Source organism: Phodopus roborovskii, unplaced genomic scaffold, assembly GCF_943737965.1.
Source record: "Phodopus roborovskii unplaced genomic scaffold, PHOROB, whole genome shotgun sequence".
Taxonomy (NCBI): domain Eukaryota; kingdom Metazoa; phylum Chordata; class Mammalia; order Rodentia; family Cricetidae; genus Phodopus; species Phodopus roborovskii.
In genome coordinates this window covers 17,416,839-17,488,927 of record NW_026126418.1, presented here as the reverse complement: position 1 = coordinate 17,488,927, position 72,089 = coordinate 17,416,839, and the positions used below count along the sequence as shown (strand labels likewise).

The 72,089-nt window shown below is 36.3% G+C and overlaps 4 protein-coding genes and 1 pseudogene across 4 annotated transcripts; all 5 read right to left on the bottom strand.

Moving 5' to 3' along the window:
• Nucleotides 1-6,431: 6,431 nt before the first annotated feature.
• Nucleotides 6,432-7,376, bottom strand: LOC127221820 (olfactory receptor 4A5). The gene has a single exon (XM_051183814.1). The coding sequence runs from the start codon at nucleotides 7,374-7,376 to the stop codon at nucleotides 6,432-6,434; it is 945 nt and encodes a 314-aa protein (XP_051039771.1).
• Nucleotides 7,377-22,979: 15,603 nt separating this feature from the next.
• LOC127222267 (olfactory receptor 4A16-like) lies at nucleotides 22,980-23,920 on the bottom strand (annotated as a pseudogene).
• An 8,855-nt stretch (nucleotides 23,921-32,775) lies between these two features.
• LOC127221819 (olfactory receptor 4A5) lies at nucleotides 32,776-33,729 on the bottom strand. Its single transcript, XM_051183813.1, has one exon. It carries the CDS (start codon nucleotides 33,727-33,729, stop codon nucleotides 32,776-32,778), a length of 954 nt encoding a protein of 317 aa, XP_051039770.1.
• A 6,747-nt stretch (nucleotides 33,730-40,476) lies between these two features.
• LOC127221818 (olfactory receptor 4A47-like) lies at nucleotides 40,477-43,376 on the bottom strand. Its single transcript, XM_051183812.1, has 2 exons — nucleotides 42,481-43,376; nucleotides 40,477-40,654 (listed from the first exon to the last, which is right to left on the bottom strand). The coding sequence occupies exons 1-2, from the start codon at nucleotides 43,374-43,376 to the stop codon at nucleotides 40,477-40,479; spliced, it is 1,074 nt and encodes a 357-aa protein (XP_051039769.1).
• An 18,015-nt stretch (nucleotides 43,377-61,391) lies between these two features.
• Nucleotides 61,392-62,348, bottom strand: LOC127222264 (olfactory receptor 4A5). The gene has a single exon (XM_051184272.1). It carries the CDS (start codon nucleotides 62,346-62,348, stop codon nucleotides 61,392-61,394), a length of 957 nt encoding a protein of 318 aa, XP_051040229.1.
• Between the last annotated feature and the right edge of the window lie 9,741 nt (nucleotides 62,349-72,089).

The window sequence follows — 72,089 nt, the reverse complement described above, 5'->3', positions numbered from 1 at the left end:
CATTAAAAAAATCAAACAGTGCACAACTTTAATGATACTCAAAATTTAGGAAAACAAGAAAACAAAATCATAGCAGAAATTGACAAAACAGAAGCAAAAAAAAAAAAAAAAATGCAAAGAAACAACAAAAAAATCTAACAGCTGGTTCATAATGAGAAACACTTGGCCCACCTAAGGAAAAGAAAAAGATGACCCAAATTAACAGGATCATAAATGACAAGGAAGTACAACAGACATGCCACGCAAAAAATCACAATATTGTTAGGTAATATTTTGAAATCCAGTACACCATGAAGATAGAAAAGCTAAAAGAGATAAATTTTTAGATTCATCCAAACCACTAAGATTAAACAAAAAAATAAAAATGAAAAGAATTAAATAAGAATAACAGGCTTTCCTGATTAAAAAGAAAGAGGAAAATAAAAAAGTCTAGGACAAGATGGATTTAAAAGAATAATTTTGACATTCAAAGATCGACAGCCAGATCTTTTTTATTATTTTTTTTTATTTTGCATATCGATCCCAGTTCCCTCGCCCTCCCTCTCTCCCTCTTATACCCCCAGACCACCCTCGCATCCCATTTCCCCCACTCCACAGGGAGGGGGATGCCTTCCAGGAGATATCAACAAACCCTGCCAAATCATTTGGAGTAGCGACTAGGCCCTCCCTTCTGCCTCTAGGTTAAGAGAGTATCGCTCCATTGGGAATGTGCTTCCAAAATCCTTTTGTGCACAAGAGATACACCCTGGTTCCACTGTCAGAGGTCCCTTAGACTGCCCAGGTCTTCTAACTGAGATCCATGTTAAGGGGGTCTGAGTTAGTCTAATTCTGGATTCCCAGCTATCAGTCTGGGATCCATTAGCTCCCCCCTTGCAGTCAGATCTTTTTAAACTATTAAAAAAGAAAAAGAAAAAGAAAAGAAGGAACGATGTATGTTGGTGAGCAATAGAGAAATAGCAGGCTACAATTAATTTGATCAAGGAAATGGGCAAATGAAAGGCTCCTTAGGAAGAACAAGGGAGTTAAAAATATAAAACTATGTGGGAAGTGGGAAAAGGGAATAATAGGTGACCTGATAAAGGAAATGGGGAAAGGAGATGATTCATAGAAAGGTAAATATGGATGATAAGATTAGGTAAAATAACAATGTGGATGGCTGTAAAAGCCAAAAGGAATCTTAAGATTAAATTTTGACCTAAACTTATAGTAAATATAATTCAGTATATAAACATACAAGCAGACATTTTTAAACTTTTTTCTTATATGGGCTGATGGTGTTCAGTACAAGAGCTAAAGATTGTGAAAAAAATAGCCCCAACACCAGATATGAGAAACCCTCTTTTGAGTTATTGCAAGGACTGTCTAGGGGATTTTTAAAATATACAGTGATTACTACCATGGGGTAGAATTAAGTCCCTATTGCCAAAGAAAAGCAGAACCCAGAGACCCCTGATTTGGAATGGACTTGAATGTCTCCCATGTTCTAGGATAGGTAGGATAAAATAGTAAAACTGGCAATCTTGCCAAAAGTAATCTACAGATTGAATGTAATCCCCATTAATATCCCAGCACAATTCTTCACTGAACTTGAAAGGATAATACTCAAATTTATATGAAAAAAAGACCCAGGATAGACAAAATAACCCTGTTCAATAATGGAACTTCAGGAGGCATCACCATCACGACTTTAAGCTCTACTATAGAGATATGCTCGTGAAAAACAGCCTGGTATTGGCACAAAAATAGACAGGTAGACCAAAGAAATCAAATCAAAATCCAGAAAGTAATCCACACACCTATGAACACCTAAGTTTTGACAAAACAACTAACAGTATACAATGGGAGGAGGAAAGCATCTTCAACAAATGGTGCTTGCACAATTGGATGATGGTGTGTATAAGACTGCACAAAGACCCATGTCTGTCACCATGCACAAAACTCAAGTCCAAATGGATCAAAGACCTCAACAAATATTGAGCCACACTGAACCTCTTAGAAGAGAATGTGGGATGTACCCTTGAACAAATTAGTACAGAAGACACCTTCCTAAACATAACTCCAGCAGCACAGATACTGAGATCGACAATTAATAAATGAGATCTCCTTAAACTTAGAAGCTTCTGTAAGGCAAAGGACACAGTTGACAAGACCAAAGTCAACCCAAATAATGGGAAAATAATTTTACCAATCCTACATCTGACAGTGGGCTGATCTCCAAAATGTATGAAGAACTCAAATAACTAGTCAACAAAACACTAAATAACCCTATTAAAAATTTGGTACATAACTAAATAGAGAATTCTCAATAGAGGAAATGAAATAGGCTGAAAGACACTTAAGAAAGTGTTCACCAAAACACCAAACAAACCTACTAAAAATGGGGTACAGAACTGAAGAAAGAATTCTCAATAGAGGAAACCAAAAAGGCTGAAAGACACTTAAGAAAGTGCTCAACATCCTTAGCTATCAGGGAATTGCAAATAAAAACAACGTTGAGATACCATCTTACTCCTGCCAGAATAGCTAAAATTAGAAACACCAATGACAACTCCTGCTGAAGAGAATATGGAGAAAGGGGAACACTCCTCCACTGCTGGTGAGAGTGCAAACTCGTACAATCATCTTGCAGATCAGTATGGCGGTTTCTCAGGAAAATGGGAATTAGTTTACCACAGGACCCAGCAATCCCCCTCTTAGGCATATTCCCAAATGATCCTCATCTATGCAGCAAAGACATCTGCTCAACTATGTTCATATCAGCATTATTTGTAATAGCAAGAACCTAGAAGCAACCTAGATGTCCCTCAATTGAAGAATGGATAAAGAAGATGTGGCACATCTACACAATGGAATACTACTCAGCAGAAAAAAATAATGGAATCTTGAAATTCGCAGGCAAGTGGATGGTACTTGAAGAAACCATCCTGAATGAGGTAACCCAGTCACAAAAAGAGGAACTCGCTCATATATGGATTTTAGACCTAGAGCAAAGGATCACCAGCCTATAATTCATACCACCAGAGGAACTAGATTTCAAGGAGTATTCTAAGAGATTCATATAAAGTCCCTCACAGAAGGGGGAAGGGACAAGTCCTCCAGAGCACATGAGAAGTTGGGGAGGGCAGTGAATGGACAGAGAGGTAGGAGAAAGAGAGGTGGAGAAGAGGAATGCAGGTGTGACTAGGAAGATTGAGTCAAGTTAGGAATAGAAGACAGAAGAGAGAAAGAGAGAGAGAGAGAGAGAGAGAGAGAGAGAGAGAGAGAACATAAAAGAAGGAGGCATTATTGGTTTGAAGAGATAACTGAACCTAAAGAAAGATCTAGAGACCTACAAGACTGCTGCCACCTAACAATTTGAGCAACAGTGGAAAGGCTGCCATAAATGCCCTACCCGGATAGTGAGATCAACAACTAACTCATCCATGGAGCCCTCATCTAATGCTTGTTGAAAACAGAAGCAAATACCCATACCTAAACACTGAGTTGAACCAGAATCCAGATGCTGAGGGAGAGGACAAGTTGAGGTTGCAGAAACACATAGAGATAGCTGAACTGAACAAAGAGGAGCTAACAGGCCTCCAGACTGATAGCTGGGAAGCCAGCATGGGACTGACTCAGCCCCCCTGAATATGGGTCTCAGCCAGAAGGACTGGACAGTCTAAGGGACCTCAAACAGTGGAACCATGATGTATCCCTGGTGAACAAAAGGGCAAAAGCATACCCCATGGAGGGATAACTGCCTTAACCTAGAGACAAGAGAGAACTCCTAGTCCATACTTCAAATCTATATGACCCCACCTGGATGGCATTGCCCTACATGTGGAATTGGGGTGGAGGGATGGGATGGGAGGGTGGTCAGTGTGCATGTGAGGGGGGTAGAGGGGTTAAAAAGGAGGGAGGGAGAGGGAACTTGGATCGACATGTAAATAATAAATTAAATAAAAGCAAAAAAAAAAAAACAAAAACAAAAAACAATAACAATGAAGCAAACTCGCCCCAGAGGAGTAGACACCAGGAAATAATCAATTTGAGGGCTGAAATCAACAAAATAGAAACCAGGAGAACAAAATAGAAACCAGGAAAACAATACAAAAAAATCAATGCAACAAAGACTTGTATGTAAAGAGAGGGCAGCCTTGTTTTGTTCCTTATTTTAGAGGACTCACCTTAAGCATCTCTCCATTCAATTTGATGTTGGCTGTTGGTTTGCTGTATATTGCTCTTATTATGTTTAGGTATGTTCCTGTAATCTCTGATCTCTCCAAATGACTCCTCAACATATAATAATCAAAACACCAAGCATACAATATAAAGAATATTAAGAGCATCAAAATAAAAAGGACAGGTAACATATAAAGGCAGACCTATCAAAATTACACCTGACTTCTCCATGGAAACCCAGAAGGTCCTGGATAAATGTTCTACAAGTACTAAGAGACCACGGATGCCAGCCCAGTCTACTATACCCACCAAAACTCTCAATCACTATAGATGGAGAAAACAAGGTATTTAATGTCAAACCAGATTTTCCCAACACGTATCTACAAATCCAGCCCTACAGAAAGTATTCGAAGGAAAACTCCAACCCAAGGAAGGTAACTATGCCCACAAAGATGTAGGCAACAGATAATCTAACTACACCAGAAACCAAGAGGAAAGCAGGACAAATATATTCACAATACCACTGCCAACAAGAAATCTAAAAGACACAGGCTAACAGAATGGATACAAAGACAGAATCCATCCTTCTGCTGCATACAAGAAACACATCTAAGCTTCAAAGGTAGACATTACCTCAGGGTAAAGGGTTGGGAAAAGATCTTCCAATCAAATGGATCCAGGAAGCAAGCAGGTGTGGCTATCCTAATATCTAATAAGTTAGACTTCCAACCAAAATTACTCAATAGAGATGAAGACATGTTCATTTTTTTTTTCAAACACCCACAACTAAACACTGAGTCAAACTAGAAGCCAGATGCTGAAAGGGAGGACAACACCAGGCTGCGGAAACACATAGAGACAGCTGACCTGAATAAGGAGGAGCTAATGAGCCTCCAGACTAATAGCTGGGAATTCAGCATGAGACTGACTCAGGCCCCCTGAACATGGGTCTCAGAAAGAAAGCCTGAACAGTGAAGGGACCTCAGACAGTGGATCCAGGATGTGTTCCTGGTGCACAAAATGACCTTGTGGGCACATCCCCCATGGAGGGATATTCCCTTAACCTAGAGAGAGGAGAGAAGTCCTAGTCCCTACTCCAAGTGACTTGATAGATTTCCATGACCCCTCCTGCTCCTGAAGGGCATCACACTACATGTTGAGTTGTGGGGAGGATGAGGGGATGGTGTTCAGGGAGCATGAGGGGGTGGAAGAGAGGGAAAGAAGGAATTATGGAGGGAGAGAGAACTGGGATTGTTATGTAAAATAAAAATAAAAAAATAAATTAATAAAGGAAAAAAAGAGAAAACTCATACATGAGTATGTGTGTAAATTTTATACTTTATTCATAATTTTATGTATCTATAAACAATACAAATAACCCCAAACTGGAAAGAGATTAATAAAATACTAAAGAGATTAATAAAATAATATAATACATATAAAATGGAATATTACTCTGCAGTAATTGATATTCCATATAAACATATATAAATCTAGCATAAGCATATAAAATTAAATTTGTTATACCATTGAAAATAAGACAGATTTAAAGTCTACACCCTATATCTATAAACCATAATCCTTTCTTATGAATGTGAATGGTCATATATTATCAAAATTACCTTATTTCTCAACTGACAATGATGAAAAATTTTCTGCTAAATCCTATTTCAATATTAATTGAGATAAATTACACTTAAGTTTAGTGTTCCTCGTTATGGGCAAAAATAAGCATATTTCTTTTGAACATTTCCTGAAATTCACTTTTAATTGATCCTATTATCAAAGGTTGCCTTCTTAGTTTAATGAATTTACACTTAGAGTATCCCAGAAAAATCAACTGAGTAGTCTTATTTTGTTTAATTTTTTGTTGTTTTAACTGAAATAGAATTATATCATTTTCCCCTCCTTAGTACTGCCTCCAGTGCCTCCCAGCTACTTTACCTGGAATGCTGCATCCTATGTCCCCCTACTCTCATGTTAATGGTCTCCTGGGGTTTTTGAATTATTGTTATATATATATATATATATATATATATATATATATATATATACTGGCTTAATGATGTTTGTGTATATATATATACATATATATATGTATATATATATAGTTTTAGGGGTAACCACTGTGCACTGGAAAACCAATAAGGTAACTAATCCCTGGGAGAGGCAAATTCTCATTGTCCCAGGAGTAATTAGTTACCTGTAATTCTTTGATATTGTCTTTCACAAAACATTTCACTGATTGTTCCTGTATAGTTAGCTACAGGTTATTGAGAAGACATTCTCACTCTATCTGTAGTTAACATTTTATACCAGAGTTTTTCCATACAGTTTTTCATCTCTGAATTTCTCAGAGTGTATATTAAAGGATTTAGCATTGGAGTAAAAACTGTATAAAATACAGTAATAAATTTGTCAATAGAAAAGTTATAAATGGGTCTGGCATACATAAAAATGCAGGGAACAAAGAAGAGGACAACCACCATGATGTGGGAGCTACAGGTGGACAGGGCTTTTCGCTTCCCTTCCTGACTGTGATTCTTGAGAGATCTTAGGATGATTCCATAGGACAATATGAGGAGTATAAAGACAATAATGCACATGGCTCCACCATTGGCGATGAGAGTGAGACCAATTAAGTAGGTGTCAGTACACACAAGTCCCAATAATGGGGACATGTCACACATAAAATGGTCAATTACATTGGGACCACAAAAAGGAAGGTTGAAAACAAAGATAATTTGAATTAGGGAGTGTGTAAAGCCTCCAAGCCAGGAAAATATCAACAAGATGAAACAAACGCGTCGATTCATGATGGTCAAATAATGCAGTGGTTTACAGATAGCTACATAGCGATCATAGGCCATTGCCACAAGAATGACAATCTCAGTACCACCAAATAAATGCTCTATAAAAAGCTGGCTCAGGCAAGCTGTGAAGGAGACTGTCTTCTTATCACATACTAAGTCCATAATCAACTTGGGTGAAATAGAAGTGGAATAAACAATGTCCAGGAATGAAAGACAGGCAAGGAAGAAATACATTGGGGAGCCCAAGGAGGGGCTGGCTATCACTGTCACTACAATGAGCAGGTTTCCCACCACTGTCACAATGTAGATGAGTAAAAACATGACAAATAAAATTTTTTGCCCAGCAGGATCTTGAGTGAGTCCCATGAGGACAAATTCTGTCACATTGTTGCTCTCTCCCATTGACCTTTTCAGAGAACTTGTATCAAAGATGACATTTCATGAGAACAACACTGTCTGTGAGGTTGTTAACATCATTCCATTATGACATGGATAATATTATCATTATTTTCTTCTACAACGATGAACCTGCAGTAGATATTTAGTAAACAGCTATTGAGTTCTGCTTCTATGAAACCAAGCAGAACTTCTACTTATAATTCTATTTCTTCAATGACTATTTTATTAATCCTACAAGTAGCACTCTGTTTCTCACCTTGTTTCTGTGCATTATTGTCATCCCTGAAGTTGACCTATTTAAAACACATTGAATCATCACTGCCACCAGTAATGACAGAAAAAATAACTTTTACTTTTCAGAAATCTGGTTTCTGTAGTACTTATAAAACTTCGTTATATCAAATAAAACAGAAGCATTTCTTGTAACTTGTTTTGTCTAAAGCCTGTCTTCAGAATCTGATCTTGCTCTCTAGGAGCATAGTGCTCATAGTGATGATATTGTAACATGTAAGCATATGACTTGTACTTCTCAAATGACTTTCAGTCTACATGGAGGTCTCATGGAACTTCAACAGAACTGACTTGAAACTGCATCAAGTAACTACAAATGCATTTTGAACATTTTTGTCTATGACAATTATTTCAACTAGTTCTTATGAGACTTCTCAGGAACCAGAATTTGACCACACATTCTTGATTTTACTAAATTCAAAAAACTCAGAAATCTTCTAACTCATGATATCATTAACTTCTTTACCAACAGTTAGCTTATCTTGCTCTTGAATGCATAGATAGGAAAATATGAGAAAACAGAAACTGAGACCTATGGCAGAGAATATTATTATTAGTTTTAAGAATTAACATCTTGGGTACAAAATTTTCAGTTTACACCTCCATAAAATTGTTTTAAAGAAAAGAGACAATTCTTCAGATAGGAAGTCATGAGTCTGAGCGTTTTCTAAATTAGTTACAAATATGTCACACTTTGCACATAAAAAGGACTAGATGAAATGATTTTACTATCTTTCCAAACTATATAAATGATAATTAATGCATCTTCACCATTTTTCACTTGGCTAACATTTTTTTCTTTTAATTTATGCATAATCATATAAACATTACTGTTTTTGAAAAATTCTAATCACTGATGAACAGGATAATCATATAATGACTCTATTTATCTCATTGATGGTGGAAAAAAGGATGCATATTTGCAAGAACATAGGTCAGTGCTGAATAATAGAGACTAAAGTCATTTGGCTACATTTCAATCTCAATTAGGTTCCCTTGCCATGAAATTGATCTTGACCAATTCATAAATCTCTCAGTGTTACATTTTATCATTTTACCAGAGAAGCACACTTAGATTCTCCTTTATCTTGTCACTTTGATGTTACAGGCACATGTAAAATGTATATAGCAGTGATCAGAGTCTTTTCAAATATGTATATGATCATGGTTATTAAAGTTTTGAATGTTTCACTCTAACCGCAAAAATCATCATGATTCCTGCCATAAAAGAATTACTGCCTTTAGTCCAGAAAATAAACAACAGTCAGGTTATGAAACAAAAAGCAAATGTTCTCTGTATGTTCCAATAGCCTTAAGTGTGTCTTTAATTTGCCCTATTCACATTCCCCTCATAAGACAATCTGACCATCAAGAAATACATGTACTCCAGTACATCATATGAATACTCACCTCATATTCTATATCAGAAAATTTTCAAAAGATGTATAACTATGTAATAATATGATTGTGCTTTCAGCATTAGCCAATAAAGCTTTTCTGGAAAAAAATATTTTAACACAGTTTTCAATAGCATTATTTTTTATCATAGAAATTGTAAGTATCTAGGTGAAAGTATTTGACCAACAGCCTGATCATAGGTTTTTCTGATTATCATATATGGTCCTCTGGATAAGGGGAAAGGAGTATATGTGCTAACTATTAGTTGGCATTATTTTGAGATTCATACATAAAAGCTCAGTATAAGCTTCAAAACCATAAAACACTTCTTTGCTTATACTCAAGCACACTTGATATATGTAATTTTAAATATGATTTTTGACAAATGTTAGAAATTATAAATTATAATATTAAGTATTAAAGCAATTTTCATTCTTATTCACTTAACACAAAAATGGCTTTAAATTGGTAAATAGAAATTAGGCACTAGCCAAGTTATGAAATTAATAGCAAATAAATTTTGTATGTTCCAATGAACTTTTGTGTTTTTTTTTTCACTTTATTTTGCACTATTCACATGCCCTCATGTGAGTCTCTAACCTTTAAGAAATACATAGTACATGATAAGATACTCACCTTTTATTCCAAGTTCATTATTTCAAGAACTCATATCTTGCATTTGTCCTAGGTTGAGGTAAGTAATCATGACTTCCTTTATTACAAAACACTGTGATGTATAAACATATGAGTATACTTGTGAAGACGGACACAAACATACTAACACATACTACGACTACTTTACTGTAGAAATGCAATTAGATATTCTTTGCCACAGTGAAAATAACAGAAAAAGTAGAGTTACTTGGTTTGAACAAATATACATAAAATTGACTAAATTAGTGGAAATTCATTATTCAAACCCATCTTACAGTCACACTTCAAGAAATGATAAGCAATAAATAGAGTTGCATGAATTTTTGTGTTTTTAGTCTATTTTTGTGAAGCAGACAAAAGAATATTTTCTTGAAGATTTACCAAAGCTACCTTGTGCTTAGCTCTCCAATGTTTGTAACACTTAAATAACAATAAAAGGCAAAGATTAAGCACATGGCAAAGCTGGTGAAATTTTCCTCATTAGTGGAGCAACCTCTTCAGTCTTGTACTAACTCCAGGGCAGTTGACACCTCCCACAAATCTCAATAAGCAGTGAGTACAGAGAAGACAATAACTTGAGGCCTAAATAGTAAGACGGCTTCCACCTTAAGTATTGTTGAGTTTTCAAAAATCTGTTGAGTTATTCTAAAGTAAAAATAATTTTCCATTTATGTATGCAGATAATCTTACATGTGTATGTGGCTCTGTCATCAACAATTCCAATAAATGAGCTTGTTAGAAGGCATGGCAGGTGTTTAAAGGAAATCTCCTCTGGACAGGCTTATTCTCCTGAATAAACTCTAGGGGAAAGTGGTGAGTTATTTACAAAGAGAGGAGCTAAATACCAGGGGACATTAAAAAAACCCTATAACATATGTCAAGGTTCACTATTTCCCTGATAACTACCATTCTTGGTATCAGAAGGTAATATGCATTCTACTAAAGTAGAAAAGCTATCAATATCCCTACACAGCTGTAATCCTAAAATAATGCCTGACCCATCAAGATAGCCCATTTGTGTAGTAGATGCACAAAATCTTGAGGGTAATAAAGAAATATCAAAGTGGATGGAAGGTCTGCTTCTGAAGAAGGAACTCATTCTTAGTACTTTAACCTAGCCAAGAACATGGGACTTTTTAGATCATAGATGCTAGAGAAAATCCTACCACTAAATTAAGATAAGTAGGCAAATTGACATGGTATCCAACTGACTTCCAAGTGTTTATCTTTATACCCATAGACTAGTGCAACCTCAGTCCCTTATCAAAGAAAGTTCTCTTTGAAGTATACTAACATTATTAAAGAGAACCACAACCGGTCAGAAAAAGAATAACTGACTATAGGGCATTTAGCCTTAAATGGCTCATCTCTATCACACTTTTTTTTTTCTTCAAAGCTTGGAAAACATAGCCAAAGAAGAACCAAAAATCTGTAAGTTTCAGTGATCAGGGGAGACTAAGTCAAATTATTTTCAGTGGAACATGATACAGCCATTGAACCATGAACTCACAGAGACCATAGTTACCTGCACAACACCATTACAAGATCAAGAAGGTCTATTGTCTAGATCTCAAACCACTCTGAAGAATTAGTTGTGATTGAAGTTAATGAGGAGGCACTGTTTCATATATACTTGAGCAGCACTAATGGGACTCAGTGAACTCAAAAGAGAACATGAAGTTGGGAGAGGAAATGTTCAGATGGGCGATCCTTGTGTTTGAGGAGAGGATATGATCAAAATTTATTGTTCTCATTGATTAGATTAAAACGCCAAAATGTAAAATGAAAAAAAAATGCCATATAAAATGATTACTGAACTGAACTGCCACACATTATAAAACACTTTGGAAAGGCAATACATGTATAAATCAGTCTAAAGCAAGCTGACTCTATCTCCTTGCCCAGCCATAACCTGGCAGATTACAACCCTGCTCTAACATTTGAGAAGGATTCTAGCCAGGAAGCTCTTGGACTCTGAAAAGATAACTTGGAACTACAGAATCTGTTGCAGTTGACATTACTTTTGAGAAGATAGTCAACTGTAGGTCTCAACACTTGGTAGAAATGGTGATATTTGAGTACAAATCTCCATTAGATGGGGTACTGATGATTCTATCTTATTAGTCAGTTCATTTTCTCATCTGTTTTATTCTTACTTACTTTGTGTTATAGGATACTTTTCTGACCTGATGATAAGCATTGCACCTTCTAGTACAAAAAATAGCTAGATTAGTACCATCTTGATTTATCCATGTTCTATGACTTAAGTATGTGTTGCCTTCAGCAGTATGATCATAAGATAAAGTTCTGATGGCTAACCAAGAACAATGCCAATAGTCTGCAATGTTTGAGGGGTATTGAACATCACTAACAACTAAAAAATAAGTAACCCTTACTGACATGGAAATTTTTATTTGATGGCCTATAATGTTCACCCATCCATCCACCCTCATTATAAGGTATTCTTGCTCTGTTTTTTGTTTTATTTTGTTTTGTTTGTTGAGATGGAGTCTTTCTGTGTAACTCCCTGGATATCCTGAAACTTGTTCTGTAAACCAGACTGGTCTCAAATTCATAGAGATCTGTCTGCCTCTGCTTCTGAAGTGCTGGGATTAAAGTCATGCACCACTACTGTCCCACTATAGAGTATTCTCACTTCAACTATTTACATATATGTCTGTATATGTGTATATGTATATATTAGGAAACTTCTATATTAGTATGTTTCTACATGTGGATTTTTAAAGCCTTTTAGTGTTGGTTATCCTTTATCCTATATCTTCCACTACACCATTCTTTTTATTTTTGTTCTATTATTTTCTTTGCTTGCGTAATACCACACACATTCCATCTCCTTAAGATGAAACTCCCCAATTGCTCTTAATTTCCCGACTTCTATGGATAATTCAATTTTAGCACATATAACTAAAGATTCACATGAGAAATAGAATGCCTATTTGTATTTCTGGATCTGGGTTACCTCAACTCAGAATGATTATTTTCAGCTCTATATACTTACATTCCAATTTCATAATTTCATTTTCCTTGTTAATAAAATCTCATTGTGTATATGTACCACATTTGTTATAAATCATACATCATTTGATAAAAGCACAGGCTGACTTTTATTGTGACACAAAACCCTAAGTACATTTTTATTTTTACCATTGTCTAGGCTTAGACTCTGTGCCTAGAAAGGTCATAGGAACTATGAGAGAATCTATGATTACTATTTGGCTAAATGGACCAAGTGTAGAACTGAAATCAAGTATCCATCTTTATACCTATAGGTTAGTGCATCTTTTTTTCTGTTTTGCTTTGATTTTTAAGACAAAGTTTCTCTGTACAACAGCCCTGCCTATCCTGGAACTTGCTTTGTAGACCAGGATGGTCTCAGACTCACAGAGATGTGCCTGTGTCTGTATCCCAATTGCTGGGATTAAAGGTGTGTGCCACCACCACCCAGCATTAGCGCATCTCTTAACATTCAGGAGCTTCTATTTTCATTTGGTGTCAATGAATGTGGGGAGTCACAACTGGTAAATTTACATAAAATAATAAACTATCCAATTTCAGCCAAAATGAAACATGTTCATCATACAGAACCACAGCAGATGACTCTACACTCATACACATACTGGTAGACCCAAGTTAACTCAGTGGGTTTTTAAAAAGTGCATATGTTGTTGGGAGGAGGGACATGGTAAAAGTGGATAGAGGAGGAGTTAGAGGGAAGGGAAAGAAGTGTGGACATGATTAAAATACATTCACTTAATTAGCAGAAACTAGTGTTCAGATCCTGTATGGATAGGGAAATAATTCAATTAAAATGTAATTATATAACCATTTTCCCTTTCTATTTTTGTGATGAAATAAAATGAGGATCTTCATTTGAGGATTTATAGTAACAAGTTGTTTGCCTAGCTATTAAACATTTTATCTAGCTGTAGAGAGGCTGAGATTTAGCCTCTTAAAAAACTGAGTGGCACACTTTCTCATAACTAGAGGGAGATCCATTCAGACTTGTACTCATTGAAATAAAATATTAAGACTTTTTTCTAATTAAAACAGAAAATCATCCATATTACCAAGGATCCCTAAAGGAAACTGACTTTGTTAACTGGCATCTAGAAGTAATGGTGAATATAAAAAGACAAAAAGATACCTTGAAAACTAGACACAAACTACATGTACCTAGCTTGGACACAATGTGCTTTCAGAGTACCTTGTGCCCTTAAAAAGGGTAAACATTTCCTCCACTTCAGTATAAATTTTATTTGAGCAAGAGACTATTCATAGCATCAGGGAGAATATGTGATCATTATAGATTAATTCATTAAAATACTTGGAACCAATTCAGAAAAAGAAATCTCTCCTGGACAGTTTTTTTTCCCTCTGAAAAAAAATCTCAAGGGGGAAATACTAGTATATTACAAAGAGAGAGTAATTAACTGCCATATAACATAGAAGCTATAATGTGAAATAGGCAAATTCCAAAACGAGATGAAAATAAACTAAGAGTTGGACAAATAAACATTATTGAATGGTTTCGTAAGACAGGCAATATGCAATTCAGCCTACAAAAAGCAAGCAGCCCAGATTTTTCAGCCCAGACACACCAGCAGGACACTCTTACTTTGACAGTGTCAACATCCTGCCCAGAAACTCTGAGGTTCTAGCAAAAAGCTTTGAAACTGTGCTGTAGAATAAGGTACGGCTGACATGGTAATTTTTTAATTTTTTTTTTATTATTCTTTTTACATTCCAATCCCAATTCCCCCTCCCTCCTCTCCTCTCACTCTCTCCACTCCCCACACATCCCTTCTGCTCCACAGAGAGAATAAGTCCTCCCCTAGGAAGTCTATTAAATCTGTCCAATCATCTCATTGAGGTAGGACCAAAGCACCTCTCCACTGCCCTCACCCCTGTGTCTAGACTGAGCAAGGTATCTCTCCATATAGAATGGGCTCCACTAAGTCAGTTTGTACATTAGTATTAGATCTTGGACCAACTACCAGTGGCCTCATATATTGTCCCAGTCACACCATTGTCACCTATATTAAATGAGTCTAGTTAGTTCTTATGCAGAACTAGTAAAAAACATCCCAAGAGTGAGGTGACCCAGAACCTGAAAAACATATACATTATGGACTCACTCATAAGTGAATATCAGATATAAAGCAAAGGACACCCAGTCTTCAATTCACGACCCCAGAGAAGTTAGAAACTTCTACCAGAAATAGATGAAAGCAGGTGAAGAAATCCACAAATAACCATTGGGCTGAGCTCCAAGAGTACACTCAAAGTGAGGGAGGAGCAATAATATGAACAAAGGATTCAAGATCATGATGGGGAAACCCACAGAATCAGCTGACCTGAGCTAGCAAGAGATGACTGACATTGTAATTCTGAAGCAAACAGTCACAAACATGTCCATTTGAGTGGAAGGGAAAGCTTTGATTGATTCCATAATCCCTGTAATATGGAGCCATATATAACTTTATTCCATTCATTCAACCCCTTCATCTCAAGCCTTGTTTGGATGAATAATTTATATTTAAAAGCCAACTGTTAGCTGGGCAGTGGTGATGCAAACCTTTAATACTAGCACTAGGAAGGCAGAGGCAGTGGATCTCTGTGAGTTCAAGACTAGCCTGAACTACTAGAACTAGTTCCAGAATTGTTAGGGCTACAAAGAGAAACTCCATCTTGGGAAAAAAAAAAAAAAAGTCAACTGTTTTCCCTGCATCCCCCCAGCATTTGTTTCTCTGTTGATCTTTACCATTCTGACTGGGGTAAAATAAAATTGCAAATTTGTTTTGATTTGTATTTTCTTAATTGCCAAGTGATGGGAGATGTCATTCTGTATATGTTTCTTATAAATAAAACACTGTTGGCCAATAGGAAAGTAAGATAGGCGGGACTAGGAGACAATGAGGAAAGAAGAAGTAGTAAGGAGGGTCAAGATGGAGAGCCTGGAGAGAACAGAAATGCCATTCATCCGCTCTCGGTAAGACCACGTGGAAAAACATAGAAATGGGTTAATACTTAAGACAGAGCTAGCTTATAAGAAACAAATAATGGGCCAACAGCATTATATCAAATAGAGTCTCTGTGCATTATTTGGGACTGGCGCAAGACCAGGCGGCGGGAGGAAAAACCCATACTCGTTACAGCCAAGGGTGGTGGACATTTAAAAAAAAATATTCCTTAGCCATTTTTTTCCTTCTAAAGAGAACTGTCTCTTCAGGTCCCAAACCCATTTCCAAATGGGTCATTTGTTTTTATTTTTGTTGTTGTTGTTGTTGTTGTTATTGTCAGTGATGGTGGTAATGGTAGTGGTTGGAGAATTTTGTTTTGTTTAGTTTTGCCTTGCTTTTTTAAAAAATATGTTTTTGAGTTCTATATATATTCTGGTATTTATCATCTGTTAAATGTACACCTGGCAATGATTCTCTCCCATTCTGTAGGCTTCCTATTCACCCAACTGATTGTTTCTTTAGCTATGCAGTCTTGATAGTTTCATGAAGTCTCACTTGTCAATTGTTGTCATTAATTCTTGGACAAAGGGAGTCCTATTAAGGAAGAACATTCCTACATCTATACCATGTAGGATACTGGCTATGCTTTCTTCTAGTATTTTAACATTAACTATAGCCAGGACTTCCACATAGGCTAATTATCTACTCTAGCATCATTGTTATCTTTATTTGCAAATAGGATCTTCTTGTGTCATAAGGCCAAATGGGCTCTATTAAAATTTAGCTATTTTTACCTTATGTAACAACAGATAACTCCAATAGCACATGTAACAGATACATTTATAGTTGTGCCTCCCTTGCTAATGAATGAGATAAGATACATGGTGCATATTTTATTTCAGAAAAAAAAAAAAAACAAAACAAAACACTAAACCAATCAGGTTTCTTAAGGTTTTATTGTCACTGGAAGATAGAAGAATAACACATGATCAGAAATCATTGTCTCCTTATTCTTCCATCAGTTCAAATAACTACTAATGCTTTCTGCTTATCTGAATGAAGAGCATTCTTTTTTTCTGATTTTTTTTGTTTTTGTTTTTTTCTTATTTTACATATCAATCCCAGTTCCCTCTCCCTCCCTCCCTTCTTCTCTCTCTTCCTCTCTCCCATACCCCCCAACCACCATCCCATCCCATTCCCCACACACACACACTCCACAGGGAGAAGAACATTTTTAGAAAAGCTTGGAAAACACTCTCATGTCATAAAAGTTCTATATTCTTTATAATGAATTGATACACTTCTCCATAACCTTTAGCACAAAAGCACAGTAAATTGAAGAAATATTTTGAGCAATATGGTACTGAGAATATAATTTGTGATAGCTTATGAATCAGCTGAAATCTTACTATCATGTATTATGGTGCACACCTTTGATCCCAGCACTTGGGAGGCAAAGACAAGCACATATCTGTGAGTTCAAGACCAACCTGGTTTACAAAGTGAGTTCCAGGACAGGCTCCAAAGCAATACAGAGAAACCCTGTCTTGAAAAATCAAACAAAAAATGTCATTATTATAAAATTATAAATATTTTAAAAGAATGCAAAAATTTTTTATTCAAGAGATTATTTTTCTGAGAATAAGACCCTTCAGACTTACCCATGTTATCACAAATGATGCTGGATATCATGTTTTATCTTGTAGTCACATTTATTTTTATTTGTCAAATAAAATTACATTATTAAAGATTCTGCTTTGTCCTAATTTGCAAATTTCTCTTTTGAAGGTCTGAGTGCTTCATTTACATACACTAATAAAGAGTAGAAATATTTTGTTAAAAATAAATATGTTCTTTAAATATTAGTCACAAAACCCTTAGTTTATATTACTACATTGTACCAGATGTTTATATTTACATGTGTTCGTTTTTTAAGTTTTATTTATAATGTATGCAGTGTTCTGCCTGCAAGTATGCCTGCAGGCCAGAAGAGGGCGCCAGATCTAACTGCTGAGCCATCTCTCCAGCCCTACATGTATGTTCTTGTGGATAAGTATTCATGTGCCTTTTACTTATTTTAATATGAACATAAATTCTTAAAGAATGAATAAATAAACAAGGTCATTTATTTATTTCCCAAAAGAATTTCTCAAATTTGAGATCAAAATTCATAAGGATACCTAGTGGAATTCTCCCTGTAACTGGTAAAACATCAAAAGCCACAATATTAACTCCACTGACTAACCATTTGTTGCTGAAGCTTAGAGAAACTTCTGGATATTTAAAGACTTGTTTATATAGCCTCGCTGTTTGCTCAGCCTGGCAAGCCTTTGATGAATAATTGATCAACAAATGGAGTGATGAACAATGCTATTAGACAAATTATTACATCTAGATCCTGCCTCTGTGTCCTTACTATATTTTCTATTATAAAATATCTATTGAAGCTGGGCCCCAATCTTAAACTATTTCTTTTATTTTTGAGATTATGACACCATCCCCCTCTTCCCTTTTCTCTCTCCAAACCCTCCCATATGCCCCTCCTTGCTATCTTTCAAATCCATACACTCTTTTATCTCTTTTATCCTTAACTGTTTTGTATATGTATGTATATGTAAATATATGTAAGGGTCCAGGAATCACTAAAAAAAGACCCCAGACTCAAAATAGTATGCAAGAACAAAGAGTGTTTATTCTACAGAAATAACCAGCATGTACAATTGACTACTCTTACAAAATGGCGACTCAGAGAAGGTACACAGGTGCTTTTATAAGCACAGCTTTGGGAATTTCAGAAAAAGGCCACTTTGAATACAGTTGGTAAAGCAAGATTAGTGACATTAGTACAGTTTTGATTGGCTGAGTTTTAGTTTGTCCATCTTCAGACATGTTAGGGCAAGTCTGGGCATGCTTCCAGGGGATTACAGGAACTGTCCTTCATTTAGTGGTCATCATCTTGAGGTACTGTGGAGGCTATCTAAGCCTTGTAAGTGCTCTCTTTCTCATCCCTGCTGTCAGATATGCTGTTGATTAGAGGTTCTTTTGTTTGAAATAAACCTTGTTTTCTCATAAGAACCTGAAACTCAGATAAAACTGTAAAATGGAGAAGTTCAGACCTCTCATCACAAATACATAAATACAGCCTTCTCTGTATAATGTTAAGCTTACATAGATAAAACATTTTTCTCTTGTAATGTTTGAGGTTCATTACATTTGGATAGGAACACTTTTAAGATAAACTGAAAATATTTTTACTCATTCTAAAGATCAATTCTCCTGAAGGAAATTTGTATTTTGATATAATTGAAGATAATCAAATTTTGATAGTATTACAAAATATTTAGGGTTGATCCAGAATATTCTTGCCTTTTCTGATGCTTTCAAGTATACCTTCTCTAATTTCCTAATGTCAAGTGCTACCCAGAAAGCCTTAATACACTGGAAGATGATTCTTTTAATTTTTATTTATTCTTTGAACATTTCATGCATATACACAATGTTTCTTTTTGAATTCTTACTTAGTTTTTTCTATTCAATACCTTCTGATCACAACTTCCCTTCCCTCCACTCCTCCCAGTTCTCTCTCTCTCTCTCTCTCTCTCTCTCTCTCTCTCTCTCTCTCTCTCTCTCTCATACACACACACACACACACACACACACACACACACACACACACACCTCCCCAGATCTGGGGCACACAATGTTTCTTTATTATATCCATACTATAGGCTCATCCTTCAGCTTGTGAAGGACCATCCAACACCTCTCTCTCTCTCTCTCTCTCTCTCTCTCTCTCTCTCTCTCTCTCTCAGTTCATGTATCCTTTTTAATTTTTATTTATTTTTTAAAACATTGAGTCCAATAACTTTCCCATCTTCATATGGATGTGAGACCATTCATATGACATGGGAAATATTACAGTAGCTACACTCAAAAGAAAAGTGACTCTCCCTCCACTCATTCACCCTGCAGCCTTCATCTGCTCTTAACTATTCAGTTCATGGTAAATCCTGGGATCCCTGCAGTAATCTGTGCTATAATTTTGAACTTCCTACATCTGGCGCAGGTTCTGTATATGCAATCAGTTCCCATGAATTCCTGTGTGCAATAGCACTTCAAAGGACTCTTTCCTGTCCTCTTCTCTTACACTCCTTTGACCCTCTCTTTTGCAGTACCCTTGGAACTTTGGCAGATGTCCCATTCTTAGCACTCACCGTTTCTTAGATACATATTTCCAACTCTCATATTTGCTCATGTTAAGCATTTAAAAAGTACTGAATGAGCATCAGCCACTACTTTCTGCTTTAAGAAACTCCTCTGACTAAGGAATATAGGCAAATTTATTTATAATTCAGCTTGATAATTTGATCATGTAGATTCTCCTCTAGGGCATATGACCTGACTTACCATGGTTTTTGACATTTTTACAGTAGCAGGAGGACATTTGTTCTCATGGAGAAAGTATCAAATCCAATCAAGAGAAAGATTGATTATTCCCATAAATAATCTTGTCACTATTGCATGACCTGGCACATTTGTCTGTCAGATCAGCATTATGGTATCTAATGTCCAGCACTTGAAAAGACCACTGGTATCTTTTCTTCCTCGGGTGTCTGCATAGCACCTTCCAGTACTGTGAACACTAGCCAACAAGGAGAATTTTTGGTCAGTTCAAGACTTATTTCCCTGTGTCTTGCAACCAAATGTACTGTGTCTTCAACAATAGAGTCTTAGTATCTAATTATGGTTGGAAGTCAAGAGCAATGGCAATAGGTTTTATTATTATGAATATTTCATATTTTATTATCATTATATATGAATATTATGTCATATAATATATAATAACATGTGATGGTATATTATTTTAATGAAATTTTAAATTGCATATCATATCTATTATATAAATAATACACAATTATATATAACTATGTTCTACATAATATAATAAATAATATATACATATATATTACTCATAATATTTTACATATATAGTCCAATAGCTTACAAACTAGTAGAGTCTTATAAAGCTTCTCCAAACATCTTTAGTTTTGGTTAACACACTCTACATCTTTGCACCCATCCATGCTTAAACTTTTAGCTCCCAATATTTACCAGATGAGATTTCATGGAACATATATTCTACTAGCCCTCCTTACATTTTTTTTTAACTTGGTTGCCAAGGAGATTCTGCATGCACACTTTTGTCTGAACCTTCACCAGACCTCTCCCTTTCCGCATTATTCTACTTTCTACTTGAATCCTTCTGCCCTGATCTCCTTCATACTATCATTTTACTCATATTCTACTATCTTCCTTCCTAAATGCATCACTTCTGCCAATGGCCCATTTGTAATCACTTAGTTTTCCACATATAAATACATAAAACAAAAGACAGAAGCCAGGAATCTCTAATGAGAAAGTAAGAATTTTGTCTTCAGGGGTCAATTAGACTAACTAAGTACAATTTTTCCAGTTCCATCCACATGCCTGAAAATTTTGTGATTTCATTCTTCTTTATAGTTGAATAATATGCTGTGTGTGTGTGTGTGTGTGTGTGTGTGTGTGTGTGTGTGTAACACATAATCCATTTGATATACTCTTGGTTAATTACATTTCTAAGCTATTATGAACAGAACTGCAATGAACATGGGTTTTTAAGTGTCTCTGTAAAAATAAAATCCTTTGCATCCACATTCAGAAGTAGGATAACTGAGTCATGCGAATACTCTTGTTACTGGAAAATTCTTCTAAATAGTTTTCAATTGTTCTATAGAAAGTGTCACAACACTAACAGGATTTCATGACCATTTTTATGAATACCTTTTTATAGAGAGATGCCATAGTATCACCATAAGAACTTGGTCAAAGAGCCTGTTTTAGGTACTGATCTGTGTTTCCAATTTTAATTATTACAATAATAAAATGATTTGTGTTGTGAAATATTATAGAGAAATTATTGGTTTAAAAGAACTTATTTTGAGCACACTTTCTGCTTGCTCTACTCCTCCCACTCCCTTGTAACACAGAAGAATCAATTCCCAATAAAAATTTTAAAATGCAACACTTATTTCAGATACTATTGTTTGCAATGATAGAAACGCTTATGGAAAGTCTAACACATTGAACAAGGGGCATCAGTAAAGTAGCTGAAGCCATGTTGCACTTTACACTAAGGCTAGACATAATCATTTGGAAAATATAATGCAAAGAGCATTGATTTAATTAAGATCACTGTAACTAAAAGGTAAACAAAATATAAGAACATTGATATTATGAAAAATAATTACTGAAGAATCAAAAGAGCATAACACAGGGATTTTTATATTATATCAAAATAGAATGATTTAGTGTGCTCAAGATCTCAATTTGCAGATGGCATATGTATGTAAGGTAATGTCCATAAGCACATTATTCATGTTAATATAACTATTACACAAATGCTACCCTCTGAAAGTATTTTAATGTTTGCAACATTGTTTAAGTAAAAATAAAGAATAAAAAACATTTATTATTCCATTTAAAAATCTACATTGCTGGCTATAATAATTAAGAGTCATCATTTAGCCTAACTGAAATACCACAGACAGTGATATATAATTACTTGAACATAAAATACAATGAAGATGAGATATGAGATTAGGGCAAGATTAGATTTTTTTAAAGTTTTAATAATGTTTATGAGGAAACCAAATATGGAAAATTATTGAAAAAAAATAAGAAAAATATATAACAATACACAATAGCTTAAAAAGTGGAGCATGTGTTTTAACCACAGCAAAATGTATGTGACAGAACATGTGCAGATTAAGTCAATTTTACCACTCTGTAATAATTTTAAACTTCAAAATAGCATATTACATTATCTCAAAACTGTATGATTTTCTTGATAAATTTTCAAAGAAATTTAATGAAAATTATTTTAAGATAAATGAATTGGGAGTTAATAGTCATTAGGAATAATGATAGCAGCATAACAAAAAGACAACTAGAAAAGACTCTATGGTGCACATAACTATCTAGTTAATGACAGGACTTATAAAGAACTCCAATAACCCAATTATATGGTAAAATAATTGGTTGAAAATTTGACAAAGGATATAAATATTCACTTCATAGAGAAGGGTAAACTTCAGTAACCAGTTATTAAGAAAATTTATTAAAAGTTAATAACAGCCTTTTACAAAAGTACAAACGTCTCCTAATTTCAAGTGTTATTACTAATTTTGAATTCAGAACATATACTGCTAAATTTGATTATTTTCCTTTCCAATAAATAATACATTCAGCAAGGAAAAATTCTTACTCTATCTATATTTAACATTTTACACCAGAGTTTTCCCATAGAATTTTTAATTTCTGAATTTCTCAGTGTATATATCAAAGGATTCAACATGGGAGTAATAGCTGTGTAAAAAACATAAATAGATTTATCAATAGGAAAGTTGGAGACAGGTCTAACATACATGAAAATGCAGGGAACAAAGAAAAGAATAACCACCATGATATGGGACCTGCAGGTGGACAGGGCTTTATGCCTCCCTTCCTGACTTTGAGTCTTAAGAGAACTTAAGATAATTCCATAGGAGAATAAAAGAAGGATAAAGACCACCATACACATGGCCCCATTATTGGCAACAACAGTGAGCCCAATAAAATATGTGTCAGTGCATGCAAGTGCCAATAAAGGGTACATATCACAGCCAAAGTGGTCAATGACATTGGGTCCACAAAAAGGAAGTTTATATACAGGTAGAACTTGAACCAGAGCGTGTGCAAAACCTCCAATCCAGGCTACCACCAAGAGTGACATATAAACCTGTTGATTCATGATGTTTAAATAGTGCAGTGGTTTACAGATGGCCACATAGCGATCATAGGCCATCACCACCAGAAGAAAGACCTCCGCACCACCAAATCAATGCTCCACAAAAAGCTGAACCAAACAAGCTGTGAAGGAGATGGTCTTTTTATCACAAACTAAGTCTTCAAGCAATTTGGGCAAAATGGCAGTGGAGTAAACAGCATCCATGAGTGACAGAAAGGCAAGAAAGAAGTACATTGGAGAGGCCAAAGAGGAGCTGGCAATAATCGTCATCAAAATGAGCAGGTTGCTCACAATTGTCGCAATGTACATGAGCAAAAACATAACAGTGCTTTTTGTCCAGTAGGATATTGGGTGAGGCCCAGGAGGATAAATTCCGTGACATTGTTACTCTTTCCCATTTACTCATCTATCTGTCTTGTTTCAAAAACACTTAAGAAGAGGACCTACTATGAATTCTAAAGAGGTGCTTGAATCCATTCCATCAGGACAACATATTCATGATTACCTATATAGTGGCAACCCCCCCCCCAAAAAAAGGCATGTAAATTTAGTTCTTTCAAGAGCACTATTATTTTCTGTCAGTAAGTCTCTAAGTACTATTTTCTCTCTCAATGCTTCAGTGCATATCTATACATAAGATCAGACAGAGGTATCTCCATCATTTATATTTAAAACAATGTGCTATCTTCAAATAGACATCAATAAATGAAGTGAAACGGTTCTTCATTTAACTAGTTAAAACCAGTTAACAATTAAAACTCCAAGTACCAGGAATAGATTACTGCTTTCAGAGTTATTGGTCAATAGAATCCCATATACTCCCAAATATTACTGGCTATTGCCAATTCTTTTGGTTATCATCTTAGAACTTGATGGTAAGATCCTATTGCTGAAGACACTACATAGCTGCTGTAAAGATTCACATGTTATGCTGGCCTGCTCCTGTCACCTGGCACAATACACTCAGGCAGTACCCTGGTCAGCATGCAGCTGAAAAGGACCCCTTTAAGAGAAAAGGCTCCCCTCCCCCTGCCCACGTATGCTCTTTTCCCTCTGTCTTTCCAGCTGTTCCCCTGGGGCAGAAATGACTTTTCCTGACTCCCTATTCTCTTCTGTCCTCCCTCTGTCTCTCTGTCTCTTTACCTTTCCTTCCCCCCACCCTTTCGCTTTCTAATAAAACTTCTCACTAAGCTCTGTCTACCTGGCATGTTTGTTCCATGACTTCCTTGGAATCTTCCAAGATTGTCCTCGTGCATTATCATAACAGTTGCATCATTGAACATATATAAATCAAGAAGGTACTCAACATAAAGCTTCATCCCTACTGATTAATTTTCATGGAAAATGCTTGAAGATATTATGCATTTTTCCAAACAAGAAAAGTAATCATCAACCTCAGCCACATATTAACTCTACAACCTACGATAACAACTGGCCTGTTGAGACATGTCCTCTGGTATAATACTGGCACTGATGTTATGGGAATAAGCAACTACTTCCTGAATGGAATTAAGGCCTACTTCATGAGCTGGAGCTAAAACCTGGCATGGTTAACATAGAAAAGAACCTTTGAATTTATATGCTCTAGGCTCTAGAGAAGAACCTAGTATTGCTAAATGGACATAATCAAAATTACCCCTAAGCCAGGCGGTGGTAGTGCCAGCCTTTAATCCTAGCACTCAGGAGGCAGAGCCCAGAGGCCAGCATGGTCTACAAAGTGAGTTCCAGGACAGGCTCCAAAGGAATTCAGAGAAACCCTGTCAAAAAAAAAAAAAACTACCCATAATAATATCTTATTGATTGCTATTCCCACATAATAATGCACCTCTCAGAGTCCTCATTAGAGAAATTTCCTTTTTCAGTAGATGGTAATTAACACAGAAACCCTCAACTGGTCACCATAAAGAGAAAGAGAGCCTGTGCAGTGCTCAACCCTACCTAACATGGACATATCATACCCTACCCTGCCAAGGCTATAGTATCTTCTCAGAAGACGGGATGGAAAGAGTGTAAGAATCAGGAGTGGCAGATAACTTCAAGAGAATAGTGTTTTTCAGACAAAACATGACAGTTGCATGTGGTAACTCATAGCAATTGTGATAGTATGAATAAGGCCTGCTCAACAACAAGCCAGACAAAATCTAGGATGAAGAAGAGGCAGCCAAGAAAACCTACCATTTGCTGAGGAGCTGTTGACATTTTATAGCAACCAGTAGAAGGAAAATCACTGCTCTTTGGTGGTATGATCCCTAGTACATATAACATACACAGGTCTCACTCTAAAAAGTAGTTGAGTAACACAAATTGGAGTCAATGGTTTAACAAAACATTTTTGTGAATAAATAAAATGCAACGTTGAGTGTATAGGGAGGTTAAAGGGGTTGGGGTGAATATGATCAAATCAGATTGTATAAAATTCTAAGAGAATCAAAAATTGTTAAATTTTCTTAAACTGCAAAATGGTAGCAATACAGCTAATTGTATCAACTTACATAGGGCCTAGACTAGTCCTATGAGAAGATATTTTACAGTATATTCTGTATAGTTCCTAATGGTCCTGTACATCTAGTAGAGAGCTTTGATCGTGTACTATTAGAAATGAGCCCCACTAATCTCAAAATATTTTTATTCTTTAAATATATTCCATTTATCTCAAGTAAGAGTTTAAATTATGTCAAATAGCTCCAATATTATTTAACATATCTCTGTCTAAAGCAATGGCTTTATTTCTCTCAGTCGGTCATGTTTTCCCAGAATTACAATTGTCATTTCATTAATGTCAATATAAGTTCTCACAATTATACATACTATTGTGATTTTCACAATACTTTTTTTTAGTTGACAAACTTCTTGGACATACGCTAAAATTATTTCTTTAAGATGTTGTGTATAAGTAGTTCCAACATTTACCTATGAAAAAAATCTATTTTGGCTTTATTTAGGCAAGCAAATTCCACTCACCTAGACTTGATGGTAGAGGATATGTTCAGAGTTAGAGCTTTCTTAGAAGTATTTGTGATGTACTGTCTGCAAAACTCACTCATATGACTGCTTCCCTCTGGATATAGAGAAGCACATCAAACCAAAAACTGAAAAAGGTTATCATATTGTAAACATGAGGATATAGCATAATTTATGTTACTTTTGTATCATTGACTTCTTATTTTCTACAGGTTTTGCCACCTGCCATTATTTGTCAATAATACTGATATCATGTTATCAACACATTGAGTTTCACTTGGACAAATCTAAATGCCAGTATAATTAATCCTTTATTTGGTAGAATAAAAATTAAGTTCTTACATTGTATCATTTGTAAGCTCAAGTACACTGTACTACAAATTACCAAAGATTTAGTTCAGTAAAAACTGAAGAATAATGTAACTGATTTCAGCTTAAGCTGTCCTAAACATTGTTCTGATATATTTATTAAGGCCACTGCTTTTAAAAAATAGGTTTACAAGTTCAAAATGGCCCTGCATAACAGAATCTTTAGGGATTATTTGCAGCCATAAAAAAGAATGATATTATATCATTCCTCAACATTGGAATAACCTGAAATAATCATATTAAATGAATAAAAACAGAATAATAAAGACAAATATCACATTTTTATTTCATTTTATGTTGTAGATTTCATAGATAGACAAAAATCACAAAATGCATAGAAGATCTAAAATTAGAAATTGAACTATCAAAGAAACAAAACAAAAGAGAAGGGATAGAAAATAGAGTAGGAAGAAATGGGGTAGAATTCACATCTCAAAATGTATACATGCTCATATGAATGTTGCATTATATAGTCCAGCATAATCAAATACTTTATAAACATACCTATAAAACTAAACAATAACAAAATTTAGGCTATGGAAAAAGTATCCTCTATGAGTTTTTCTCCATAGACATGTTAACATTTTTTTCAGGGATAATTTTAATAAACACAAAAGCCTACATATACCTACTGGAACTTAATTAATTTGTTCTCTTGCATACTAATACATGAATTGCTGAACAAATTTTGTTTTTTCTAATAGAATTACATATAAACATGACCAAATTTCTTCATTAACATTATATGAAATATAATGTCTCATAAAATAAAACAAATAATAAAAAAATAGAAAATAAAAACAATATGTTTGTAACAAATATATACTGCTAATTCTGATTAATTAATTATATATGTCATCACTTTAATGTTTTCTACTTAGAAGCATTCTATGAGAATGTAATAGCCTTTAAATGATTCACAAAGTTTCAATAATTCACAGGAAAATTTAGCTAAAACTCTTGTTGTATCTCACAAATTGACAGTATTGGTCTTATTTTTTCAGTAAACCAAAGGCCTCTCTTTATTGTGTTACCTACAGGTTTATCATATATTCATATACATTCACAGAAGACATAACTAATGACTGCTTCTTAGATGTAGGAAGAGTACCAAGCTGCTATAACAAATATATTTCAACATCACTTCCATTCAGTTCTTCAGATAAGTGACCAAGTATACAAACAAGTACCTGAAATAATATCAAAACTTACTGAAAGGGGTAGATGGAAATGCTTGCTGTCTGGAAAAACATCTTCTTACAAAATCAAAATGTTATATGTGTACAAATATGGAAAGTATCAATCTAGTAAATGGAAATTAACTTACCCAACAATTTTAGTTGCTGACATCAATAAATACAAAAATGGGCAAAACTGAAATTAAGTGAAATTTTCTCTTTACAGTCATTTATACTGAAGCCAACAAAAGGAGGGGGTTTAAGGAAGGAGTGCAGGAAGAAGTTTTCAGTCTTAAGTCCATTAAGCAGGCCCTCCCAAATCTAGTCTCTTCCTTATTTAAACCATGTCCCTATATGTGGAAGATGCCAGGATATTGAAAACTTCCACAGACTTCCTTAAACAATAAACTCAACAAAAGCATGATACCTTAAGAACTAAATACAAAATAAAGAAAACTCCAGCTTGGGCACATTTCAGCTTTCAGAAACCTCTGGGGTCATTAAATCAGGAAAATATTTCTCTCATTTATATTTACAGCACAGTCTATTGCTTATTTTGCATCATTGCTAATTTTAATACATAGGTTTGTTACAATATTCGGGGAGGGGTGAGTGAGTGATCTCTCTTAAATAAATTTCTTCCTTTAAATAATCCCTAGAGATAAAAGATTGCATCTTGCCAAGAATGAGTAGCTAACCACCATGTTTATCTGTATACCTTTAAAGGTAAACAAAAATTGTTCAAAGTGTTATACTAAAAAGCTGAGCCATGAGTCATGTTGACTCTACTTTGTTCTTTCTCTACTATGTTTTGTTTTTGTTCTATTTTTTATTTTTCACCAGTCTCTCTTTAACCCTTCATTTTGTTTTCTCCTTTCTCCAAAAATATGTTTGGGCCTGGTTTGCAGGGAGCCTTCCTTGGCCCCTAGAAGAATTCTGTTACCTAAAAGCATATTTTTACTTCTCCCTCCTGACTTTTTGGGCCTCCGCAGGTACCTCTTCTGGTTCCCACCTTCCACTTTCTTTCATCTTTATACTAATCACTACACTTACTATATTTTCTTCTATCTTTTTACTCCATTCATTTTGATAATGACTAATATATTAATAAACAAAGGAAATTGAACTACATTCCATCAAAAAAAAAAACTGCAGAAGACATATTTATGAGCAGTTCATGAAACATTCTCTAAAATATGGCAAATATTTGGTCACAAGGTAAATATCTTGAAAACTTAGAAAAATTGAAATAATCCATAAAACCACAATAAACTGAAGTTCACAACCTCATGGAGGTCATATAACACACCACAGAGTGATAAATCGGTCACTATTGTGATCAAGAAGGAAATGAAATGAGTCTTAGAATTAAATAAAAATACAACACTCAAAGCCTGTATATTACAATGAAAACAAACTTAATAAGGGCATTTAGAGCTCTAAGTGCCAATATCACAATAGCAGAAGAGCCTAAAATAAATAAATTAATTATGCACATTAGGGTACTGGTCAAATAATAGCAAGCCAAACCTAAACACAGTACACATAAAAAACTCATTAAGATTATGTTACTAACTAGTAAAATAAAAAAAAAAAAATGCAAAGAATCAATGAAACAAAAAAATTCTCCCAGAATGTTAAGGGTATAGTAAAAATTCAATTGCTTTCCAAATTAGTGATATTTAATTTATTATTGATCTATAAACATATTATATCCAAATTACTGCAATGCTTGAGTGTCGCTTTTTAAAAATATTAAATGGGAAGCCTTTCACTGTACATCAGAATCTACTTCATTGACATATAATAATGATGTACTGAATTATAAACAAATATTTAAATTAACACAGCCGAGAAGTACATTAATAGTTCCACATAAAAATAATTATCTTGGATTATAACACGCTAGGGGAAGAGATTATTTTTTCTAAATGTGTTAGAAATATTTTTATTATCACTATAGTAATAATAATTCTGATTTTAAATAACCTTAAATATTGATAATGCATTTTCATAAAAAAAAATGCTATGCAACAAAACACATATAAAAAGACAATTTTATACCCTTTTATGGTACATTCTGTTTTAAGGTGTCTGATGTCTACTGTAATTGAGGCTACCCTTTCACCAGTGGCCTTTTCTCGTCTCTCACAGCAGGAAATCTCAGCATCTTCATGACCCCTTTATGTCTTCAAAACCAGAAGTACCTGGGAAATTCTTATACATTTACAAGTGGAGTAGCCAGGACAAAGAACAGCCTTGGCTCCCTCTGTGCTTCTAATGAAGGGTCCAGCCCCTCACCCAGTCCCTTGCTTTGGCAGCCATGGCAGGCTACAGAAAAGACCCAACAAGTTGTAGGCCCCTGACTCAGCAGAATATGCTGAACTCCCCTTGTCTGACCTTGCTTGACCTTGACCTAATTAATGGGAAGAAACTGCCTGATACTCTCCATGCTGTAAGGAACCAAACAGAAATTAGCTGCTGGACTTTGGATATACTTTACTGATAATAGTGGAATGAAGTAGATAGCAACGGCCTTTGGATGACTTCCAAGCATAATAACCTTTCTGCAGCTGTAGCTGACCAGTCAGCTGAGGACAGATCCCCCCATCCCAGAGGTGTGCCAATCCTGTGACTGTTGCTATGTAACTAGTAGACCCACACACACTCCTGTTGTTCTACCCCAAATATATGCCCTGCCCCACTGCTGCTTCTGGTCCCTCCTACTCCACCTGCTGTGTCAGATGGATGGAGGACCTGAGTTAACTCATAATTAAAAAGACTCCTTGCTTTTGGATCTGGTCTCTTGGTGTTTGTTTGTTTGTTTGTTTGTTTTGTTTTTTTTTTTTTTTTGTTTGCTTTGTTTTGTTTTGTTTTGGGGCAGAAGGTCCAGACTTTGGGTACAACATTTGGGACCTCGTCCAGAATCCCCAAAACCCACCACGATCCCCTCCATTGAGTCTGTGCACCAAACATCAGGTCACTTTCTGTTTTGCCTGGGCAAGTTCTGTCTCCTGTTTCCAGCTGTTGGAGCTCTGGTTTCTGTTTCAGGTTGTTCAAGTTCTGATTTCTGTGAAGCCTGCATAACATCCAAGTGGAAATGTGGTAGATAGCAGGTTGGGGTGATTGGGTGATATCCCAGCACTCTGCAGGTGGGTCAGAAGACCTGTTGTGGGAATTTGGATCACCCTAGCTCCTCTGGAGAGGCCCAGAGGGTCTTACCACAAATCTGTAATCAGGTGCCTCATCTGTATACATTGGTCTGTCTGGTTTGTCCTGATCCTCATGGGAGGCTTCCCTTTCAGGGTACTGGTCTCCAGCTGGGCTATTCATTAGTTGGTCACTCCCACCACAGACCCAGAGAAGCTAAGCAATACAAGGGAATTGGGAGATATATATGAAGGAGGGGATGGGTATTTCCAGTAGATGGGGAATGCAGGACTAGAAGGGGGAATGAGGATGGGAACAGAAGGGTTCAGGTTTGGGGAGGTTGGAGGGGGAGAGTATTGGGAGAAACAGCTGGAATCAAGGGACATCTATGGGATGAGCTAAAAACAGAGCAATGGAAATCCCTGGCATCAATGAGGGTGACCCTAACAAAAATGCCTAGCAATAGGAATTAAAGAGACTCAACCAGCCATCTAATGCAACCAAGAAAGACTTCCAGTGAAGGCACTAGGACACCAACCCAACCACAAATCCTTCAACATACAATTTGTTCTGCCTACAAGATGGACTGGAGAAAAGATGAAACCACAGATTCTTAATTCAAAATATTATAAAAATAAACCTTATAGAGCCTTTGCTTCCCTCTGAAACTTTATGAGACAGGCCTCCATAATCTACTTCACTCTCAATATTTTTATTTTCTAAGATCTCAAAGAATATCCCACTGAGCTCTGAGAACTCCAAAGGTTTTCCAACTAAAAATTCAATTACCACCACAATCCTCCTAAAAACACATGTCTGAGCCAGGCACTGTGATACTACACTCCTACAAACGATGTTTGTCTTAATTAAATTTCTGTTGCTGTGACAAAATGCTATAACTAAAGCAACTTTGGGAAGAAAATGTTTATTCTATCTAACAGTTGCTGTCTATCATGAAGGGAAGTAAAGACTTGAGGCAGGAGTCCAGAGTTAGTGACTGAATCAGAGACTTTGCAGGAACTTTACTTAGTGGTTTGCTAGCTATTATTTGATCTTTTTTAAATATTACTTGCCCAGGAGTAGTAATTCCCACAATAGGCTAAGCCCTCTAATTCACAGGTATTTTTGAACAAAATATGTACATTATAAATATGACTTATTTTCTTGGTGAAAATAACTATGCTAACAATATTTAAATTCTTATAAAGTACTAGTACATTAAATTACAAGTTTGCATTCATCAAAATAGATGGCAATGGTGACACAAAACTCACAAACAAAAAAATCTTCTGATATAAAAAGTAATTAGTTCATAATACCACCCAAAATACCCAACAATAAAATTATAACAGAAGTACAATTTTTTGGAAACTGGACAAAAATAAAAATATTATACAGACATACAAAAGTTGGATACCCAGTAAACAAAAAGATGCGATCAATTTCAGTTGCAACAAAGAAAACCAAAATTGAGGTCTCATATGCATTTCAAACACAAAATTACCAAAGTTCTCACAATGACAAGTATTGGTACAAATAAAGAACATTAGAAGTCATACTGCTAAAATTAATTGCTGAATATTTATTTACCATTGTTAGCACGTACAGTGTGGAGACATTCTTATTATTAATGTAGTGAACATTTTACTCCACAGTTTTGCCATACAATTTTTAATCTCAAGGTTTCTCAGGGTATATATTAAAGGATTCAACATAGGAGTGAAAATTGTATAAAATACAGTAATATATTTATCAATAGGAAAGTTAGAGACAGGTCTAACATACATGAAAATGCAGGGAACAAAGAAAAGGACAACTACCATGATGTGGGAGCTGCAGGTGGACAGGGCTTTGTGCCTCCCTTCCTGACTATGAGTCTTAAGAGAGTTTAGAATGATTCCATAGGAGACAAGGAGGAGAATAAAAACCACTATAGACATTGCTCCATTATTGGCAACTACAGTGAGGCCAAGGAAGTAGGTGTCAGTGCATGCAAGTCCTAATAATGGGTACATGTCACAAGCAAAGTGGTCAATGATATTGGGTCCACAAAAAGGAAGTATATTCACAGAGATAACTTGAAGCAAAGCATGAGCAAATCCTCCAGCCCAGGATGTCATCAGTAAGAGAATGCAAACTTGCCGGTTCATGATGGTCAAATAGTGCAATGGTTTACAGATGGCCACATAGCGATCATAGGCCATCACCACCAAAATGAAGACCTCCGCACCACCAAATAAGTGTTCCACAAAAAGCTGAACAAGACAAGCCGTGAAGGAAATAGTCTTTTTATCACAAACTAAGTCTTTAAGTAACTTGGGCAAGATGGCAGTGGAGTAAACAGCATCCATGAGTGACAGAAAGGCAAGAAAGAAATACATTGGGGAACCCAAAGAGGGGCTGGCAATCACTGTCCCCACAATGAGCAGGTTACCCACCACTGTCACAATGTAGATAAGTAAAAACATAACAAACAATGCTTTCTGACCATCAGGATCCTGAGTGAGACCCAAAAGGATAAATTCTGTAACATTATTTTTCTGTCCCATTTACTCTACTATAAGATTTGTTTCAGACTATAAGCTCAGGAGAACAGGACCTGACAGCAGTAGTGACCAAAATCTGCATTTCAATTCTGCCAGAGGCACATCTTCATCAACACCTTCTCAGTGATTATCCATCATCGGTTATTGAGTAACCATCTGTTGAGTTCCTCTTGAGGATTATACATAGTTCTGCTCTAATAAATTTGCAGATATTAGGATTTCTCTCAAACCTAACTTATTTATATAAAAAGGAACATACAAATATGTCTTTCTCATTCAGATATCTAAAACTGGTTGTGGAAAACACATTACACCACAAAACACATAACAAATGCCTCAATATGATCTGTAGTACCCAAAACAAGAATGGCCCTGGATCATCCTCTCAATGCTATTATATTGTAACTATATACAGAGCCATGTTAGATTTCAACAGACTTTTATTTTTCAAATATATTTTATGAAATCTCATAAGTCTGTTTTGAACTGTGTCAAACAGCAAATACCACCTGTAGCAATTACTTTATTTGATTCTGATTGTCATGGTTCTCAGATGCCATGGTTCTGTTCATTTCATCACTGGCTCTCACATTTAGTATACACATTTACATGTACTGTAATTGTCTTACATCCTTTTACCCGAAATGGACTAACCCAAAACTGTCTCTTACTACTGTACCAGTTGAGGCTTTTCTTTTCAGAACTATTGTGATAATCTAGGTAATGAAACAGAAGAAATAGAAACTGAAATATGGATAGTGATACTTCTAGGTCCTAAGGTGTTAAAATAGAAATTCAGTGTCCAAAGCTCCAAATACAGAGTGTTCACAAAAATGTTATAACTAATGTGGGGGGGGGGGGGAAGGCATGGGTATGGATCATTTACTAAACATGTTACAAACATGACTCCATATGTACTAAGTTAAAGAAATTAGACAACATGATAAGAGCTTTTCCAGTTTCTTATTCTCCAGCACAATTTGTTCAAAGCTATCTTTTTTATGATATAGTCATACTTTTCTTTTTTCACATTTGTGTAATCAATCTATAAGGTTATATTCAATGTATTAATAACACTAAAATGGAATTATTGGATATGATAATGACAATAATTAAGACTTTAGATTTATTATTTATAATGTACTATGAAGTAATCCCTGACACACTCTGAAAAAGAGCATGGCACAGTATTGAATCATGTAGACTTTGGGTCATGTACTTGTGTTACACTGTGAAGATTATTCACTTACTACATATATTATCTTACTACAAGGATCTACAACATCTTAGTGTGCTTTGTTTAGTTTTGAGTTTTTTTTTTCAAGCTCTGCTCACTATCTGTGTTAGAGGTACTGTTCTTGTGTCACTGTATTAGTTACAAGAAACCATGGGAATCTCTGTTAATGATTATTGCAAACATACTCCTGGGTAGAAAAAATAGTCTCCAACGGCCTAATAATCAACATTCAGGACATAGATTAAAAGTATATTACAAATTTTGTGTCATATCAGTTACCTGTGAAGAGAAACAAGCAAGAGAAAATTCATCTGCATGATTTAAGAGTGGGTAAGGCCACTTTCTTCAGACAGGCAGCATGATGAACCTTCTACACAATTCAAAAACATTTCTATTGTTACCTGGTATAGAAAATCTACAGTTGCCATATTTGAAGCTTCAGACTGGTGAAGGCAAACATGTGATAGAGCATAACCAAAGGAAAACATCCAGTTCTACCACTTTCAAATATTATTTTCTGTATTTTTAAGCACTTTTCACTCTTTAATCAGCAGTGGGTTCCACCAGAACAATTTTATAAAAGTCATTACACCAAAAGTAAGAACAGAGTCCTTCAGCCATGTCATATTTAAACTCGTGTAAACTATACTATAGATTATTAAAGGTATGATTCCAAAAAAGTTGGAAAATATGAATACTTTCCATTTAAATTTTTGTTAATTATTTTTAAAAACTTAATAATTAAATAAGCATAAATATCTATTTTAAAAATTAGCCTTATATTTCTGGAACTATTTTCAACCATAAAGAAGAATGAAGCTATAATCTTTACAGGAATACTAATCAAACTAGAAATGATTATATTAACTAATTAAGTCTATATCTGAAATACTAATATTAAATTTTTTTGTTTGTTGTTTCCAAAATAGTCATACAAAAGTCAACTTGTATGTGTACAGGTGGTGTGACTATAAAACTGAAGCTCTCTGAATAAATGATAAAAGTGAGAGGCAGAAGGGTGTAAAGAATGCAAGTAGATGGCTATGAAGGAAATAGGCTCAAAGTATGTTAAATATTTACTAGAAAATGATCTTATCAAAGTCAGCAAAATAAAATGTAATTTTTTTAATTTTTAATTAAAATGTCTTACAATACTAATGTGACAAATCTAAATGAATGAGGTACTTCCCTGTGGATTACTCTTTACATACATAATGCCATATTGAAGAATTTTAGCTACATAGACAAGCACAATTCCAAACAACGCATGGATATGGGTTTTGTGTGTAGCCAAAAGATGGACATTGGTTTACCCACATGCTACGCACTTAGAATGACAAGCAATTCTAAATATCTTCATTTAAAATTTATCTAAAAATAGTTATGTGCAATAAACTAACACAATAAATCAATTTCTGTTTTTTAATATATACACCATATTTCACTTGTTATTTGGTAAAATAGAAAATAAATCAAATAAGTCTATAACAAAAATCACTCTGCTTATTCTGATTGTGGGTGTGTGGTTTTGTGTGCTTTTGTTTAATGTTTTAAATTTATATATTTCCTATGGGAATGTATGACCTTTAAGACATTAGCAAAGGAATATTTAATTAATGTGCTTTCTTACTGCCATCATAAACATATGTCTTAGGTCTAATTTTTGTTGTGGAAAATAAAGGGTCTTTTGCTGTATTGATTACAAAATCTTCACGTGTTTATGTGACTTTTATAATATGTGGTAACTTAACAGCTGTTCAGTAAACATTATCAATTAGCTTCATTCAACACATTTCCACAAGATTTCTCTTTATCTCAATGTTTTTGAGAGATATAAGTGTGTCTAAGTGAATATCTAAAATTTAAAAAAAATCTAAATATAACATCAATACTTACTGTAAAAGAGAGTTAGATGGTCACATCTTCTGGGAAAATATCTTCCAAAAAAAAAAAAAAAAAGAATCTGTGTTTATGCAAGTACATAAAAGTTCATACAGTAAGCAGAAATAAATTTGTACAACTCCATTATTTACTGACATAAAAATTTTGATCTTTAAATGAATTATGTGACTTTTTCTATTTTCAGGCCACTGAAGTGAAACAAACAAAGCAGGTCTTGCTTTATTTTTTTTTTTTATATTTTTTATTTTTTGTCTTGCTTAAAGGACTAAGATAGCACCGACCTCCCTCACAAATATATTACTACTCTCTTTAAAGATACTGAAGTACAATCTCACTAAGAACCCCCTTTCCTGATAGAATTGTGTCCTTGTATGTACAAGGTCTAGGAAAATTGAAACTTTCGACAAACATGAATAAATAATGATAAACACTACAAGAAAAACATCAAGAACTAAATATCACATCAAAGTGTGCTCCCATATTTAAGTTTTCAAAGGCTTCTATATCATTTAATTAGGGAAAAGAAAGTTCTTCTGTTTATATTAGCTGTGTGGACTCATATAGATTTTAGTACATGAGCTACTTAGAGTATTTGGAACAAATTCAAATGAAGCAATGTCTCTTGAACAGCCTTCTTCTCTTCTGTAATCCCCGGAGGTAAGAGCCTCACACCTTGCCAACAATGAGGAGCTAATTCCAAAGATTATTTGGAAAACCTATAACATGAAAAGAAAATTTCCAAAGTGCAATGTATAGAAACTAGGAGTTGTTATTGATATATTTATTGCCTGTATATAATGTATATAGCTATTGTACTAATTGTATATAGTTTTTCTTATATTACTTATAACCATTTTATAGTTTTAGACAAAGAAAGGGAAATGTATGATATCTTGTGTTATGTACACAGAAGTTACTGTCTCATCTGGTCCTGCAGATATGTAGTTCCAAATAAACACACAATTAATTATAAATTGTTTGGCCAATGGCTCTTACTAGCTAGCTCTCTCTTAATTACTAACCCATATTATTAATCTGTGTATCTCCACATGACATTATCTTACTGGAGAATGCCCAGAAGTCCCACTTTCTCAGTACCTACATGGCATTTCCTTGACTTACCTTTCTCTATTCCTGTTTGAATTTCTCATCTGCCTAAATCCTGCCTGTACATGGGCCAAAACAGCTTTAGTTATCAATCAATAAGAGAAACATTGATCCACAGAATACAGAAGTACATCCCCAGCAGTATAATAAATAAATCTTGCCTGAAGATCAGAGGACAGAGCTAGCCATTTCCTAAACATAGAGGTTTGGAAGTCTGTATAGACAGGCAGGAAGTAAGATGAATGGGCAGAGAGGAATGTAGGTGGGAGGAGACAGAAATTAGGTTTCTTTTCAGTGTGAGGAATTTTTAGAGGTTAGAGCTCTAGTAAGTATCTGCTTTCAGTTTTCACCCCCTAATATCTGACTCTGGGTTGGACAAATTCAGAGAAAGTACTCCATATCTATCTTATCTTGGTGAGTCGAAAAGTTTGTATGTAATTCATTTTCTATTTCAATTATCTTTTAATGTCTCTTACCTTATACCCTTTATGTTTCTTAGTGGATTTCTTTTCTGATTCTGGCAACAAGCTATTACTAAAAGGCCTTCAATTCCATCAAATAATGGAAAGAAAATAATATTACCTAAGTAAGAAGGAAGCCTTAGCATGAAACTTCCAAAATATGTGAGAAATGACAGAAACACTTAGCTACCTCAACAGTCACCCAAGGTTCCTCAGCAACATTGGGGAATCTATCTTCAGCCTATCATATTTGAAAGACTTTTGCATGAAGGAGGATATTCTGAAGGGCTGTCCTACTTTGTCTTGGCAAATTTTGGCAGTACTTCCTTTTGTGTCCAGCTCATACAATTTGGAAAGCATAATGTAGGCAGTAGAAGCAAAAGCACTTTACTGTCCAGTGTCTAACATTTTCCACAAAGAAAATAAGCCCCATGTGGATTTTCTTTGATGCCCATCCTCTTCTCTGAATTAGGTTGATACTGCCAGAAACAGACGTGGCTCACTGTCATGTAAACAGTAAAGAACCTTTGTTACTAAAACATCTTAAATGACATATTCTGTAGATTTCTGAAGTGTTTGAAGTTGAACTGCCAATCTAAAATATATCTTTGTTTGGCCTTAGAAATATACCTAATATAACTACAAGTTCATTTGAAATAGGTGACTAATTGCTAACCTGCATGTCCTTATTATCCTAACTTTTTGGTAAAAATAACTTTCAAAGACTAAACATTTGTATTACATTGCTAAATGACTTGAACAAGATTAGAAATAAATGTACAGTGTGTTTTAACAAAAATAATCTCAACCTTTATCAATATTCAAATAAATCAAATCAAATGTGAAATATTAAAAAAAGAATACATAATGATGTATTTGCAATAGGCAAGTTATAATTAAACCAGCATGAAATGGCAACAGCCTTGGTCTGTAGTAAAGGACAGGAAAACAAATCATGGTCTTAATCAGAAGAAAAAGCCTTGATGTGCTGATGCTGACAGCCCTGGCTTCTGGATCTCTTTGAGCTGAAAATTTAGAGAAAAAGGGGCTTTTGATTAAGGCTTAGATCTTCATGAGATGTATCCATAATGGTCTTCATTCTCTTCATCTTATCCTTTAAGTTATCTCTAATATTAAACAATTATTGCTATTAGAAAGACCTTGTAATCTTCCTAAAATTTACAGAGCAGAAGGCCTTCTAAAATATTCTCTTATTTTAGCTTTTCATCAATCTAGTGAGCACATATACCCCAAGAATTTAGATACATCTTGGTTCGTCTGTGTCACAAAGACTTAGCTAAATATGGGCAAAAACTGTTAGGTGTTGGCCTTATTTTAAAAAAGCATATAAATTTTATGAAAGAAATTTGTAGGATCAAAGGTATTATTTTCAAGATAAAGACTGTTACTAGTCTGATTTTTTTAAAGATAATTTTTATTATTTTGTTGACAATTTCATAAGTGGGTACAATAAGTTTTGATCAAGTTCATACCCAATCCATTCCTCCAACTCCTCCTAGGATGTCACGGCTACATATCCCTCCCATCTTCATGTCTTATTTATTTGTGTATTATATATTCCACTGTGTTCAACAAGACAGTTTATGTGAGCATTAATGAAGGGCCATTCAATGCAGCATTAGTAATGGACCAGGAGACACACACTGAAGAAAAATTCTCTCACCCAGAAACTGTTAACTGACAATAGCTCCTCAGCTGGAGAAGTGCCCTGTGAAGCCCTCCCTCATACATTGTGGAATACTAAATGACTTGATTTTGTGCAGCTGCTATGTGTTCATAAATGCAATGACCCTGTCATGTATAGAAGATTGTGTATTGCAGCTATATTCCCCAAAATCTGGTTTTTACAATCTTTTTTGCTTCCAAAGAATAGGACTCTGAATTTTTCTTTCATGTGTGGTAGCAATCAGTGAATATGAGAAAAGTCATTAGAAGCCTCTCACCTCTGTGGAATAACTTGACTGGTTCTAAAAGTTACAGGATTTCTACAAAAGATATGGTATAAAAATGCTGTTAACATATTTAAAATAGTAAAACTATAAATGGCAGGTATGAAAAGAAGAGCTGAATTAGTGAGTTCTGAAACACTCTATTTGGTAGTTCTTCTGTATATGTGGTAGGTATTAGTTCTAAAGTATGGGTATTTTGTAGTTTGAAGGTTTGCTTTCTTTCATAACCAGAAGAAACTGTCTCACTCCAGTACCTATTTTCCTCTGTCTTTTACAATCTTTCACTTTCCTCACCACTTTATAGATGGTTCCTGGGCCTTGAGAGTAATTACATAGATTTCTTAAAACAAAAACATGCAATTTATTTACCAGCTAAATATATGTGGAAAAAGTTATCTTTCCTCATACTCTGCCCACTACTCTGTTCCCAACTCATTTCATTTGTGTTTGAATGATGGGTTAATAAATTTGTCATTATTATTTGATGAAGATTTTCTGGTGAAAACATTAATATAATTTAAGTATAGAATCAAGTCATCTGCAATGATGGATATTTTGATTTTTCAATATAAAAACCCCCGAAATAAATATAGATATGCATATTACATATAAGGGTAAAATTGTCATGCAATAATTAGAAAATGTATTACTAAAATAAAAGAAAGTATTGTAGAAATAACTACAAATAGAAGATATATTTAATACACATGACAATGTGGGAGTAGTTGAACAGAGAACCTAAAGAATTCCACCAAACAAATTATATTAGAAAACTGTTTAGGGTTAAGTACATCAAATTTGTTCTAAATGGAATATCTCCATCTAATGCCTCCAATCATGGCTCACGGACCTATGCAGAAGAGGAGGTAGAATGATTATAAAAACCAGAGATGGTAGATGAATTTAAGGACAATGTTTTCAAAGCACTGATGCAGCTATAGAATCATAGAGATTAAGAAAACATGCATAAAAACTGTACAGATTCAAGTAACACAAAATTACAGTAATGAAAATAGAAAGTGACCTCTGACAGTATGACCAGGATGTATACCTGGTGCTCAAAAAGTCTTCAGGATCACAATTCCCATGGAGAGATACACCCTTACCTAGAGACAAGAGGGAGGGCTTAAGCCCTACCCCAAATGATTTGACAGATTTTGATGATCTCTCCTAGAAGGCCTTACCCTCTGTGGGGAGTAAGTGGGGAATGGGATAGGAGGGGAAGTTCAGGGGACATGGGAGGATGGGAGGGAGAGGGAACGGGGATTGATAAGTAAAATAAGAAAAAATATGAAAAAAATTTAAAAACACTAACATTGGGAAGAAAAAGAAGAAAAAAAAAAGAGACAGAGAAAATAGAAAGTGGATACAAAGGCCCCTACTTAACCTACAATCTACCTATAACTGATAACTGCTGGGAGAGGAAAGAAAAATATTTAAATGGCTTGTTATGCATATCAACCCCATTCCATGACAAGCCTCATGCAAAGAGTAGTTAGCAAACAGAAAATAAACTCCCAGGTGTGTTTGTTTGGTTTGTACTGTGTGCATGGAGGAGGTTGTTTAGTTAGTTTGACATTTTTATTTGTTGGGGTTTTTTTTATTTATTTAGTGTGATGGTTTTTCATGTTTAGTTTTGAAAGGTTGAGAGAGAAAGTACATAAAGAAACAGGGAGATAGAGACAGAATATGAAGTTTGTTGAAAGGGGAAGGTAGAAGGATCTAGAAAGATATTGGAAAGAAGAAAAACATCAAAACACTGTGGGAAAATTTTTAAGGAAAATTATTTATTGAAAATTTAACAAACTAAAATACACAATTCATCAAAAAGGTAAAAAAGGATGGCAAAAAAATGAATGATACTATGAATAGCTATACTAATTATGAAAAAAGGACAACAAAGTATATTTACAAATAAAATTCACAATACAAATAGTGTCACAATAAGAAGTATTGGTATAAATGTTCGAGATGAAACACACACTTCTACAAGTTCTTCATGATAGTTGCCTAGTGCTTAGAGAAAAGCCAGCAAAAAGAAAGTCTGATTCTACCAGGGCTTGAAAGATTTTCCAGGAGTTTTTCCATAGATTTTTTCATCTCCGAGTTTCTCAAAGTATATATTAAAGGATTCAACATGGGAGTGACAACAGTATAAAATACAGTGATGGATTTGTCAATAGGAAAACTAGAAACTGGCCTAGCATACATGAAAATACAGGGGACAAAAAAGAGGAAAACCACAGTGATATGGGAGGTACAGGTGAATAGAGCTTTGCGTCTCCCTTCCTGACTGTGATTCTTGAGAGATCTTAAAATGATTCCATAGGAGAGGAGGAGGAGGACAAAGATCACTATACACATGGCCCCATTATTGACAATGGCAGAGAGGCCAATGGCGTAGGTGTCAGTGCATGCAAGTAGCAATAGTGGATACGTGTCACAGCCAAAATGGTCAATGATATTGGGACCACAGAAAGGAAGTTTACACACAACAAGAACTTGAAACATAGCATGTGCAAAACCTCCCGCCCAGGCTATCAGTAAGAAAAGGATACATACACGTCGATTCATGATAATCAGATAATGCAGGGGTTTACAGATGGCCACATATCGATCATAGGCCATTGCTACCAGAATGACAATGTCAACACCACCAAATAAATGATCTATAAAGAGCTGGCTTATGCAAGCTGTGAAGGAGATGGTCTTTTTAACACAGAGCAAATCTGACATCAACTTGGGTGTGATGGCAGTGGAATAAACAGCATCCATGAGTGACAGAGAAGCAAGGAAGAAGTACATTGGGGAACCCAAGGAGGGGCTGACAATCACTGTCCCCACGATGAGCAGGTTGCCCACCATTGTCACAATGTAGATGAGTAAAAACATAACAAATAATGCCTTTTTCCCAGCAGGATCCTGAGTGAATCCCAGCAGGACAAATTCTGTGACATTGTTGTTTTGGCCCATTTAATCTTATATCAGGCTTGTTCCAGAAAAAAAAAATTATCACAGAACAGGACCTGCCACTAAGTTTAACTCAATATCGGTGAATCTCTAGACAGAAAAGCAGACAGCACTATCTCTTTCCTCCATACCTTTAAAAGTAGTTATTTAAAGCACATTACACCTTGGCATTGATAGAAGCAATTGAACAGAGAAAAAGTCTCTCCTTTAAAGTTAAAAATTTATTGTGGCATTAAACACAAATATGTCAAATAATAAAGAGGAAGACTTTGTGCTTCTAATGCTATGGATGATATTTTAAAATATGAACTTGTGTAGAGCCCCCAAAGCATTGGTCCTTAAGGATCCATGTCAGTGTTTTTATATTGCACTCTCAGGCACTACATATCAAAAGATAATTTTAGTCATCATATATGTCACTTATTCTAAAAAGAATAATTAGATTTGAACTGCACCAAATGTGTCCAATATTATTGAGCACACAATTATCTATAGCATCTGAACTGACATATTTTAGTAGGTACAGTTGTTATTAATTAGTAACACAATTATATCTACCAGCAGGTTTTCCTCAAGTATTTTCACTTTAACTGTACTAACCCATCACTCTCACAAAATCCTGCCTTTGCAGACAGCATAATTTTACTGACCTCTCAGGAAAAGCTAAGCAGAGAGACAGAAGGAAATAGAAAAGACAGGATGAATATTAAGTAAAACATAGGTTTTTCTTAATATACCCTCGATGTTCAGTGTCCCCACATGTGAATTCATTGTCTGGATCTCCAACAGCAGAACAGTCAAAGAAAATACACAACCAGAGTTCAAAGGCGATGGCTGGGTTCATTTTCTAAACATAATTACAAATATATCTCTATTTCACTCCTAAAAACAAGAGGATAAGACAATATTTCAGAGTACTTCCTAGTCTCACAGTCTCTAAAGGTCTATAGCACTTTTTCTTTTGCCCTCTTCCCTTTCTCTTCTGTTCTCATTTTCAATTTTTTGCCCCCTCATGAATGACACTAATAATGTAAAATGGAATTTAAGAACTACCATGACAGAATATATCTCTATTTTCATTGTACATGGTGTAGCAATAAAGAATGTGAGAAATACTTACACGGAAAAGAACAGTGAAGAAAGCTATGGACCCAGAAGTCACACACCTGGTGACAGCATGAGGTTCATTCATTTGTATCGCCCTGATCTTGGACGTATTAGTAAGTCTTCCTCCTCCTCTGATTCACAATTTATACCACAGGGACTTCTATAACATCCATCTGCTAGTGAGATCTGTTGGTGTTCTTATGAAATGCCTACATACTACCCATCCCATCAGCCATCTTAGTGTTTACTGCATCATCAGCTAAAAATAAATAATGGAATATCAGTCCACTTAAAAGTAACATAGACATAGTCTGGGTTAGGAAACACAGCATATGTATACCTCATGAACTACTTTCTGGACTTGAAATAAAATAATGTATCTTAGGAATTGTTTCTTTCATATATTTTCTGAGTCATTTATCAGGAGTTAAATGTTATCAATATTTACCTGTGAAGAAATGTGTTTGGACTAACAGCAAGCAAATTATCATTTGCATGAAATTGGTAACAAAGAAGGACATGTGCAGAGTTGGAGCAGCTGTAGAAGTAGCTGGGACATATCTTATGCATGACTCATTCACATTTATCCTCCCATACAAGTCAAAAAATCTATCATTGTCATTCTTGAAGTTACCAACTGCCAAAGACATGCCTGTCACAGAACATAGGATTATCATATCACTTATGTGCAATCAACGTCCTACATTTTACTTCTACACAGTTTGGTGGTTTTCAGTATTGATAACCATTAGTTTTCCAGAGGCAAAACCTTCTAGTCTTATATATGTAATAGTAAAAAGAACAGAGTACATAATCTACACAAAACTAGACATATATAATGTATATTACCAAAAGGTTGATTCTATAAACACTAAAGTATAGCATGACTGCTTTGATTTTGAACTATTGTTAATACACTTCTTGAAAAATAATAGTATAAGTCACTAATAATAACATGCCGTTTTAAATAATTGTCTTATAATTTAAAACATATTTTGCCTAGCAATGAAATTTTATCACCTATAAGGAGTGTAAACATATATCACTTGACAAAACACAGATACAAGGGGAAATAAATGCATTAGTCAATTTAACTCAGTACCAAAAGAAACAACATTATATTTTCTCCAATTTTTGAGTTTTAGACTTTTAGTTGATAAAAAGTCATATACTCATAGAAGACATGAGAGTAGAAGGTAAATTATCCAGAGAAATTATGCCCTTTTTAATACCATCTATTGTCGTACACAATACCAAACTAACAAGCATCTGTGTAGCAGAAGAGGCATTCTTATACATTTTCTCCATTTACATGTACTACCATATACATTGAGCAACTTTAATATATATTCATAAAATACAATATTAAATATAATAGATTTGATCTAGAGCATCTTAGGTACTTGTGAGGATACAGAATTTTTAATTTCCCTGTTTAAATTATCTAAAGTCATTATGCATCCTTTTAAACAAGCACACAAAACAAGTCACATAAAACAAATATAATGAATCACTGTCATCTGTAATATGTGAAATATTTCATTTGCTATCTGTCAAAATGAAACAAAACCATGCTACCAACTCATCCACACATGCAAAAAAAATGAGTAATCTGTAATACATAACAAATATCCTTGAATTTTGGATTAATTTCTTTGTTTAGAATCTTAATTTTCCAATTTAGATACTTCCTTTGATACCATATTTCTTAAAATATCCACTGACTTTCAGTGTATAACAGGAATCTTAGCTTGCATTCCCTCTTTGTGGTCATGTACTCACAACATGATCCTAATTTTGTTCATAAAAATTGAAAAATATTTTGCTGGTAGAGCTGTAATTATTCCATGTGCCTATATGACTTCACAGACTCCATGACAACATATGAACATATAATAGATGAGTATAGAGTATGAAGAGACAGCTGAAAACATATTTCACAAAAATTACTATTATCTTAGTCTTTCAGAGAAATATAAGGATACCCAACTTAAAATTTAAATGCAAAATATTTTAATTTAATGTTAAGACTTACTCAGATGTGTAGGTGGTAATTGTCACAGTCTAAGGAAATTTCTTCATAAAAATACAAAGATGTATTATTTTCATGTGTATAAAAAGTTCACCTGATAATCAGCAATTGTTAACACTCTTTATATTGTCAAGTTAATTAAAGTTCACAACCCTACAATTACTTGTAATAATTTTTGTCTTTTGTGTCAGTTGTGCTAAAAGAATCCAAAAAGTCTTGATTTTATGTAGTACATCAGCATCCATGTGGCTCACAAGCAAGCCAGGAACTCAACATGAAAAAAAAAATTGTGGTTTGATACTGAATTATTAATGATGAAATTTTCTCTTGACTACATCCAGAAGTATTCTGTCTATATCATTCAAATAAAATCTCTGTAAAATTGTGTCCTTTCTTATGAAAAAAAATATTCCCTACACATCATAGAAGACCTCAAGATATTAAGACCATCTATACACTGTCATACTGATGAATAAAGCATAAAGACAGGATGCATCAAGGGATAAATACCAGAGGCTTGCTGGGTCAATTGATCAGGAAAACATTTCTTCCATTTATATTCACAGTACTCTCAAGGAATTTTCCATGCACCGTTGCTATTTATATAGAAACTTTTGTTAAAATAATTGGAACAAATTAAAATGAGATCATCTCTTGTGAACATAATTCTTCTTAATAATCCCTAGAGGTAAAAGCCTTGAATATTGCCAAGAATGATTAGCAAAAAGCCAAGCTTCCACTACCACACTCTATACCAAGACTTTCAGTCACTTCTCCAGAGTCTAGCTTGCTTAATACTCAGGGCAACCACCTTGTCAGTTCTCTGCAATCAGCAAAGTCAACCCCAGTTTCAACATCCAGTTGCATGTCCTATTATAACTAAACATACCTGTGTGTTAGCTGAGCTCTATCCCATCTCAGGGTACCACTCACTGTGATTCATCCTAATCTTACCAATACTACCTGTGCCACAGATAACTTCTAGGCTTCCACCAGAATCTGCCTCATCCACTCTTTTTATTCAACTCACCAGATATAGCCTAGTTTCAGAACAAGTTCACCAATCCTAACCTGGACTTCCCTGCCTCCATGCCAAGGGAACTCTAGGCTTCAGCCAAGATCCTCCTTGCCTATCTACCAAACCACAAGATTCTTGCATATTGATCTAAACCCATTCTTATCTCTCTGTACTCTGCCAACTTGTACACCCTATCCAAACAACTTCTTCTACTCAAGACAAATTCAAATCCCAGACACAATCTATCCCTATTCCTCTATCCATAAAAAAAATTCAGAACTAACAAAAGAAGTACATAGGCCCATCATCATAAGAATGCCAACAATATGAAAGTTCAAGTAACTTTAACTATTTTAACCCTAGCCATCCATGAGCATGACTCTCCATCTTCTGATATAATTTTTAATTTCTTTCTTAATATACCTGAATTTTTATCACACAAGTCTTTCTTTTGATTGGTAATAGTTACCCCAAGATACTTTATATTTTTAAGACTATTGTGAATGGATCTGGTTCCCTGATAATCTTTCTCAACTCATTGTAATTTGTATAAAGGAGGGCTAGTGATAATTTAGTTAATCTTGTATCCAACCTATTTGATGAGAATGTTTATGAGCTGTAGAAGTTCTCTGATGCAATTTTTATGATCACTTACATACATTATCAAATGGCCATCTTACCAAAACAATCTATAGATTCGATGTAATCCCCATAAAAATTCCAACATAATTCTTTACAGACATTGAAAGGACAATTCTCAAATTCATATGGGAAAAGAAAAAACCAAGATAGCTAAATAATAATAAACAATAAAGAACACTTCAGGTGTTACTATCCTTGATTTTAAGTTGTACTGCCAGCTATAGTAATAAAAGCTGCATGGTAATGGCATAAAAACAGATATGTTGTTCAAGGAAATCAAATTGAAGTCCCACACATAAATATACACAGCTATAACACCTGGTTCTTTTTAAAGAAGCCAGAAGTACAAAATAGAAGAAAAAGACAGCATCTTCAACAAACTTGGTGTCTACAAGTAGAGAAAGGCAAATAAAACCATACCTATCACCATACACAAAACTCAAGAGTTTGTGTATCAAAGATGTCAACAACTGTAACATATATGCAGAGGGAACTTCCAAAAGCATCATCATTCCTGAATTCAAACTCTACTATCGAACTATACTTGAATGAATTGGTGCAGAGAAATGCTTCTTGAACATAACACCCATTAACACAGACACTGATATAACCATTAATGAATGGGACCTCCTCAAACTGTGAAGCTTCTGTAAGGCAAAGCAAGACAAACAGCAGCCCTCAGACTGGGAAAATATCTTCACCAACCACACATCTGACAGAGGCTGATCTCCAAAGTATACAAAAAACTCAAGAAGCTGGTCAACAAAACACCAAACAATCCAATTAAAAAGTGGGGTATAGAACTGAATAGAGAATTTTCAATAGAGGAATCCAAAATGGCTGAAAGACACTTAAGTGCTCAACATCCTTAGCCATCAAGGAAATGCAACTCTGAGATACTACTGTCCCAAAGGCTAAAATCAGAAACACCAATGACAGTTTATGCTGGACAGGATTCGGAGAGAGGGGAGTATTCCTCCACTGCTGGTGGGAATGCAAACTTGTACAGACATCTTGGAGATCAGTATGGTAGTTTCTCAGGAAAATGAGAATCAGACTACCACAGGACCTGGCAATTCCACTGTTAGGCATATACCTAAAAATGCAAATCCATTCAACAAAGACATCTGTTCAACGATGTTCATAACAGCATTATTTGTAATAGCTAGAAACTGGAAACAACCTAGATGCCCCACAACTGAAGAGTGGATAAAAAAAAATCATATGGTACATTTACACAATGAAGTACTATTCAGCTGAAAAACATAATGGAATTTGAAATTCACAGGCAAATGAATGGAACTAGAAGAAAGCATCCTGAGTGAGGTAACCCAGTCACAAAAAGTACATGGTATGTACTTACTCATATATGGATTTTAGACATAGTGCAAAGGATTACCAGCCTAAAAATCATACCGTCAGAGAAGCTAGGAAACAAAGAGGACCCTAAGTGAGACATACATGGTACCCCACAGAAGGAAAAATGACAAGATCTCCTGAGCATATTGGGAGTAGGGGGGGAGTGAATGGAGATGGTGTTAGAAGAAAAAGAAGGGGAGAATGGGGGAGAGGGGACCATGAGGGAGCAGGAAGATTAAGTTGGGGATGGAATAGTAAAAGAGAGAGAGAGAGAGAGAGAGAGAGAGAGAGAGATACAATAATAAAGAAAGCCATTATAGGTTTAAAGAGAAAACTAGCACTAGGGAAATGTCCAGACACTTACAAGGATGACCCCAGCTAACAATCTAAGCAATAGTGGAGAGGCTACCTTAAATACCCTTCCCTGATAATGAGATTGATCACTACCTTATATGCCATTCTAGAGCCTTCATCCAGTAGCTGATGGAAACAGAAGCAGACAAACACAGCTAAACACTTAGCCAACGTCCTGGAATCCAGTTGCAGGTAGGGAGAAGTGATGAGCAAAGAGGTCAAGACCAGGCTGCAGAAATCCACAGAGACAGCTGATCTGAACAGGTGGTACCTCATGGACCCCAGACTAATAGCTGAAATATCAGCATAGATCCGTCCCAGAACCGCCTGAACATGGGTCTCATTTAGATTCTATGGAACCTCTGAGAGTGGAACCAGAATTTATCTCTGGTGCATGAAAGGACTTGGGGAGCACATTCCCCATGAAGGGATACTTCCTTAACCTACATACATGAGGGATGGCCTAGACCCCACCTCAAATGACTTGACAGATATTGATGATCCCTTCTGGAAGGTCTCATCCTCCCTGAGGAGTGATTGGGAAATGGGATGGGAGACAGGGGCATGGGAGCATGGGAGGGAGTGGAAACTGGAATCAATATATAAAATATTTTTAATTTAAATAAAATTTTAAAAAATTAAAAATCTAAAAAAAAGGTCCTGTTTAAGTGTTAACCAATAGAGTTGTAAAAAAAAAAATAAAATAAACCTTGGTATTGACATTAAAACAGATACATGAACCAATGGAATCAAATTGAAGACCTGACGCTAATCCACATATCCATGTGTCCCGCGCTACCGTCTCGCCAGCAAGAATGACGCGGCACACAGATAGGATCCTTCTGCGATAATAGCTTTAATGCTTCTTGAGAGGCAGAGCATAAGCTTACACCAACTGCAGAGCGAAGACCCCGGGAGCAAAAACCCACACCCTTATATAGAAACTCAGCCTCGCTTAGGACGTGTCACTCCCTGACTGGTTGCTCGCTCATCAGGCCAAATGACGCCACGGGAGAGGCACGGGAGAAATCTCCTTGCACGCGCGCACAGGCTTATTTATGCCAACCGCCAGCCGGATGCCAGTGCCATCTTGTAATGGAGAATGTAGGGACAGCTCCCTACATCTCCCCCTTTTTTCTTATTTAATAAGACTTTATATTTTCACAAGCAAATAGGTCACCCATATGTTGAGGGATAGAGGCAGAGGTCGTACCTCCCCAAATAAACATTAAGACTGTGTACAAGAGTGGCCATCAGGCTGTTAGCTTGACCCGAGGCGCTCTCGACCTGTCCTCTGCCATTTTTCTGGGAAAGGGGAACTAGGGCAGGCAACCCTTATGCAGGACAACATGCCTCCCAGAGAGGCCTGCCTATTGAGCAACTCTCTGTGCGATGCCTTGCTCAACATCCCTCATGGGCTGCTCAAGCCAGACACTCTACCCTGTGCAATGAGCCTAGGCTCCAGGTGTGCAAGAGCTATCCGGCCGGTGGCCTATTGCTTAAGCATAGACAGCCAAACATCAGCTGACGTTCCACTATCAAGTGCGGCAAGTGCCTGGGCGATAACCACCTTATCTCTTTTTGCCTGATTCCTGAGTTTTGCAAACCAGCCAAAGAAGCAACAGCAGACCACAGCAGATGGCTGCAAAGAATAACCCCACCCCCCACCCATTCCTTAAAATAGGAAACAGCCGAGGCAATCCAAGATGATAGGCCCTCCGTCGGGGACAGATCAAGGCGGGTGGAATTAATCTGGATAATAGCGGTCCTCAATTCTCGGAGGGTCTGTTCAAATTCTGCGGTCCAATTCTGTAACATGAACTGAGAAAGATTCTTAGACAAATTAGCTGCTTTGGTAAAATTTTCATATTGAATGGAGGTGACACATAAACCAGGGAGCTTCTGCTCACAGCCCAATTGGGCCAATTGCCACAATATGTCCAACTGCTCCTGTACTAAATCTATACGTTGGTTCACCAACATCAAGCCCCCCTGAATTTGAGTATTGGCTGAAGTCTGTTTATCCAGAGCCTCCGAAACTGTCCTTAGGCAAAAAGGCTAGACCCAGCTCCCTATTGGTGGCAAAGAATTGGGGAAAGACCTGAGCATTATACATCACCAGCATTGGAAGTGGGAACATTGACATGATTCCCCAACGAGGCTCCCCTTGGACAGCTGGGATGCTGAGTATCATCAGTGACATCAGGGGGAGCAGTCGGCTCCCCTTTTCTTGTCCTCGGGTCTCCACATCTTTCTGCTCCAGGACCATCCGAGTGAGTCTTTCTGGGACCCAGAAAGGATTTTCTTCATTCTGTGGGAAAACACAAACAGCTCCCCTGGATCTTATTAGAATAGGATCCGGGCCTTTCCATTCATTGGTTAACACATCTTTCCATTTTACCAGTTCCTTAGGTCGACATGGGTCTGAGCAATGTCGCTCTGCCGCAGACCGACCATGTTCATCCATGTTTAAAAAATTCATGGTGAAAAGTGCCATTGCTATAGCCACCCGTGGCATGGGGGGCAAACCCATCATTATTCCCCCTTTTTGCTTAAGGAGATATGATTTGAGTGTGCGATGTGCACGCTCAATAATGCCTTGTCCTTGAGGATTATATGGCAAGCCCGTGACATGTGTGACTTGCATTTGTGCACAAAACTGTCTGAATTTTTGAGAAGTATAGGCAGGCCCATTGTCAGTTTTTAAACATTTAGGCTTACCCCAGGCACTCCATGCCTCAAGACAGTGTTGAATCACATGGGAGGTTTTCTCCCCAGTGAGTGGTGTGGCATGGAGAACGCCAGAGCAGGTGTCTATTGATACATGCACATATTGTAACTTTCCAAAGGATGAGACATGGGTCACATCCATCTGCCAAACCTGTAAGGGCTGAATGCCTTGAGGATTAATTCCAAAATGGGGTGCAGGCAGAAACTGACAACAATGTTGACAATTGACAACAATCTCACGAGCCTCCTTCCTAGTGATGGAAAAATGGCGTCTTGCAGGGTTTCAGAAGTCACATGAAAATTCTTGTGAAATTCCTTGGCAGCCTCTAGTGGCGGGGCTAGAACCATGGCAACCAATCTAGTTGCTTTGTCAGCCAAATCATTATCTAAGGCCATGGGTCCTGGTAGCCCGGAATGTGCCCTTATGTGAGTAATAAAGAAGGGCTGCCCTCTAGCAAGCAGACAATTTTGGATGTCCAGAAAAGTGATTGCAACCTTGCTGGTCATTTTTATAATGCCAGCCGTTTCTAACAATTTTACAGCGTTAACTACATAAGATGAATCAGACACGATGTTCAATGGACCCTGAAACCTTTGTAGTACTTCCAAAACTACCATGCATTCCACCACTTGAGGCGATGTTTCCTGAAATTGTTTGGAGTATATTTTGCCCTCCACCACAAAAGCTCCCAATCCTATCTTAGACCCATCAGTATACACCACCAGTCCATTTTTAATAGGATGACTTGAGGTAATTTTTGGAAAAATCATAGGCTGGTTAAGGGCAAATTGTAAAAGTGGATGTTTAGGATAATGATTGTCTATCTTTCCAACAAAGGTTGTGACCAAAATAGCCCAATCATTTGAAGTAGCGGCAAGGGTGGCAACCTGTACAGCATTATAGGGTACAATCAGCAAATTAGGTTCAATGCCGAAGTGCATGAGGGAGGCCTTTAATCCTCTCATGGCCAGTTGGGCCACCGCGTCCGGGTACCAATCAATAACTTTCATGGGAGAAGCATTAGGGTGTATCCATAATAAAGGACCTTGTTGCCATAATACTGCGGTCGGAAGCCCTTTTGTCCTGAACACGCATAGAGTAATCGGTTTATTTTCCTCTATGCGTGACAATTGAGCCATCTGTATGGCTGCTTCCACCTTTAGTAAAGCCTGTCTTGCGGCGGGAGTCAATTCTCTTGGGGATGCAATGTGGCTATCTCCCTCCAACACATCAAACAAAGGCTTAAGCTCGGCAGAGGGAATTTTTAGAAAAGGTCTGAGCCAATTTATGTCCCCCAATAACTTTTGAAAATCATTAAGAGTATGTAGATAATCCTTTCTGATTCCTAATCTCTGCAGAACAATCTTATCTGGAAAGATCTTGGAGCCTAAAAAATGTCCAGTATCCGAGATTTGTACTTTATCTGTGGCTATATATAGGCCTCTCTTCTCCAATGCTTGCAACAATACAGGATATGCCAGTTTTAAAAGATCAAAATCTTTATGACATAGCAAGATGTCATCCATATAATGCAACAGCATCAGAGAAGGGAATTGTCTTTTAACTGGGGCCAAGGCTTCAAACACATACAGCTGACAGATGGTTGGACTGTTTGCCATGCCTTGTAGTAAGACCTTCCACTGAAACCTCTTGTCCGGTTCAGCATGATTTATAGATGGTAAAGTAAAGGCAAATCTGGGTCTGTCATGCTCATGTAAAGGTATGGAAAAAAAACAATCCTTAATATCCACAATCAATAGCGGCCAAAATTTGCGAAGTGTGGTAAGCACCGGTAGACCGCGTTGTATGGGGCCAAAAAGCTGCATTTGCTCATGAAGCAAGCGCCATTTTCCAGATTTCTTTTTTATTACAAAATTTGGAGTATTCCATGGTGAGGTGGAGGCCTCAATATGGCCTAATTTTAATTGCTCCTCTATAAGCTGATTCACCGCTTGTAATTTTTCAGAGGTAAGCGGCCACTGAGGAACCCATACCAGATCCTCCGTTTTCCAAGGTATGGGTCGTGCTGCCTCAGTGGCGCCTAGGAAAAACCCAGACCCTGTCTATTTCTATTGGGGTTAGGAGCAACGGGCTCAAGGCGCCCCTGTTCATAGCGGCCCAAACCGTTGCCCTGCCGATATCCCATCTTGCCCATGATCCCCTGAGTCTGTGGTGAATATTCGTTTGTCAGCATCAGTCCCATGTCTTGCATGACATCTCATCCCCATAGATTCACAGGCATCGGTAATACATAAGGAGTAAATTGCCCTTTTTGACCCTCCTGGGTTCTCCATCTAAGGGGGGCGGCACTGATAGTGGGGCAGGACTTATAGCCAAGACTGTAAAGAGTGTGATGATTCCACCATTGGCCATGTCTTCGGCCACCAGTAGGTGGAGACAATGCTCTTATCAGCCCCCGTGTCCAAAATGCCTTCAAATTTCTTTTCATTTATCCAAAGTGTAGTTTTTGGCCTACTATTTAAAGACATGACCAAATAGGCAGAGTCTGTTCCTGAGAATCCCATTTGTTTTGGGACACCATCAATGGGCCCATGTTGGTTATCATGAGGTAGGAGCAGCAATTGTGCAATCCTGTCTCTCTGACTGATGGAGAAAACCCCAGTAGGGCTTGAGCATAGTGCCTGTATCTCGGGGGTGTGGGCATCATCCACAATTCCTGGATGTACTATGAGCCCCCGTGCTATAAGGGAGCCTCGCCCAAGGATCAATCCCATAGTGCCTGAAGGCAGAATAATTGATTCTAAAGGCACGGGCTGAATACCCATTTGGGGCATTAGTAAGATTGAGGAGGCGGCACGCAGGTCCATTCTGATGGGTCTGCTTGGCCGCTCTCCTGGTTCCCTTCTAGAGATTTGACAAATCGGTTCCCATATATTCGAGGGCCCTGGGACCAAGGGCCCGTCTGCCCGTTTTTTGACACCTCAAGGGTCGGAGCCTCTGTCGGAGGGAGGAGTCTCCCTTTAATGTCTCTAACAGATCTGCATTGCTCCGCCCGATGGTAGCCTTTGCCACATCGGGTGCAGAGGCTCGCCCTAGGGGTGTTGGACATTTTACAGTCCTTTTTTATGTGCCCTGGTTTTCCACATCCAAAACATGTCTTACCGGGAGGTTTTTTGTTCTGCCTTTGCGCCTGGATAATTGCCGCCGCTAAACCTGTATTGCTCAGAGGCCCCCCCTATCTCCCTACATACCCTGAGCCAATCCTGTAGCCCCTTATTTTTTCAAGGTGCTATAGCGGTGCGGCATTCTTGGGTAGCTTGTTTAAAAATCAATTGTTCTAGCAGGGGCATGACTTGTTCAGTATCCCCGAAAATGCGTTCTGCTGCTTCTGTCATCCTGGCTACAAAGTCTGAGAAATGTTCCTGGGGGCCCTGCTTGATCTTAGTAAGCTGACCACTACCCTCCCCTTTACGGGAGAGCGACTTCCAGGCCTTAATGGCTGTAGCTGAAATTTGTGCATAAGCTCCCCAATGATAATTCATTTGATTATTAACATGAGGGCCCTGCCCAGTGAGTAATTCAAAAGTCCAGGCTTGCTGCTCCGGAGGTATTGCAGCAGCATTAGCTCTTGCCTGTGTTTGGGCCGCCTCATGCCAGAGGGCCCTCCATTCCATATATTGGCCCATGCTGACCAGAGCTGCTTTTGCAATCGTCTCCCAATCTGCTGGAGTCAAATGATACAGGGCCAATCTTTCTAGTTGAACTATGGTAAAATTTGCTGTAACTCCATATTTTCTGACTGACTCCGCCAATTCCTTTATTTGATTATAATCCACTGGGGCGGCCACTCTCCCTCCGTCCGCATTCTCGAAAACTGGAAATGCGAGGTGTAACGAAGCCAGCTTTCTTCTGACCCCTGACGGGATTAAGGAGAAGCCTTCTCTACGGGATTAAGGAGAAGCCTTCTCTACGGGATCCTCGGGTCCCTCGGTTATCAAGCTCATATGGAGGCAGAGGAGCAGAAGGCAATAAAGCAGAAGGCTTCTCGTCCCCTTTCTTAATAGTAATAGGAAAGCCAAAATCATCATCGGGGTGGTACCTTTCCCCTTCATATCTGGCGGCCTCTTCCTCCAAGTCTGCCTCTTCTTCCGTGTCCAAGACATCAGACTCTTCGGACTCAGAGGGGCCTTCAATACCCGGGGCCTCCAGATATAACTTAGGATAGAGGCCGCTTGAGCTTTCCCTTTTCTTTAGGTCTTTCTTTTTAGACCTCCTAAGAGATTTCTTTGGTTTCTCCTCCTGACTATCTTTTCCAGAGGGTCCTTTTTCACTTTTAGTTTCCTTTTGCGCGCACCCATCCTCTCGCTTTGTTCAGCTTCTGATAGACTATCCTGAAACTCGGTTAAAATCCCTTGTCCCTCCGCAATAGCAGACTTACAATCCTCATCCTCTAAACAATTTTCTATCATTGTCCAGATGGCCATAGCGCTAGGCCCAAGTTCTCCATTGGCCTGAGCATGCTCAAGATTCCTTCCTAACTTCCTCCATGAGGCCAATGAGAGAGAGCCCGAGACCGCGAACCAGGGAGCTACACTGTCTACATCCTTGACAAATCGCTGTAGGAGTCGGTGAGATAGCTTCAGATCCCGCTGTGTAAGGATTGATTGCAGTGCTGTAACAGTGGAATGCGTAGAGCCCATGGCTGCGCGACGGACGCCCGCAGCTTATCTACGTCCGTCTTACAAGCGTTGGCACCACGCGAAACCAAAAGTGGATCTGGAGCGCCTCGCTTTTTTATTTACAAAAGACTTAAGAGGCGCAGCGTACCGCGGCTTATCTACGTCCGACTTAAGTACAGAAATCTCCTTAGCAGCGGCCTCGATGGTAACAAAAGAGGATCAACAGAAAGAGAATGAAAGCGATACCAACCAATACTAAAGCAAAGATGTTATGAGGATCAGTCATAACTTACTGAACTTACCTCCTCGCAGTTCTGAATCCTCCCAACTCGAAAGTTGGGGGTCTTCGATGGTGCTGACGATGGATTGGTCGAGTTCCCGGGTTTCAGCACCAGTCTCGCCAGCAAGAACGACGCGGCACACAGATAGGATCCTTCTGCAATAATAGCTTTAATGCTTCTTGAGAGGCAGAGCATAAGATTACACCAACTGCAGAGCGAAGACCCCGGGAGCAAAAACCCACACCCTTATATAGAAACTCAGCCTCGCTTAGGACGTGTCACTCCCTGACTGGTTGCTCGCTCATCAGGCCAAATGACGCCACGGGAGAGGCGCGGGAGAAATCTCCTTGCACGTGCGCACAAGCTTATTTATGCCAACCGCCAGCCGGATGCCAGTGCCATCTTGTAATGGAGAATGTAGGGACGGCTCCCTACATCCATGAATACCTGATTTTTGGCAAATAAGACAAAAGGTACAAGGGAAAAGAAAATCATCTTTAACAAATGGTGCTGATATAACTAGATATCAACATGTAGAAGATTGCAAATAGATCCATATCTATCACCATATCAACAATTTCATAAGTGTGTACAATATATTTTTATCATGTTCATGCCTACTCAATTGCTCCAACTCCTGCTAGAATCCCAATGTCATGTACCCCTCCCAACTTCAGGTCTTATTTATATATTTATTTACTTTTTTCCTGCAACCCATTGTGTTCAATTATATAGTCTATATGAGCCTTGGTGGAAGGCCATCCACTGCAGCATTAGTAACCTATCATGAGATAAACCCTAAAGGAAATATCCTCTCACCCAGAAACTATTAACTGTCAATAGATCCTCAGCCAAGAAAATGGACTGTGAATACCTCATCCATACCTACTGGAATAGTGACTGACTTGATTTTGTGCAGCCAATCCCAGATGCTATCATTCATGTGTGCAATGACCCTGTAATGTTGAGAAGATAGTATTTTGCAGATGTTTTCCCAAATCTCTAACTTTTGCAATCTTTCTGCTTCTAAAGAATCAAACTGAATTTTTCTCTCACATGTGGCAGAAATTGGTGGATATGAGAAAGAATTATTAGAGCCCTCTCACCTCTGTGAAAGGGCTTGGCTGGTTCTAATACTTATGTGATTTCTATAAGGTATGATGTAAAATGCTGCTAACATAATTAAAATGAAAGAATTGTGAGTGACAGATATGAAAAAAGTTGCATTAGTAAGTTCTGAAACACCCAATTTGGTAGTTTTCCTATATATATGAGGTAGGTATTAGTTCTAAATTGTGAGCATTTTGTATTTCATGGTTTCCTTTCTTTTATAACCAAAACATTGTTTCATTCTAGTCACCATTTTCTCCTGTCTTGTAAAACCTTTCCACTTCCCCACTGTTTTAATGATGGCCCCTAGGCCTTAAGAATAATTATATAAATGTCTTAACTCAATAATGTATTTTATTAACCAACTAAATATTTATGGAAGAAATTAATCTTCCCCATGATCTGTCTACAACTCTGCCCCACCCACAAAGTAAACCTGTTACTTTGTTGAAAATGGTTTTATAACTAAGATTTCTGGTAGAGTCCTTAGTGTAGTTTGTGTATAAGATCATGTCACCTGCTAAAAGGGATATTTTGACTGCTTAATATAAAAAAGAAAATTTACTTCAAATCTGTATGAGTATAAAATTTCTCTCAGTAATTCATTCCATGTAATTTTCAGGCTCCCAATTGTTCAATTTTTTTTCTTAATTAACTCATCATAAAGCTTTAGTAACAAAACAGATCTTGTTGCTCATAACCCAAACATTAGTTCATGTTTCAATTATAATTACCAAAAATATGTTGAAGAAAGAGAAATATAGCATTACATTTAAGAAGAATTTTTCTCCACAAATCATGTGACCACAGCTAAATCCCTCCATAAGATGGAGATTCAATTGTGTGCAACCTATCATTACTAGGTTTATTACTCTTCAAATCCGACTTCACTGGCATCTAATAGTAAAGTATGAAATGAGGAAAAAGATAAATTCACCAAATTAAATAATTTGGAAAGAAATCATTAAGGACATGAACATAAAATATAAAGAACACTGTATGTCATTAAAATAAGAAATACTTTATGTGCAATGAATAGGGACAGATATTAAAATAATAAGAAAATAATAACCATACCATACTTTACAAGAAATAGCAAGTAGATTGTGAGCTTCTCAGCACAAAGAAATAAATACCTTGAGGGATGAAGAAATGAAAATTAAGTCAATTTACTATTCAGTGCATACAAAATTGAAATCATTATGAGTAGATCACTGGATATAACTATCTTAATTAATCTAGAAAAAATATTTAATGAAAATTGTTTCAAACTAAAGATAGATTGAATTGTAAATTTTATTAATCATATTTTTGAAAATAGTATAGATGTTCTGTTAAAAGAAGAGATTTTATAATACATATGACTATATGGCATTAGTTGAAAGGAAGCCTAATGAGTTTTGCCAAACCAACTATATTTTAAAAAATTTTGGACTAAGTACATCACATTTATCCTAAATGAAATATCTCCATCTAATTCCTCCCTTAAAGGCTCAAGAACTTATTCAGAAGAGGAGGTAGAAAGATTATAAAAGCCATTGGTATTTGTAGCATAAAAAGTAAAAGACCCAGAGACAGATATTTGGGTTCATGCTTTAAGCTTAACATCAGTAAAGCAAAGCATCTGGGCACTAGCTCTTACCTCTACCTATGCTCAGACCAAAGGGGCAAGCCTCAGATTGCTCCTCATATTTACTCTGATTGTTATGCTGTCCTCAACATGGCTGGACACTAACTCTTAGACTGAATGCCTCTACCTTACCTCTTAAATCCTGGGTTTAAATGTGTGAGCTCTGAGTCACTCTCTGGTAGCCCAGGGTGGTCTTGGACTCCAAGATCGCTCTCCCTCTAAATCCTGGGGTTAAATGTGTGTACCACCACCTCCTGATCTCTATAGATTGAAGCTGGCTTTGCTTTATAAATCCTCAGGCAAGTACAATAAATCATAAAAACATATCACCACAAGTGATGGATGTATTATAAGAACAATGTTTTCCAGACACTGATGCAAGTATTGATTCACAGAGACTGTGACAGCATGCACACAACCTGTATAGATTCAAACCACACAAAATCCCAGTACTGAAAAGAGACGGTGAACACAAAGTTTCATACCTAACCAAGAATGGATCTTGGCTATATTTGATATAGCCAATAATATTTAGCTATAATTGATAACTTTTTGGAGAAGAAAGAACAATATTTTCCAATGGGATGTCTCTGGGTATATCAACCACACTTGAGGATAAGCCTCACAGCCAAGAGTAACAGAAAATGAAATACATGTGTTTTTTTGGATTTGATTTATTGTGGAGGGGATTAATTTGGTTTTATTTGGCATTATTTTCTTGTTGGTTATTTGTTTATTTTGGTGTTTATTTTTTAATATTTGGTTTTGGCAAAGCTGAGAAGGAAAATACAAAGGAGGAAAAGAGCATGAATTTGGTTGTGAGGGGATGGAAAAAGAATCTGGAGGAGATGGCAGAGAAGAAAAACATTAAAATATACTGTATGTAAAGGTTTAATGAAAATTATTTATAGAAAATTTAGCCAACAAAAATGGCTAAAAGTGATAGTTAAAAAAGGAACGATAGTATAAGCAATTATACTAATTATAAAAAAAATCACAACAAAGAACAATGCTTACCCATTATATTAACAATAACAGTAATTTCACAATATCAAGTCAATGTTCCAGGTGGAACACACACTACTAGAATTTATTCATGATAGTTGCCTAGTGCTTAGTAATATAAGCAGCAAGAAGAAAGTCTTACTCTATTGTGACTCAATAGTTTTTGCAAGAGCTTTTCCATACAATTTTTCATCTCTGAATTTCTCAAAGTATATATTAAAGGATTCAACATGGGAGTGACAATGGTATAAAATACAGTAATGGATTTATCAACAGGAAAACTAGAAACTGGTCTAACATACATGAAAATACATGGGACAAAAAAGAGGAAAACCACAGTGATATGGGAGCTGCAAGTGGATAGAGCTTTACGCCTGCCTTCCTGACTGTGATTCTTGAGATATCTTAGGATGATTCCATAAGAAAGTAGCAGGAGGATGAAGATCACTATACACATGGCCCCATTATTACCAACGATAGAGAGGCCAATAAAGTAGGTATCAGTGCATGCAAGTAACAATAACGGATATACGTCACAGCCAAAGTGGTCAATGATATTGGGACCACAGAATGGAAGTTTATAAACAGCAAGGACTTGAAACAAAGCATGTACAAAACCTCCCACCCAGGCCAGCACTAAGAAAAGGATACATACACGACGATTCATGATAATCAGATAATGCAGGGGTTTACAGATGGCCACATATCGATCATAGGCCATTGCCACCAGAATGACAATGTCAACACCACCAAATAAATGATCTATAAAGAGCTGGCTTATGCAAGCTGTGAAGGAGATGGTCTTTTTAACACAGAGCAAATCTGACATCAACTTGGGTGTGATGGCAGTGGAATAAACAGCATCCATGAGTGACAGAGAAGCAAGGAAGAAGTACATTGGGGAACCCAAGGAGGGGCTGACAATCACTGTCCCCACGATGAGCAGGTTGCCCACCATGGTCACAATATAGATGAGTAAAAACATAACAAATAATGCCTTTTTCCCAGCAGGATCCTGAGTGAATCCCAGCAGGACAAATTCTGTGACATTGTTGTTTTGGCCCATTTATTCTTCAGGCTTATTTCAGACAAGGAGCTCAGGAGAACAGGGCCTGTGACAAATTGTGAACAAGACTGTGAATCCATCTGTCATGATGCACATGTTGTCTTCTACAATAGTTAACCAGTAGTAGACAATTAGTAAATAACTATTGAGCCTCCCCTTGGCAAAAGCTACATTCAATTTCTGTTAATAAATCTCTAAGTATTAGGTTTATCTCAATGTCAGTTTATCCCTAGACAGAAAACAGATACAGGTATCTCTGTTCCCCATACCTTTAAAAGTAGTTATTTATAGCACATCACATCCTGGCATTGATAATAGCAAATAAACAGAGAAAGATTTCTCCTTTGAGAAACTTAAAAAATGATTGTGGTGTTAAACACAAGTATTTCAATTAATAATGATCAAAACATTTTTCTGGAAATACCTGTGTATAATATTTATAAATATGAACTTGGGTATTGCCTACAGTAGTATTGGTCCTTGTAGAACCATGTCAGTACTTTTATTTTTTTATTATTAGACATAGACACTACATGCCAAAAATAAGCTTAGACACAATCTAAAAAAGTAAGTAGATTTTGAACCAGACCATATGCCACCAATATTATTGAGCTCACAATTATCTAGAGCCTTATCTGACTCTGACATGTTTTAGTAATTGCACTTCCATTTCATGCTTGATTGTACTAATTAGTAACACAATTACTTCGCCCATCAATTTTTTCACAAGTTTCTTTACTTCACCTAATCTAATCCATTATTCTTACCAAGTCTTGCCTTAGGATACAGTATAGTTTTCCAGAACTCTCAGGAAAAGCTAGGCAGAGAGACAGAGGGATCCTCACATAGGAATTCATTGCCTGGATCCCCAAAAGCAGAACAGTCAAGGAAAATGCATAGCCAGAGTGGAAAGGTGACAGTTGGGTTCATTTTCTAAATATATTTACAAACATATCTTTGTTTGAATTCTAAAATGTAAGGAAATTAGACAATATGTCAGTGGCTCAATGGACTATAGTACTATTTCTTCAGACCTCTTCCCTTTCTCTTATGCTGTCATTTTACCTTTTTTCCCCATTTGCACACTATTTTCAAGTTTATCACTTCTTCCTGAATGATACTAATAATGTAAAATGAATTTTAATAACTAGTATGACAGAATAATACCTCAGATTGTATTGTACATGGTGTAGCAATAAAGAATCTGAGAAATACTTGGACAGAAATGGAGCAGTGAAGAAAGCTGTGGACCCTGAAGCCACACACCTGGTGACAGAATGAGGTTCACTGGGTTATTATCATCCTGACCTTGAGCATGTTACTAAGTCTCCCTCTGCCTCTATTTCAACTTTTGTACCTCAGGAACTTCCAAAATATCCATCTCCTAGAGTGGTTGTTGGTGTTCTTATGAAATGATTAAACACTGTCCAGCCCATCAGACATTTCCATGGTGGCTATGTCATTATTCATGGATGTTTCACTGTAAGCATCAGCTGAGAACAAATCATGTGAAGTTTTGTTCACTTAATAGGAATGTAGACATAATCTGAGTAAGAAAAAAAGAGCATATGCATACCTCATGAACTACTTTCTGGACTTGAATTAAAATTATATATCATAGATATTATTTCTTTTATTTTATATACTAATTTATTTGTTATATGTAAAATATAATCAATATTTACTTGTAAAGAAATATACTTGGACTAACAGCAAACAAAATACCATTTGCATGAACTTGGTAACAGAAAAGGACATGTGCAGAGTCAGGGCTGCTGTAGAAGCAGCTTGGATGCATCTTATGCATGACTCATTCACACATATGCTTCCATCTGAGTCAGAAATTCTATCGTCATCCCTGAAGTTTCCTACTGCCAAAGACATTCCTGTCACAGAACACGGGGTTTTTCAGATCCCTTGTGAGCAATTCTGTCTTCTAAATTTTACTTCTACACAGTTCAGTTGCTTTGGGTATTGATCAGCATTAGCTATCACTAGGCCAAATCTTCTAGAGTTCTATGTGATTAATTATTTAATAAAAGAAAACAGTTTATTTAGGCTACAAAGTACTACACTTATATGTAATGTACATCATCAAAGGGTTGATTATATTAACACTAAATAATAATATGACTACTTTAATTCTGAACTACTATTAACATACTTCTTGAAAAATAATAGTGGTATCCATCATTAAAAACATGTCTTTTTGAAAAAATAGTCTTATATTTAAAAAAATACTTTGCCTAACAGTGAAATTTTATCACCCATGAAGAGGAGTGAAGGAATATCACATGACAAAACAAGATACAATGAAACTAAAAATATAAGTCAATATAATAAAGATCAAAAGGAACAATTTTTCACATTCTCTCATTTATGAGTTTTGGACTTTCAGGAGATACATAAAATCATATACTCACAGAAGACATGAGTGGAAGGGAAAATATCCAGGGAAACTGTCCACTTTGTAATACCATGTATATTACTATACAATACCAAATAAATGTCTGTGGTAACAGGTGAAGCATCCCTATATGCTTTTCTCTATTCATATATACTAATGTAGTCATTGTTCAATTTCAAGATACACATATAATATACAACAGTAAGCAACTAAAATATAATAGACACACATGGTCTTGGATACCTTAAGCACTTGTAAAGATACAGAAGTTTTAATTTCCCTGTTTAAATGTATTTAAAGTGAGTATTCATCCTTTTTAACAAGGCACACAAAACACAATGCCCTATGGGAAAAAATGATAAAACACTGTCATTTATAACATTTAAAATATTTAACTTGCTATTTTGTCAAATGGAACATAATGATGCAACCCCCCCCCCAATAAGTGGTCTATGACACTAATAGCAAATGTACTTGAATTTTATGATTAATTTCTTTCTGTAGCATCTTATCTTTCCCAGTTTAGATACTTTCTGAGAAAACATATGACTTAAAAATCTGTTCTATTTCAGTATATCACAGTAATCTTTAGCTTTCTTTTCATTGTTATGGTCTCATGTACTCACAACAAAGGTCTTATTTTTGGTCCATAAGTATCAAAGATTCTTTTGCTGGGATGATTGCAATTATTTCATGTACCTATCCACCTTCACAGAACACATGACAACATATGAACATATAGTACATGAGGAAAGAGTACCAGGAGACTGCAGAAAACACATTTCCACAAAAAAAATTCTATTATCTTAGTCTTTCAGTGAAATATAAGAAGATCAAGGTTAAAATTTGAATACAAAATATTTATATTTAATATCACACCTTACTAAAAAGGGTAGGTGAATATTGTCACAGTCTAAGAGAATTTAATCATAAAAATGCCAAGATGTATTATTTGCATATGTATAAAATGTTCGCTTAGTAATTAGAAACTGCTAACCATCTTTATATGGCCTTATTTAAATAAAAATTCATAACCATGCAATTAATAATATGCATTTTTTGCATCAGTTTTACAAAAGGCATCCAAATGGTCTTGATGAAGTATAGCAGCATCCTTGTGGCTCACAAATAAGCCAGATACTCAACATGGCAAATCAGTGGTTTAAGTTACTGAAACAGTAATGGTGAAAGTTTTCATGACTATATCCAGAAGCCTTCAGTCTCTGTCATTCAGATAGAATCTCCAAAAGTCCTCTCTTTCATTGTGAAAAAACAATTTCCCTGTATGTAGAAGACCCCAGGAAATTCAGACCATCCATAGACTGTTACAACAATGAATAAAACATAAGGACAGGGTACATCAAGTGTCATTCCTGGGTCATTCGATCAGGAAAACATTTTTTCCATTTATATTCGCAATACTGTCTAAGACTTTTCTACACCATCACTATTAAATAGATAAGCTTGTTAAAATATTTGGAACAAATTCAAATGAGATCATCTCTTTGAACAGACTTCTTTTCAATAATCCCTAGAGATAAAGGCCCTGAGTCTTGCCAAGAATGAGTAGTTAAATCCAGGAATATTTGAAAAATCCTTAATAGGAAAACAAACTTCCAGGTATATTGATCAAGATATTATGAACTAGTGTTGTAGTATTAAATATTTAAGTAATGCAAGTAATAGCAAGTAATACTTAAAACATCTGAGGAGAAATCAACATCAGTCCCCATTCCAAGCATAACCCCCAGCAAACCATAGTCCTGCACTGATAGTGAGAGAGAATTTGCATAGCTGCTTTGAGCTGTAGAGTTGGAATTGTAGTATGTGAAGTTGGTACGTGTATTCTAACTATGAGAGAGGCAATGGTTTTGCTATTTGGTCATGATGTTTCAACCATCAAATAAAATAGTTTATAGGAAGTGTTATTTTGGGCTGAAAATAATACTAAGTCAAATGGATCGCAAAAGGAAAAAAATCATAATTATTAAAACACAAAATACCACAAACAAATGTAAAAATCAACAACACAATGAGCACCATTAGCACATACTTTAATAACTTTAAATAGCAATAGCCTCAACTTTGTAATAATAAGAAATAGAATAAATGAATAGGCCAAGAAACATAATCCATCTATCTTTTGCCTCCCCTTAACATACCTTAGTTAAAAGGAGGCAATGCCTGAGATTAAAAGATGAACAAAAGCACTCTGATAATTGGGACCAGGAACCAAGTTTATATCTCAATCCTAATATCTGATGAACTAGAATCAAACTGAAACTAATCAGAAGAGATAAGGAGAGACACTTCATTCTACTCAAGGAAACAGTTAACTGGGAAGACATTAGAATATTGAAAATACATGCACCAAACTCTGGGATACACAGTTTCGTTAAAAAAAAAAATTACCTATGGGCTTTAAAGACACAGATTAACATAAACTCATTATTATTACGTGATTTCAACACCCAACTTTTTCCAGAAGATATATCAACTGAAAATGAGGTAAACTAAAAAACAATCTAATTTAAAACATACATCAATTACATTTAAGAGACACAGAATTTTCTATCCAAATACCAAAGAACACAAATTCTACTGAGCACATGGAAATTTTTCTAAAATAGACCACATCTTATTGCAGAAAACAATATTTACAAATGCAAAACTTTGATATTACTTCCTGTATCCTATATATTGATAATACAAAAAACTTAATATTGAATGAAGAAAACAATCTCTTGTAAATAGATATATCCACTAATAATTAAAAATTTATTACTAAATGGAGAATGTGTTAGAGAAGAAATCAAGGAAAAATGAAAAAAAACTGTAATGTAACTAAATGAAAATGAGCATATAAAACACACACACACACACACACACACACACACCTCTGGGATTCAGTGAAAGCAAGCCTATGATGGAAATGTATGCCACTATGTACCTACATTAAAAAATTTTTAAAGTACACAAATAAATGAAAAAATAATACAATTCAACAAGTTGAAAAAATAAAAACAAGCCAAAACACACTTAGCACCAAGGAAAGAAAATCAGAGCAGATGTCAATGACATAGAAAACATCAACAAAACAAAGAATCAATAAATCTAAGAGATGGTTCCTTGAGAAAACAAACAACATTGTCAGACTATTGGCCAAAACACCAAAGGAAAAAAAGAGAAACCAAATTAACAACATCGGATATAAACAAGGAAATATAACACTTTGTAAAGAAATTCAGAATTTTATAAGGGAATGTTTTAAAAATCTGTACTCCATGAAGATGCAAAGAACTAACAGAAATGCTTGAACTTTGGAGTCATCCAAAACCCAATATTAAGCCAAAAACTCAACAACCTAAATACACCTATATTAAATAAGGAGGTAGAAATTGTAATAAAAAGAATTCTAAGAAAAAAAGAATAGATAGATAGATTTGTCACAGCATTCTCCCATTCATTTTAATAACGTTTAAAAACAGTGCTTCTTAAAATATTTCAAAACAATTGAACTACAGGGAATTGTCTCAAGGTCCTTCTATGAAGCCAGTACCATTCAAACTTATAAACCAGTTAAAGACAAAACAAAGAAAGAACTCTGCATGCTGAGATTTGTAATGAACATAGACTTTAAAATACTCAAATGAATACTTACAAACAGAATTCATAAATATTACACACCATGATCAAGTTAAACTTATCCCTGAAATTCCCTCATGGTTCAACACATTAAAGTCCATAAATTTAATAAAGCATGTGAATGTACAACCCCTGATCATCTCAATATATGTAGAAAGAGCATTTGGAAAAAATTTCCAAGATGTCTTCATGATTAAAAAAAAAAAAATCTCATAGATTGTAGCGCCAAAGAGAGCATCACCTCAATTCAATAAAAGCTATATATAAAGAACAACTAACTAGTCAACATTATCCTAACTTGAGAATAGCTTAAAACATTTCACTGTAATCAGGAAGAAGACAGGATGCCCACTATTTCCACTCCTTTCAATATTGTGCTTGAAATAGAAGTGGAAAGAAAATGGATTTAAAGGGATATAAACAGCAGAATAGGTCAAACTATCCATGCTTGCAGATGTCAAGATGGTGTACATTAGAAATCCCAAAACTTCTAGAAAACTTCTAGACATAATCAGTTGATCACAGCAAGAAATTATAGAGAATATACTAGCTTGGTCTTTCATGATGTTAGTATTATTATGATGACATCTTGGTAGACAGGCTTAGTTTGTTGCTTCTGAGTTTGTTATGAATAAATCAGGTTGAGGAAGAAGATAGCATATAGGGGGAAATGGGGTCTGGGCTTTTGTAAGGAGTAGGATTTTTTCTCCTGCCTCCAGTCTTGTCCCCGCACACGCACCAGCCCCAAAAAACACACTGAGACTCTGTATTTGATATTATGCTGTTGGCCAGTTACTTGTTTCTTATCGGCTAGCTCTGTCTTAAGTATTAATCCATTTTTATGTATTTCCATGTGGTCTTACCAAGAGCAGAAGAACAGCGGTTCTGTTCTCTCCAGACTCTCCATCTTGACTCCTCCTTACTACTTCCTCTTTCCTCATTCTCTCCTAGTCCCTCCTATCTTCTTTTCCTATTAGCCAACAGTGCTTTATTTATTGACCAGTATGAGAAACATATACAGAATGACATCTCCCAAAAGGGAGGGAATTGGGATGGCACACATGATATGCTTCCAGCTACAAAGTGGCAGTATGTGGGGGTACGAGAATAGGTCATAGTGGAAATATTCAATTTGACAACAGAGACCCATTTAGTTTGTTGGTAAGGAGGATCCTGAAAGAAACCTGAAGCTCCTTTGTCATGTTGGTAGAAAAGGATGGTGCACTGGTTGGGAACCCAGTATTAATCTACTAGGCTAAAAAATAAGGAGTCAAGGGTACCTCCTACTTTCTCTTCTAAGAGCTTCAGTGTGGCTGGATTGATATTGAGGTCTTTGTTCCATCTGGACTTGATTTTGTACATGGCAACAGACATGGCTCTATCTGCAGTCTTCTACACACCATTATCCAATTGAGCCAGCACCATCTGTTGAAGATAGTTTCCTCCCCCCCCCCCATTGTATTCTTTGAGCTGCTTTGTCGAAAATCAGGTGTTCATAGGTGTGTGGGTTAATATCAGGATTTTTGATTCGATTCCATTGGTCTCCCTATTTTTGTGCGAATACCAGAAAGTTTTCATAATTTTAGCTCTGTAGTAGAACTTAAAGTCAAGGATAGTGATGCCTCCTGAAGTTCTTTTATTGACAACTTATGCTGGAGAGGATATGGAGAAAGGGGAACACGCCTCCACTGCTGGTGGGAGTGTAAACTCATACAGCCATTTTGGAGATCAGTATGGTGATTCCTCAGGAAAATGGAAATTAGTTTACCACTGTGGTAATACCCCTCTTAGGCATATACCCAAAGGATCCACATCCATGCAACAAAGACATCTGCTCAACTATGTTTCTAGCAGCAATGTTTAATAGCAAGAACCTGGAAGCAACCAAGATGCCCCTCAACTGAAGAAAGGATAAAGAAGATGTGGCACATCTACACAATGGAATACTATTCTGCATAAAAAATAATGGTATCTTGAAATTCACAGGCAGGTGGATGGCACTTGAAGAAACCATCCTGAATGAGGTAACCCAGTCACAAAAAAGAGGAACATGGTATGTACTCGCTCATATATAGATTTTAGACCGAGAGCAAAGGATCAACAGCCTATAATTCACACCACCAGAGGAATTAGGATACAGGGTGTATTCTAAGAGATACATTTAAAGTCCCTCACAGAAGGGGGGAAGGGACAAGACCCCCCCAGAGCACATGGAAAGTGGAGGGGGGCAGTGAATGGAGAGAGAGTAGGAGAAAAAGAGGGAAAGGAGAGGAAAGCATGTGTGACTAGGAAGATTGAGTCAGGGTAGGAATAGAAGACAGGAAAGAAAGAGACAGAACCAATAATGATTGGTTCGAAGAGAAAACTGAAACTAAAGAAAGGTCTACAGGCCTACAAGACTGACTCTAACAATTTGAGCAACCGTGGAAAGGCTACCATAAATACCCTTCCCAGACAGTAAGATCAACAACTAACTTATCCACCCTCATGGAGCCCTCATCTAGTACCTGTTGGAAACAGAAGAAAACACCAATACATAAACACTGAGTTGAACTAGAATCCAGATGCAGATGGAGAGGACAAGACCAGGGTTACAGAAACACATAGAGACAGCTACCTGAACAAGGAGGAGCTAACGGGCCACCAGACTGATAGCTGGGAATCCAGCATGGAACTGACTCAGGCCCCTCTGAATATGGATCTCAGCTAGAAGTACAGAGCAGTCTAAGGGACCTCAGACAGTGGAACCAGGATGTATCCCTGGTGCACAAAAGGACCTTGAGGCACATCCCCCATGAAGGGATACTGCCTTAACCTAGAGACAGGAGAATAGTACTAGTCCCTACTTCAAATGACTTGACAGATCTACATGACATCACCTGGATGGCATTGCCCTACATGTGGAATGGGGTGGGGGGATGGGAGGGGAGGGTGGTCAGGGTGAACGTGAGGGGGGAAAGAAGGTAAGAGTTAGGGAGGGAGTGAGCAGGGAGGGAGGGAGGGAGGGAGTGGGATCTGGGATCGATATGTAAAATAAATAATAAATAAATAAAAGCCACATAATTGGTATGAGCATATAAAAATTGCCACAAAATACTTCATATTTATATAGTGTGTATCTAATTTAAAAAGAAAGTCACTTCTGTTCCTCACAAAAAAACAATGTTTAGTTCATTAACATATCAGGAATTAAAGCAAATATTCTATCATCTATCCTCTCTTTGTGAGTCTAAAGTCTTATATGTAACTTATCTTTAATCCTAACTAAGAAAAATTATAACCACAACTATCTATCTTTAACTCTATCAAAAACCACTGACGGATAGTATATAAACTCTAGAAGTGACAGAGACATCTTGCTGTCTGGTCAGTTACCCAGAGTTATTCAGTAATGTTTCATCTTCAGCTTCTAAGCAGACTCCTCTGCAAATAAGGAAACTTTAAACTGTCCATCTGTATTGGCAGTTTGCCAGTCACTTTTCTCTGTGTCCTGTAGAATGTCTGGCAGACTCCTCCATGAAGCAGAAACCTTGTAGCACTCTCCATCTTGTTTCAGCAGTCACTTTCCTGTGGGTCCTGCATATATACTTTATAAAGCATATAGTTAAACAGTCTAGACAAGAGCAGTATCAAAATCATTGTCCTTGATAATTTCTTAAGGAAGTTACAACCATTCGTATAGCAATGTT

Coding starts and splice junctions, on each gene's coding strand:
- LOC127221820 (XM_051183814.1), bottom strand. CDS start 7,376: ATGGGAGAGAGCAACAATGTGACAGAATTTGTCCTCATGGGACTCACT.
- LOC127221819 (XM_051183813.1), bottom strand. CDS start 33,729: ATGGGACAGAAAAATAATGTTACAGAATTTATCCTTTTGGGTCTCACT.
- LOC127221818 (XM_051183812.1), bottom strand. CDS start 43,376: ATGGGCCAAAACAACAATGTCACAGAATTTGTCCTGCTGGGATTCACT. Junction 40,655..42,480: donor AAAAAATCTATGGAAAAACT/CCTGGAAAATCT, acceptor GGAAAATAGGTA/CTGGAGTGAGACAGTTTCTT.
- LOC127222264 (XM_051184272.1), bottom strand. CDS start 62,348: ATGGGCCAAAACAACAATGTCACAGAATTTGTCCTGCTGGGATTCACT.